Genomic DNA, 71475 nt, shown 5'->3' with positions numbered 1-71475 from the left:
TACTCTCAGGACTGCATCCACTTTCAACTCTTACAGCTGTTTCTATGGGGATTTACTTACACTTTTTAAACAACTTGTTAATACAGCTATTTCTTTTTTACTTATTACTGATCAACTTTACATGATGGAAGATAAGGATTTAGCTCTCTCATATATCCACACCACCCCCATCACACAGAATTCTCATCTCTCCCCCAACCCCAATCCTCCCAATATACCTCTAACATAATTTTGGTTAGACCAGCATTCAATGTGTATATTATTGTGACCATATAAATATTATCTGTAGTTAAGCCTTCTAATGTACTATAATTAAATTTCTTGTGCACCATTTTGTTTTCCTGGACTTAATGATAGTGTTGTTTTCCCCCTTTGCTTAGTCTTCTATGTACCTATCACTAATTCTGCCACTAACTTTCAGCCAGAGTATAAATCTCCTCTCAACACTGGGACATAACATAACAAACAGACATGGCCCTCCATCTGCACCATTTTTTTTTCTAGGAGGCATGTTCCTTGTGGTCTCCATCCCTCTGCTTCTTAACTCTGAACCTGTCACCTGGGATCTCCTTTCACCACCCTCTCGGGAATTTCCTTCATTACCTACTATATTGAATCTCCTATTTGTGTCTTCTTACTTCATTTACTCCCTTTTGGGTAGACCTCCAGTAGCCTCCTGAGAAAGGATGCATGAGAGGTCACTTTTTTTTATACTTAGCATGTCTGAAAATGTCTTTATTCTCACTTTGAATAATGATTCAGCAGAGTTTAAATTAGAGATGAATTTCCCTCAAGATTTTGATGGCATTGTTCATCACCTTCTAGACTGAGAAGTCCAATACCATCCTGTTTTTCAACTTTTATCTTGTGGCCTGTTAAATTCTGGAAGCTTTTAGGATTTTCTATTTGTCCCATATTTCAAGAAATTCCAGAATAATATAGGTCTTTGTCCCTTGTGTTGAGCACACAAAGGGCTAGCCCTTTTAATCTGTGAATTCTTGTCTTTCGGTTCTGGGACATTTTAAAAAATAGTATCCCTTTTCATTTTCTCTATCCTTGTTTTCTGTAACCCTTACTATTTGGATGTATCTCTCGAACTAATTCTCTAATTTCCATTTCTTTCTTTTGTGCTTTCTGGAGAATTCCCTTGTTTTTCCAATCCTTCAACTGAATTTTCTTTATCTGTTGCAGTTTTAATTTTCAAGAAATCAATTTTACTTTCTGGATTTCTTCATTAGAGCATCCATGAAACATAAACAGGAAACAAGGTCCTCCTTTTTTCTCCAAGGACATTAATTATGGTTTTTAAAAAGTTATCTTCTGCTTCTTGCATTGTCTGTCATCCCTAAGTTCCCTTATTTCTATCCTATTTGTTTGCTTATTTGTGTCTCTGTCTTTCACACTGGTGGCTTTCCTCAAATGCCTAGTGACATCCTTGACTAACAGGCAGATTGGAAGCTCTGTGGGGGAAGAGGATGTTGATTGATGGAATTCCCAGTAGGGTTATCTGCTAGGGCCATGTTGTCGGATGATCCCTGTTGGGGAAGAGGGAGAATCCCCCTCTACCCTTTCCCTTAAGGTTCTTATGGCTGGCCAAATAATTAAAAGATAGCTTAGCAGGAGAAAATAATACCAAGTTTAATAAATGTATACATGGGAGAAACCAGGGAAACTGAGTTTCTCACTAGAATGGCCAAAGCCACCACCTTAAGTACCATCTTCAGCTAAAGACAAAGGAGGATATTTCGGGTAGTGGGGAGGGAGACAGCAGGGAGACAGAAATCACAGTAATCAAAAGTATGCAGATTTAAGTCCTTTCCTTCTGTACTGATAAAAGTTTCCCGGAGATCAGGCCATCCCCACCCCACCCCCTCGTCCCAGTACAGAGAGGTAGATACCTTTACAGATGGAGATTTCCCTTATAAACGTAAATGTTTTGGTAAACAGAACTTTGAAAAGAATGGGCTCAGCAAGAACCCTCCTAGTCTGTCACTGTTAGGCATAAGTTTGGGGGAAGGTTCAAGTTTCTTTCAGAGAAAATAATCAAGGTAAAAAGATATATTTCAGGGTGGCCAATTTTGATCTTCCACACCCCCATCTGTCAGGAATGCATGCCATTCCTCCTGGCCTGGTCAGTGTAATAATATGCATCTCACAGAGCTGTTGGAAGAATTAAACGAGATGACAAGTGAAAGAACTTATTACAGTGCCTGATACATAGCAACCACCCAGTAAATGTGCTTTTTTGGTTGTTATTTCAATCTAATCACTTTTCAATCCTCCTGACTTGCTGCCCCTCACATATCACCACTGTAGCTTGATAATCCTGTTTTAGTCTCTTGCAATTCTCTTCCCCATAAGCAACTGTAAGCTATGAAGCACTGTGTGTATGTTTTTTTCCATCCATTTCTTCTCCACTGATTCTGTCTGCCTTAAGGGAATAGGTAATGTTTGTATTTCTACTTCTCATTTCAACTTAAGGTATCTGTATGAAGAAGAGGAAATACTCTTCTAAGCAGGAAGTTTCTGCAGAAACAGGACCATATGAAGATGTTTCTGAGAGCCATAGTGAAGACATTCTCCATGATTTCATGTTCGAAAAATCTTTGAAGGCAGGTTAGAAAGAAACCAGAGAAAACCATCTCATAAAAAACAATATAAATGTGATGAGCATGGTACAATCTTTAGCCAAAACTCAGTCTTTATTCTACACCAGATAATCCATACAGGAGAGAAACCATATGAATGAAAGTGACAGGGCATAAAAGCCTTCAACTAGAATGCAGATCTCACAAATCAATCAATCCACAGTGGAGAGAAACTAAATGGATGGGATAAGGGTGGAAAAACCTTTACTTAAAGCTCAACCCTTATTCAGTGTCAGAGCATCCACAAAGCGGACAAGCCCTATGACAGTCATGACTGACAAAAAAACCTGTCAGACAGAATTCAGCCCTTATTGATCATCAAAGAATCCACACTGGGGGTATGTGTATCGTCTTCAGGTTGTTTGGTAAAATGTTTTATGCTAAGAACCTCAGGTATCAATCCTCACATTGTTTGATCATCTTCAGGTGGTTTGGTATAACAGTTTATGCTAAGAAACTCAGGCAGGTTTTACCTTAGAAACATTTGCCGAGTGGGCAATTAAAAACATCTCCACCCATATCTGTGCAATAATTAAACTAAGGTTTTTTTTTTTAATTTTTATTTATTTTTCCCCCAAAGCCCCAGTAGATAGTTGTATGTCATAGCTGCACATCTTTCCAGTTGCTGTATGTGGGACGTGGCCTCAGCATGGCCGGAGAAGCAGTGCGTCGGTGCGCGCCCGGGATCCGAACCTGGGCCGCCAGTAGCGGAGCGCACGCACTTAACCGCTAAGCCACTGAGCCGGCCCTAAACTAAGGTTTAATTGGTACAAATTCACTATTAAATTCCAAAGAAGCCATTTTAAAGATAGGGAAAGAAAGTTCATTCGCAGTACTACTTATACTGCACAGTTATACTGCACCACTAGTGCTGCAACTTGTCTGATATTTGGAGCACGTCTCTGGCAGCTTGAATTTGGCTCTGTATTAAGTTATTCTAGGAAACAGATATTGTCTTGGTTTTTGTTGATAGACATCATGAACCAGGTCCTAGATTCAATCAGAGTTTTAATACTCAAAGAATTACCATTGCCTGGGAACATGTTAGAAATGCAGAAACTTGGGCCCCATTTCAAACTTATTGAATCAGAATCGGCATTTTAACAAGATCCCCAAATGATTCCTATGCACATTCCAGTTTGAGAAGCAGTGATCTGGGTCATGGACATCTGTGAGTATCAGATAGAAGACAAAGACCAAAGTTTCAAACTCCAATACCTACAGGAACTAGGCAGGTGATGGAAATGGCAAGGGGCACGAGGAGACTTTGACCAACCGGGGAAAGCATGCTCTGTCTAAAGCAGGTAGCAGATACTTCACTCTGGAAAACATTTGCCCTGAGGTAATGCAGGATCAATGTTCCTAGATTTTTCAGTTTTCCAAAAGTAAGTCGTGTGGAATTTTTTTAATGCATTGAATCAAAATTCACATGTTGGAAACCAATTCAATTTTAAAACAATGGGCCAAATAAAACAGGCTGGTCTTTGTCAAGGTTGGTAACTTGTATCTTCTGTAAGACTCTGTCCCTAGAGAAGTGCCCCTATGCACCTAGAAATACATATCTCAGGGGAGTATACAGTGTGTCCATTAGAGCTTTCTGCGATGATGGAAATGTTCTCTATTTGTGCTGTCCAATATGGCAGCCACTAGCCACATGAGGCCATTGAGCACCTGAAATTGGCAAGTGTGACTGAGGAATTGAATTTCTAATTTAATTAATTTATATTTAAAATTAAGTAGCCACATGTGTCTAGAGGTTATTACATTGGGCGCATAGAGAGCTAGCCCATAGACCATGGGTTAAAACTCCTCTCAAATGCTTGTTTTCCTAAAGCTTTCCTTTTGAAATAGTTCTTTATCCAGCTAATATGGAGGTTCTCAGCCTTGGCTACTGTGGTAGGCTAAAAAATATCCCTAAAGACAGCAGGTCCTAATTCCTACAACCTGTAAACGTTACTTTACTTGAAAAAAAGGGTCTTGGCAAATGTGAATAATTAAGGGTCTTGATTATAGGGAAATTATCCTTGATTTTCTGGGTAGACCCTAAATGCAATCACATATATCCTTATATGAGGGAAGCAGAGGTAGAGTTGAAGATGCTGGCCCTGAAGAATGGAGTAATATAGCCACAAGCCCAAGAACGCTGGCAGCCACCAGATGCTGGAAGAGGAAAGGAGTGCATTCTCCCCAGAGCTTCCAGGGGGAGCGTCAACCTGCTGCAAGTTTGATTTTGGACTTCTAGCCTCTAGAACTGTGAGGGAATAATTTTCTGTCGTTTTAAGCCACTGATTTTGTGGTAATTGTTACAGCAGCTCTAGAAAACTAACACAGCTGCCCACTGTAATCACCTGGGGAGCTTTACCCATCTACATTATCTTATTTAATTTTTATCTAATGAGATGACTATTGTGATCCCTATTTTATAAATGAGGAAACAAGGATTAGAGAATTTTAGGAACTTACCCACAGTTAGCTTGTGGCAGAGTCAGGGAGTGAACCCAGCTCTGTCTGCAGACTTCTGGGCCACACTGGATGCAGTGAATGAGGGAGAGGGAAATGTCCAAGATGACTTCTAAGACTTCTGCCTGGAACATGGAGTCAACAGCAGTTTCACTAGCAAAGCAAGGAATTTGGGGAGCTCAGCCAGTTGAGGGTGTAAGGGGGAGAAGATGAATTCAGTTTGGGATGCTTCCTTAGTTGTTTTCCCAACTTGATACTTCATTCCTCTCTTCCACAAAGGGATGCATAGTTCCCCTGGTTCCCTCATCCAAATTCTTCTCTTGGACTTCCTACACACATCCTATCCACCACTCTCTTGGAAACCAGTTCCTTTGTAGGCAAATTGCCTTCTGTTTCTAAACCTAAATTTCTTGACTCTCTCTTTATCCTTCTAGAAACATGGCAGCTTGTCTCTAACACACCTGCTTCATACACCTCTGGGCAAGGAAAAAATGGGTATGTGCATAGACAGCCACAGATGCACACCCTTAAAAGCTTCTAACCAGGTGGAGAGCAAATATGTTGGGATGAAGGAACGTAGTGATGAAGGAGAATAGAAGGTTGAGGACTGAATGTCTCTATAGTCTTATTATAGAATAACTGCCCTCTTCCTTCACTGTTTATAAGTGGTTTATGAAATTCACGGGGAGTTTAATATACTTATTAATATAAGTATAAGAGAAGTATTCAGATAGAGAGCAAAATTTGGTATTTATTTTCACACAATCTCACGAAATGTTCAATTATGTACAGGGTATTGATTATAGCATCTTATTCAGCCTCAGATTCAGTCTATTAAAAACTCCCCTCAAATGTCTACATAAACCACTGTCAAACCTAGTCATACTGTTTTTTTTAAACCTCACTGAATGACACACTATCCACCCAATCATCTGTCAGTCTACCATCTAAGTAAGGACCAGCCTCTCAAATGTTTCCTGAATCTGCCTCCATCTTTGCCCCCTCTGCACCAGTTCAGACCTCCATTAGCTGCAGCCTGGATCCTTGCAACAGCTTCAGAGCTGGTCACTCTGCCTTGAGTTCTGTCTCCCTTCAAATCCATCCTTCATACTGCCATCAGAGAGCTCTCTCTGAATTGCAGACATGCTTGTGCCACTCTCTCAAGACTCTGCTTAAATTTTTAGTTCATTGCCTTTTGCCTGGCCTGCCAAATCTTTTAAAACTAGGCCCCTGCTTACCTCTTCATCCTCATCCTCAGCCACTCATGGCCTGCCATCCTTCAATCCTGCAAATCTAAACATTCCACACTGGTCCCTCAGTCTGGAATGCATCAACAACACTCAGCTTTCCCCATCAACTCCAATGTCAGTCTATCTACCCCCTCCCCAACACCTCCCTTTCTTTGTGTTTTTATACCATCCTGTAAATAGCGCCATCAGAACATCTGCCACGTTGTTTGGAACAGTCAATTTATACACCCTTCCCCTTAATTAGTCAGTTCCTAAAGAGCAAGAATCTGTATCTTACATTTGAATTCCCCACGTTTACCATGCCTCTGATATATAGGAGTTGCTCGCTCTACTGGGACCTTGTTTCTGCTAATTTCTTTCCACCCCACCCCCAAACATTAAAAAAATAAAAAGCAAAAACAAAAACCTGTCCTTTATCTAGCTTACTGTGAAACTTTATAAGCAATCTTTTACATTTGCTCCTTTTTTTTTTAACTTTAGCTTCTAGGATCTGGCTATTTGGTGGAATCCAAAACCCATGAATTCACCCCTGACCTGCCAAATCCTGTGGTTTTTCACAGTTCCTTATTCTCCTTTCAGCTTTCAACTTTTGTCTATTTTCCACTTAAACCACCTTCTATGACTTCACACCATTGCCAGGCACTGCCCTTGAGGAATTGTTTCAGATTCCCCATTGCCTTGAGTCATTTAACCTCCCCACCATTACCATAAACATATTCCCTTCTGCACTTTTGGGTTGTCTTGCTATTTGTGTTAGCAGTTGCCTCAGCAAAAAATCATATCCCTGTTGAAGCAAGAATTTCTTCAAATTTAATGTCATTGTATGTTAATTAGGATGAAAGTTTCTCCCCTAACCTTCTAGATGTAGTATAGACTGAATAAACCAGCCTTTCTTTCATCACTTCAGACTCCAGTACAAACATCTTTTTTTTTTGGTCATATCAAAAGGGGTTTTTCTCGTTTTAGTTGTTTATTAATTAGCAAGTGGTTTTCAAGCATCTCTGTCCTCTCCCTGTCTGATTTCCCACTTCCCTCTACAAGTACATTTTCCAATAATCCCTAGGGAAAGTGGGTGGAGGAGGAAGCCAACGTATGGGGCTGTGGCCTTGTAACCCATTTAGCCCCATATTTATTTTTAAATTTACTTAAGATTATCTAAGGATATATACACGTATATATTGGTGCTAAAATGTGTATGTGAGCAGGTTCTCACCTTTTCAAGGGCCATTAGGTTCTCTTATAAAAGCATGGGGGGAGGGGGCGTTTATACCTGTTCCTTCAAATGGCAACGCCTGAAGCATAATCCACTTCAGTAGCGCGAATGGTATTAGAGGAAAAGTTGTCCTTAGCAGTAGAAAGCACAGGAATCTCCCCTCTCTATGATCTTTGAGCAAGTCACGGAACCTTTGGATTTATTTTCTGTAAAATGAGAATAACCTTACTGGGTTATTGAAAGAATAAATGAAATAAGGTAAGTAAAAGTACTTTGAGAAATAACAATCTTGTTTATTCGAACCGGGATGCCCAGCAGCTGGATTCCCACTCATGGGGGTTCTCTCCTTCTCCTAGCTCCGGAGCGGCCTCCCAGAAAACCCGAGGCGGCGGCGCCTCGTCTCCACAGCAACTGCTCCCGCTCCCCCCGGCCCCGCCCCCACCCCGCCGAGAGGACCGGAAGCAGCTTCCAGCCTGACGCCTCCCCCGGCTTCTCCGGGATAACGCGAGCTCGTCCTTCCTGGTTCGGAGGTGAGACTCGAGGGCTCTTCTCTGTCTCTAGGCCACAGGGGAGAAGCGTCCGACACCCGACGGGTGGGGAAGGGGTGGCCGCGGCTCTCGGCGCCACCTCGCGACAGCCCACTCCGCGCGCCCGCGCGCCCCCTCTTCACGCCCCTCCCCGCCGCCCCCGCCTCACGCTCCCCGGCGCCTCCTCGTGGCCCCCACCTCGTCCCTGCACGTCACTGCCTCTCACCGCGCGTTCGTGTTCCATTTCTCCCTGTCCTCCCCCGCGCACCTCTGGTGCGCCTGCCCTCCCCAGCCAGACCCACTCCCGTCCCCACCCCCCCAGCCCCGGGCGCGCGCTTACCTCCTCTCTCCGCGCGCCTCTCGCGGTCTCGCGGTGTTTGGTTCCCGCCCGGGAGGGGCGGGGGGCGCTGCGGGGAGCTGTCCCTGTGGGGGCAGGGCAGAGAGGTGTCTGGGGACCGCTAGACGTTCGGCCCACTAAAGGAGGGATTTCGAAGTGCGAGTCAGTGGTCTCCGGAAAGCCCCTGGCTCTGGTGGTCTGAGCGAAGTCTCTTCGTTACAGGCCGTCGTGCGGTGTTTGGTCTCTTGTGTAGGGCCGAGAGCAATTGTGGAGACAGCACAGATTCGCCTCCTGGTCTTGAGGAGGCAGAGTGCGTTCCGCCTGCCACTCGCCTGTGACTTCAAGAGGCTGCTTTAGCTTGGCGGCACACAATGTAAGGCTCCAGAGGGCTCCAGGCTCTTGGCCTCAACCCTTCCCGCAGCTCTGGTCTTGAGCCCAGACTCTGTTCTGGCCCAGGATCATCTGGGTCTGCTGCTCCTTCTCTGCTCAGGGACTCCTGCCTCCGCCTCTTTTTTTTTTTTTATATAATTTTATTTATTTATTTATTTATTTTTTCCCCCAAAGCCCCAGTAGATAGTTGTATGTCATAGCTGCACATCCTTCTAGTTGCTGTATGTGGGACACGGCCTCAGCATGGCAGGAGAAGCGGTGCATCGGTGCATGCCTGGGATCCAAACCCCTGCGGCCAGCAGCAGAGCGTGTGCACTTAACTGCTAAGCCATAGGCCGGCCCTGCCTCCACCTCTTGACCACAAAACCCGGTGGATAAGTGTGGACGTCTTGGATTCAGACTCCACCCTGCCCCTTTGCCCATGGTGCCGTTACCTGACCTTTGCGGGGCAATTTCGTCATCTACAACTGTGGGGATGAAAATAACTTGACAGAGCTTTCGTGAGGGTTTAAATGAGTTTATATTTGTTAAGATGTTTAGAACAGTGCTTGGCACATAGTAAGTTCTATATGTGTCAGCTGTTATTTGCATGGTAACACATCATTGTATAAAGTTGTATCATTTATTTGGTAACATTGTTGTCTTTCCCCGCTAGAGTATGTGGATGCAAATAATCCATACTCAGTCTATAAATCAAAATTGGGGTGAGTTTATTATGAGCCAATATTTGAGGACCATAAAGCCTGGGGCCTTCCTTCCCCAAGGAAGGAAGAGCACCAAAGAAGGGGGGTGTACAGAGTGGTTATGTACCGTCAAAGAGCATGTATGACATATGATTGCAATGTCCCTTTTACAATAGACATGAGATTGTCCTGGAGGTTGTCCTGTCAGCACAGTGATTGATGGACACAGCAGGTATCAGGTCTGCTCTCTGGATAGGCACAGCAAGTAGCGGGTTTGTTGTCGGAAGTTGTGTGGTCACAGGATGAGTGCAGCAATCAAATCCTAGCCTAAGGAGAAATGCTTATCTTTAAGGAAATGCCAGTGTGGGGGAAGTTGCATCCTTAAGGGCATTCTTGTCTTTGGGACATGGTAAATGCTTAAAGCAGATATACAATGCACGTTCAAAGGCCACATCAGACCCTTTTGGAAAAACAAAGTCAAGCCGAATTAGTTTTACATCAAATGGCTTCCTCATATACTCCAATATGTCCTATTGCTTGCCGTTCATCTATCAAGTATATACTCCATGAAGCCACAGGCGTTGTTCAGGTCACCCCCGTATCTTCAGTGCCTAGAACAGTGCTTGGTGAAGTGGGAAAAAATATAGCAGGCTACATAAAGAGGAAAAATAGGGGCACATATAAGATTTTTAAATTAGTCATCAGTTAACTAATAATACTCAGTAAATAGTAATAGTACTGAGTAAAATGGTACTAAGAAAAGTATCTTCCCAGCCCGTTCCTATTAACAATCTAATCATATTTGGAGAAATTGTTGCCCTCATACATCATTATGTTGCTGGTGGCATTGTGAATTGATAATCTTTTCTGTAATTTATTTGATAATACATAGCAAGACAGAATTTGCCACTGTCATTTGAAAACCTCAATAAGGCAAGACCTTGGGACATGCTTGAAGGAAATAATTTGAAAAGAGAAAAATAGTATATTCATGAAGATGTGCCTCCCAGCATTGTTTATAATAGTAAAAATCAGAAACAACCTAAATATTCTACAATAAAAATATAGTTAAGTAAATAATATAGATGTTACAGATGGAAAGTATAAGTGATTATGAAAAAATTGAAATATATTAAGATGGAGGAATATGCGATTACTTTTTCTTTTGAATGGTTCCTTTAATGTCAAAATAATATTGTTTTAACAATTAGTAAATGTTTAAAAAAATCCACACTTAAGTATTTCTCTCATGAGATTATTTCTTAGAGTTCTTTGCAACAAGCTAGATAAAATTAATTGGCTCTCTGAACCTGCTCCAGAGTCATAGCTTTTCTCTGGCTTCTGTTGTTTCTATTCTCCAGAGCTCCTTTGCAATCCTGGCTGATCTCTTATTGTGATATTTAGTCAGCCTCATGGGCATGGTTTTCAGAATAAATTAGGAATTACTCACGCATATGAATTAATGTGTCTTAGCTCTTTGATTCTCTTAAAAAAGGAATTATTCTTTGAAAGAATGGTTTATGTTAGATTAAGGGCAGTACTTTCTGTACAGTCTTATGTTTCTAATCTTAGTTGTATTGTTCTAAGAAGCATTTGTCTTTGTCTTGTTTCCACTTGTTTCTTTAATCGTATTTAAGGAGTGTCTTAGGGAGAGCTTCACCTCCTTGAAGATTAAAGCCTAGCAGTCCTGAGCTATTCCCAGTCCAAATGTCTGCAAAATTGAGAGCATCATCAACACTCCTTCCACAAATTTCAGAGGAGCGTGACGGCATTCTGGTAGTGAAGATGGAAGAGGAAGAGCAGGCCTGTGATCTGGACTCCAGCCTCCACTGGAGCAGCTGCTATAGCCCAGACACCTTCCGCCAGCGGTTTAGGCAGTTCGGCTACCAGGAGTCCCCTGGGCCCCGGGAGGCTCTGAGCCGGCTCCGGCAGCTTTGCCGTCAGTGGCTGAGGCCGGAGGTGCACACCAAGGAGCAGATCCTGGAGCTGCTGGTGCTGGAGCAGTTCCTGGCCATCCTGCCAGAGGAGCTGCAGGCCTGGCTGCGAGATCACCGACCAGAGAATGGAGAGGAAGCAGTGACTATGCTGGAGGAGCTGGAGAAAGAGCTTGATGGGCCGGCTGAGCAGGTAAGAGGGTGTCTGTGGGGATGAGTGACCAGGCTGAGTCAGGAGCCCTGGCACATCATTGTGGGTAGAGCTCCCAAACTGTACTCTTACTCAGCACCACTGGATGGATAGCATGGTGAATGTACTCCCGGCTCTGCCAGAAATAGAATGTGGCTCTGCTTTTTTCCTCCCTTTTCCTGTGTCCCAGGGTATTTTCTACATAGTTTCTCCTCTGTTATTTTATCCTCAAGTCCCAACCTGATTCCCTTTTCAGCCTCAGTTATATTTAACTGTTTTCAGGTTGTCTTTGGACGAAATGAGGACATGCCTGCAGAGAAGCTAGCAGCTTGGGAAATCACTCAGGAGTCACCAAGTAGCCAGCTCAAGCCTGTGAAGAAGCAGCTTCACTCCTTAAGACAAAAGGGTGAGGAGCAGGATTTGGTTCATGGTGGGGGGCAAAGTTGGCCTCTCCTCCTGTCGCACACACCTTGGCTGCTTTCTGCATATGGGCTCAAATCTCCCCTCTTGCCTCCTCTTCACTGGGGGAACTTGCACCATTATGTGTCACACTAATGAACATTCACAGTATTTTGTTCTTGTTTCTTTCTCATAGATTCTTATAAAATCTTCAGATTTTAAAAATTCTTAACATCATCTCCATCAGGATTTTCAAACCTTTTTTAAGCAGTATGACCCTTTTCTCAAATGAAATTTTATGTGGAGTTCCAATGTATAAGACACATGAAAACACAGCTGCTCTGACTGAGGCAGGAGCAAGCAGTCTCCGCGCACAAGGGCTCCAACTCAGCCTTGTTCCCACCTCTTTTACCTTCAGGAGCCCCTGTGGCCCTTCTGAAGGACCTCAAGGTTACAGTCTAACCTTGATCTAACACTGGCCTACATCATCATTTTCTCTGTGTCGTCTTGCTCAGTTACTGGTGGGATCTAGTATCAAAATTGCCATATTGCTACTAAGTTGACTTTGTTCTCTTGTGGTGCTTTGAATTCATTTCTCTACTCCCTCCCAATCTAAACTTGCCTCTGTTACTCTTTGCGTCACTTTTTACAGAAATGCCTCAAAATGGCTGACATAGCAATCTTTTCTTCCATTGCATATACTAAAAAAATAAGTGCTATGGGAAAGAAAGCAAAGCAAAATAAGGGAGATACATGACGTGGGGACAGGGTCTTATTAAATAGAGTGGTGGAGAAGGCCTCTCTGGTGAAGTGACATTTAAGCCTCCTAGATGATCATCCTAGATAAAATGGGAGCCAGAGATGAAGAGGGAAACCTCAGTTGGGAGGATCTCCTTCCCCGCCCCCCCCCAACTGCTTCTATATTCCAGGGGTGGCTTATTAGCTAAGCAACGTTAGAGTTTTTTCAAGGGAATTTTGATAAGAAACTACAGAAAAAACAAAATAAAAAATTTAGAGAAATATTTAGAAAAGATTTCTCTTATTTGACAAATACCTGCTTCCAAGAAGCTTGTACACTGGGCACTTAACACCTCCAGTCTAGCAATTGTCTTGGCTTTACTAGGAGAAAAGTGAGTCTTTTCACACTTCATCAGGATAGAGAGGGAAGCCATCCCAGCCTCAGCGGCTTGGTGTGGTGGTACTACAGAAAGCCGGGTCCTGGGCTCCTGGTATTGGCAAGAACCACATTCTACCTGTGAATGTCCTCACAGGGGCCTTTCCTACATTTTTATCAAGATGCATAGAAATTTGAAACAGAAAGCAGAAGGCCCAGAATCTTGGGATACAAGGCATAGAAAACGGGAATCATGTTATAGGGTAACAGAACCATTTAAGGCCGCTACATGATTTCTGTGGTACCAAGTCATGTCTTATCAAAGCTTCTGCAGATGACCTTGGGCTCCATGCTGTCAGGTGCTAACTGTTGCTAGGATTTTGATGGTAGTAACTAGATATTGAGGTCATTTTAGAGTTTGAGCTATAAAAAATGAATTTGAGACAGAATTCTTACCATTTATAAAATGATTTCTATTTAAACCAGTAATGATGTTGTTCAACTGGTACTATAAAATACATATAAGAGTAGAGGTATTTTGTAGAAGAGTACTCTGCTACCCTTGATCTCCAGAGGTGGCATTTACTCTATAATCCTCCCCTCCCTTTCTCTTTTCTCCCCCGACTTGATTGTCTAACCTTATTTTCCGTATTCCTTTTTAACCCCTTGGCTTCTTTCATCTCCTTTCTTTGCTTAATTATTGATTCATTTATCATATTGAACTTTTGTTGATTGATACTCTTGTACTAAACCCTGTTTATTACTCCCACTGCCACATTTGATTCCTCTCCTTCAGTTGCTGCTCTGTTTCTCTAATAGTTCCTCATCTTTTAGGCCCTTTCTTTTCTTCCACACTTTCCTCAGTCTCTCACATATCTTTTTGCCCCTACTTACCATTCTACCTTTTGCATAGAGCTTTTCATCTTTCTAGTTGACTGCCTCCTCAGAATATAAACCTTTCTCTTTTGCCTTATGATCTTCTCAGTGTTTTCTGCCTTACCCTCTACATCCTCCACATTGTGATGCTGTTTTACAAACATGTTAGCTAATAATAATAATTCGTATATATTTCATTTGGATCATCCTATTTTCCTTTTTTTCTTTCTGAACAGAGAACTGGTGACATTTGCTTTTCTGTGTATTATTTCAGATAAAGACACCAGAACTACAAACATCAAATCAACTTCGAGGCAAAAGACTTCTTCAGGCGTAGAACTGCATTCCGATGTTTCTAACACCCTTCATATGCATACTTCGCAGAGTTTCACATATAAAGGAACCTGTGAACAAGGTGGCAGGTTTGAAAGAAGACAGAGAAATCCGTCTCGAAAAAAACAACATAAATGTGATCAGTGTAGCAAAATATTTAGTCAGAGCTCAGCCCTAATCCTACATCAGAGAATCCACAGTGGAGAAAAACCTTATGTGTGTGATGTGTGTGCAAAGGCTTTCAGCCGAAGTGCAGTCCTGATTCAGCATCGAAGAACCCACACTGGGGAAAAACCCTACAAGTGTCATGAATGTGGGAAAGCCTTTAGTCAGAGCTCAAATCTTTTTAGACATAAAAAGGGACACGCTAGAGGAAAAAGTCCCATCAGTATCCTGAGGGAATCAAAGCATTTACTCAGAGCTTTTTCAACAGGGGAGAGGACACAAGGCACAAACACTCATTTAGTATAAATCAGTGGTTTTAATGGGCTCGTTTCCTTTCAAAGGTCATAAAAGCCACAGGGGAGACTATAGACTATCTTATGTCAGCATTGTTTGCTTTTCTGCTTATCAATACATTGTCAATTCAGATGGTTGAGATTCTAAAGCTTAATTCAGATTTCCATCCCGAGGGCAGCTCTTGAAAAGACAGTCTCAGATATGTTGTACTATTTCCATTATTAACACAAATAATGAAATAGTATATTCCTTTTTAGACAAGTACATTTTCCCTGTTGAGAAGCAATGTGTGAGTTACTCAGTATAAAAATGGATATTCTCTTCCATTTCATTACTTGAGCATTGGAGTTCTGAGACCAAAGATTAAAGCACTTTTTAGAAAATTTCCCATTTTTTTTTTCTGTTACCAGATTCAAAATACAAGAATAGGATTGAGAATGCCCAAAAGAATATGTTCCTCAAGACCAACGCTGAAATGTCCAGGGTCATTGTTAGGAGGCAGGTGAGTAAAGGGACTTAATCTCTTATGAAACTCACAAGAGCCTGTACATTATTGTTGATACTAAGTAATTTCCTATGTAGGAAAAAATAATCTCCTTTACAATATAATTTGGAAATAACTCAGTGAAAACATTAAGGTGACACTACACATGTCTTCAGAGAATGGCCTAAACATAAAGAATGTTCTAATAATAAACAGGGCTGTCTATGGATGCTCATATAAGATTGATGACCATCTCAATATAAAGAATAAAGGGAGATGAAGAAAAGACTGTCTAGGGCCGGCCCTGTGGCTTGGTGGTTAAGTGCGCGCGCTGCGATGCTGGCAGCCCGGGTTCGGATCCCGGGTGCGCATTGAGGCACCACTTCTCTGTCCATCCTGGGGCCGAGTCCCACATACAGCAACTAGAAGGGTGTGCAGCTATGACATACAACTATCTACTGGGGCTTTGGGGGCAAAAAATAAAATAAATAAAATTTAAAAAAAAAAAAAAAAAAAAAAGAAAAGACTGTCAAAACAAGACTGACTGATGTAACACGAATGTTGCCAAGTGTGGCATGTAATGGAGAAGTGTGCCACAGCTTACCTGGAAAAGCAAACCCTTAACAGCTGAAGACTATCCCTCAGTGTTCTTCCTGGCCCCTTTTCTGGCATAAATCAGCTGTGAACATGTTTCAGCCATCACAAGACAGCCTTTTCAGGGTCTTACGCATTAGTAAGATCAGTTTCTAGACAAGCTGTCACAAAGTGAGGCCTTGGATTTTGATTCTCTTGTACTAATGAGGAAATCACTAAAGTTCAATTTAAGGAATCCACCAAAGTTTTACCCATATTTAATTCAGTCAGATTCCCTGTTGAAATATAAAATGACTGACTTATATGTTATTAAAATTATTCTGACAGTATACAATGTAATGTTCCCTATTCCAGGGATTCTTGATGAAACTCTGTATGTATTACAAGAATACACGTATTGGTGTGTTTTCTATGGTGCCACAGTTACCCATCATGGAGGCAAACATCAGAAGTGAAAGTCCTTGGAAGGAGAAGGGAAGAGGGGGCTTATAGTGGACTTTGATTGGGTGAACTGTAAACATTTCTTTATCAAAAAACCCAGCCATATCTAGTGCTTAGAGTAACTCCAGAAACAAATGTGGGATTACTGTGCTCTGCTTAGTTAGTATATTGATAAATAGAAGAGTAGGGGGAGAAATAAATACAAATTTTAATTATAGAATTTTCTGATAGTGATTATATTTTCTAGTTCTAGTAAATATGCACATATATTGGGTTTTGTATATTTCTAGTTATTAAAAATGTAGGAATCTTTTTATTTGGAGCTCATTCTCTAAAGAGAGGAACAAGCCATCTGTTAAAGCAGCAAATGCCCCAGAGATATGTGTATATTGAATTACTGCTTAATTATGGAAAGACAGTTTCTTAGGTACTATGTGAATAAAATGACAGAATCTAAATCAAGTATTCTGAGGGAAGTGTCTTGTCTTTACTTGTTGCTGCCATAAACTTTGCAAGATTGCATTCTTTTCATGGTGAATAATCTGAACTTCTCCACCAGAAAGTCATGTGAATCATATCATCTAAGTACATGATGAATCTTGAAAGGGTGTTGCTGTGCACTTTGAGTTATCTTGCACTAACAGAGGTCTCCTAATGAGTAGAAGGTGTTAGCTTATCTAAATGGAGAATTACTATGACTTGGGCTAACCTTGATAAAAATTAGCATGATATTAGCACCCCCATTAGATTGATTAATTTCCACATATAGTAAATAATCCAAAATGAAATTGGTTTTTTTTTAAAATGAATTTCACTTCATCTGGGCCTTTGATATTATCTATAATCCTGTGTTCCTTCTTCATCTCTCTCCCATTCTCTTCAGAGACATGCTCCTCACTGTCCTTAAACCTTCCTGTATCAGGAATGCTTCTGGTTGCAAAATCTACCTTTGGTGGCTTAAACAAATAAGACTTTGCAGCAGGAAATCTGGAGGGTGAGTTGCTGCTGGCTCTCAGTCAGCAGCTGGACAATGGCTGGTCTCGCTGGCGTCTCTGCCCTTCTTTTGGCCTTTCCCTCATGTTTATTTTCTCAGATATGTGAGAGAGCTGTCCCAGCTCCAAGATTGACATCTGGGGTCAAGTCAGGAAGGAAGAATGAAGGGCTCCAGCCATGGCTGTCTCCTTTACTAGGAAAAGTAAAGCTTCCCAAGAAACCCTAGCAGAATTCAGTGTATGTTTCCTTGTTGCAAGTGTGTCTGGTAAAGCAAGCATTTTCAACTTCCAGAGGGAAAGCAGCAGGGTAGATGGGGATTGGGAATAACATTGGGTCAGCCAACAGTGTTTGCCATACTCCTTGGCCACCTTCTTCATGGGCAGATGACTATGATTTTCCCTCTTTTTTTTTTCTTTAATAGACTGTCACCCTTTGGGGCTATCGGCTTTTTTTTCTTTTTGAGGGAGATTGGCCCTGAGCTGACATCTGTTGCCAATCTTCCTTTTTCTTTTTTTCTTCTCCCCAAAGCCCCAGTACATCATTGTATATCCTAGTTGTTGGTCCTTCTAGTTCTACGTGGGACGCTGCCTCAGCATGGCTTGTTGAGCGGTGAGTAGGTCCACGCCCAGGATCCGAACCAGCAAACCTCGGGCTGTTGAAGCAGAATGCACGAACTTAACCCTACGCCACTGGGCCCGCCCCTGCTTTTGCCTCTTGCATTATAGAAAAACAGATAAGAACTCTTAGAACCTCCTGCCACCAAATTTGCCAACTTATCTACACTTCACTCATCATTTCCTCTTCCTCTTTCAGGGAGAAATCTTTCTCTTTTACTCCCTCAGAGTGAAAGAGGGGTCTCTCTGGTCCCTCACCATTTCTTCCCACCTCTCTAGGTCCTTGATTGCCATCAGTTATTGTCCCTCTCTTCTATTTCTTCATCATTTGCCTTCCTTCAGGATCTATCTCTTCAACATTTAAATATGCTGATGTGACCCACCCTCTAATTGTCTACTTTTCTAGCATGTCTTTAAAAAATTCAAGATGGTGGCTAGTCCCTGAGTGAAGGGGAACAAAATGGCCCTTAACTTTGCCTTCATATGCATCCATCTCTTTCAACCAGAGTGGTCATCCTAAAACATAAATTTGATAATATCCTTTCCATAGAGACAAAACATAGGCTTCCCACTGTTTTGTTTTGTTTTTTTTAATTTTTTGTTTATTGCAGTAACGTTGGTTTATAACATTGTATAAATTTCAGGTGTACATCGTTATACTTCTATTTTTGCATAGATTACATCATGTTCACCACCCAAATACTAATTACAACCCATCACCACGCACATGTGCCGAATTATCCCTTTCACCCGCCTCCCTCCCCCTTCCCCTCTGGTAACCACCAATCCAATCTCTGTCTCTATGTGTTTGCTTATTGTTGTTTCCCATTGCTTTTAATGTAAACTCAGAGCTCCTAAACAAGGTTTCTGAGGCCCGTCGTGGTCTGACCTCAGCTTACCGCTTCAGCTTTATCTCTTGCCATTGCCTCCTTTATACTCTGCCAAAGACATTCTGAATTATCAGAAGTCCTGCCTCTGGGCCTTTTACCTGTGTTCCTTTTGAATTTTTATCCAGCTTCTGCACTTCAACTCTGTATTCTTCAAGTTTTAGCTTAGATACCACTTCTTCCAGGAGCCCTACTCTAACATCCCAAGAGTAGGTTGGGGAGCACCACTACACCCTTCTATTGATTCCATAGCAGTCTCTTCTTACCCCCGGCATTACCTTTATCACACAAAATGTTTTTAAAATATCAAACTGAAAATATGGCCCGAAGGAAGAGGAGGAAGATGAATGAGGTAGCAAAAGAGAAAAATTAAAAAGCCCTCCTGATCCTGGGAATGGTGAGACAAAGAGAGGGTCAGACACAGCGTGTCCTTTCACCTTTTCTTGCAACCCCTGTGGAAATTCTAGAGGGGGTTGGCAGAGAACTTGAAAAGGGAGACGGCTGGGCCCACTTGCCTTTGAGTGCATTGGGAGAACAATTGCGGAACACACTTCCTGTGCTCCAATACTGGACTGTTGTAAAAATGGCAATGCAGTGTTGGGCAAAGGGTCTCTACCAGCTAACACGTGGCTTAGAAGATAGATAGCAATTCTCCATGCCTGATGAGGACCTTGGCAAATAGCTGATTATACCAGCTGGAGAGTTGGAGTCATTGCACAAAGTAACTTTGTGGATCTTATAGCTAAGATCTGCAGGACTCAGCAGGCCCAGGATCAGCTGAGAGTCTCAGCGACACCTTAGAGGTGGCTAGAACCAAGGTGGAGGCAAATTACCAAGGAATGGGTACTGGCCTCCAGTCTAGCCAAAACACCAGATCACTTGTTGCTGCAGATGTGATGAGCAAGCACCACAGTCGCCAGCCGCCCAGAATAGAGACCAGAGAAGATCAGGAGGACAGCAAGCCCATCTGAGACCCAATCCTCAGCACCACCTCACCATAGGGAATGTAAACTCCCCTTCCCAGACATCCAGATGGCAGAAAAGGGCAGAGGGAGAAATAGCCATGATAGGGAGTTGAACATAAAATGAGCTGAATAATTTAATTCAATTCTTTCACCATCCCTATCCCCCACCCAGTGAAGTGGAGATTCAAAAAGCAAAAACATCCGTTGTAAAACATAAGCTCCATTTTCCTTTGCATGTTTGAGAAGCAATGTGATAACTTTTTACCCCACTAAATGGACACTATATCTGCTTCTGCATTGACCCCACTATTTTTTTTCTGCTTCTTGAGAGCATGAGCTGCCTCATTCACTGATATTTCTCAAGCATTTGGTGCAATGCATGGCCCATAATAGGCACTCAGATTCTTGTGGAATAAAATATTTGCAAATCATATATCTGATATGGGATTAGTATCCAGAATGTGTAAAGAACTCCTACAACTCAACAACAACAACAACAAACAACTAGATTTTTAATATGGGCAAATGGTTTGAATAGATATTTTTCCAAAGAAGATATACAAATGGTCAATAAGCACATAAAAAGATGTTCAACATAACTAATCATTAGGAAAATGCAAATCAAAACCACAATGAGATAGCACCTCACACCCATTAGGATGGCTATGATTAAAAATACAAAAAATAACAAATGTTGGCAAAGATGTGGAGAAATTGGAACTCTTGTGCATTGCCGATGGGAATGTAAAATGGTGCAGCCACTGTGGAAAACAGTTTGGTGATTCCTCAAAAAGCTAAATAGAATCACCATATCTAGCAATTCCACTCCTAGGTATATGCCCAAAAGAATCAAAAGCAGGGACTCAAACAGATACTTGTATTCATATTCATAGCAGCATTATTCACAATAGCCAAAGGTGGAAGCAACCCAAGTGTCCATCAATAGATCAATGGATAAACAAAATGTGGTTTGTACATGCAATTCAGCCTTAAAAAGTAATAAAATTGTCATACATGCCACAACATGGATGAACCTTGAAAACATTACGCTAAGTGAAATAAACCAGACACAAAAAGATAAATATTGTATGATTCCTCTTATATGAAGTACGGAGAATATGCAAATGAATAGAGACTAAGTAGAGTAGTGGTTACTAGGGTTGGGGAGAAAGAGAAACGAGTTGTTTAATGGGTACAGAGTTTCTGTTTGGGGTGATGAAAAAGTTCTGGAAATAGATAGTTGTGTTGGTTGCACAACATTATGAATGTACTTACTGCCACTGAATTGTACACTTAAAATGGTTAAAATGGTAAATTTTATGTATATTTTACCACAATTAAAGACAAAATGGGGGCCGGCCCCGTGGCTTAGCGATTAAGTGCATGTGCTCCGCTACTGGCTGCCCGGGTTTGGATGCCGGGCACACACCGACACACCGCTTGTCCTGCCACGCTGAGGCAGCGTCCCACTACAGCAACTAGAAGGATGTGCAACTACGACGTACAACTATCTACTGGGGCTTGGGGAGAAAAAGGGGAAAAAAAAAGAGGAGGATTGGCAATAGATGTTAGGTCAGGGCCAGTCTTCCTCAGCAAAAAGAGGAGGATTGGCATGGATGTTAGCTCAGGGCTGATCTTCCTCACACACACACAAAAAAAAACAAAACAAAACAAAATGGAAATTACTTAATGGAAATTACTTTTATACAATCCTTGCCCTAATAAAGTTTATATTCTAACAAAAAAAAAAGAAGAAGAAACCCTATGGAATGAATGTTTTTGAAGGGCAGAAGATCTGGAAGATAAAATCAGGTGAGTATTTGGTGAAAGGACAGAATGTGAGCCCAAATAATGTTCTCTTTGCTACTAACATTGAGGACAGGCAATGATGAGACTATCCCAGCAGCCCTAGTAGAGGAATCAAATAGACTATAAAAGCCACAGATCCTGGATGGCTAGTAAATAATATTAAAATTAGTTGTAATTTCCATCTTGGATTCAAAGTATTTCCTTGTATAAAGCTATATGCTAAATTAATTACTTTATTAATTTCTGAAATTTTACCTAATGGATGTATCTTATTGTCTGGGTTTCTTAATCTTACTTGAGTTTGAATTTAGCTCACATAAACTGACTTGTCTTCAACTGAAGGATTATTTTTATTCAAAGGCTACGATGACATTGAGTGGCAACTTATATAAGGTGTGAAATAAGGTGCCAGAGCTAATGATCAGCCAGGCAGACTTCTGCCATCTTTTCCTGTGCAGCATTGCTGTCTCCAGTCTATTACAGAAGGAATTGTAAGGATTCCAGGTAGAACATCTCCAGTTGGACGTGTCAGTGGGGCTACGTCAGAACTGGATTAGTCCACTAAACTTTGCTTTTTATTCACTGGCTATTAGCAGTCTTGTCACTTAGGTGGCTTTGTAGTTTGACTTCTCAATATTCATTCAACCCTGAATGGCTGGTCTAAGCCAATCATGATAATCCTATTCCACCGACAAGTAATTTTGATTTAGGAATGGGCATATCACCCAATCTGGGCCAGTGAGACATTAGGGGAAGCCTGCTGCATGGCTTCTGGGGAAAGTTTGCTTTCTTCTAAAAAAGACATACAGAAGAGATGATGCCTTTCTATCTCCAGATTTTGTGACTTTATGATGGCAGGCAATGCTGCAGCAGCTGGAAGATGAAGCTGCCCCATGTGGAGGGAGGAGCTAAGAAAACAACAGAGAAGCAGAACTGAAGTTCTGATGTACCATTACTTTAAAAACTTATATAAGAAGAGAAGAAAGGTTTAAAATCAATGATCTAATTATGCACCATAAGAAGCTAGGGAAAAAACAAAAGAGCAATTTAAAACCAAAGTAAGTAGAAGGGAAAATATGATAAAAACAAAAACAGAGGCTCTGGTTCCAGGGAAGATAGAGTAAGCACACCATCCTGTCTCTCTCCGTAGATTGATTCCCAGAGAGTCCTGGATAGAATGCATGGGGCAGCTTCCTGAGGACTCCTCAAAGCAAATAGTAGCAAGCAGATTGGGGAAGAAGATCAGAATTTGGAGTTCCACCTTACTAGCATTGAATTTACCCCCGCCCCCCTTTTTTTTTTTCCCTTGGTGTCTCCTGGCTTAGACTCAAAGGCAGCCTGAAACCCAGAAGTGCACACACAGAGTGAACAGGAAGAACTCCAAGAGAAGAGTTCTGTTTCTGGCCCAAGGAGTGGGAAAGGAGGCTCCTTAGGGACAGAGAGAATGGGGGAAATCCCATATCTTTTTTTCTTCATTTGCCTTCTCTCCAACGCCTGCCTCCAGGCAACGCTACGGCAGTAGCACAGCAATGGCAGAGGTCACAGAGAAGACTCCTTCAACTCAGAGAGAGGGGAAGTCTTCACTCTGATCAGAGGAGATTTGGTCCCAAGAGTCCGGTGCCAATACCCATTGCTTTTATTCTCTCTGTGTCCTCTCAGTGTGTGGCCCAAGATGCAGATGTAGTTGAGAGAAGGAAGCAGCAGAGTAGGGAGTCTAAAACCCCAGCTTTCTAACTGGAAGACTAGTAAGGGAGTCCTCAGGGGGCCAGAAAGTGTTGGGTTATTGCAAAGAGAAGGGAGATCAAGTGTGATCCCCAACAGTGGTATACGAACTTCTCTGCTCACCTCTAAATTGCGCATGCAGGGGCCGGCCCGGTGGCTTAGTGGTTAAGTGAGTGCGCTCGGCTGCTGGCGGCCCGGGTTCGGATCCCGGGCGCGCACCGACACACCACTTCTCCGGCCATGCTGAGGCCGCGTCCCACATACAGCAACTAGAAGGATGTGCAATTATGACATACAACTATCTACTGGGGCTTTGGGGGAAAAAATAAATAAATAAATAAAATTATAAATAAATAAATAAATAAATAAATAAATAAATAAATAAATAAATAGATAGATAGATAAATAAATTGCGCATGCATGAATCTGACTCTTAAACAGCAGACAACCGGCATTGAGAACTGAGCTACAAAGTAGACTACTGCCCAGGATCCAGACTGGCCACTGGGTGGCATACACAAAGGACAGATCCAAATTGCACTGGAAATGTTTGAAAACCAAACTGACATTGGAACCACAGCTCACACAATATAGATCAGAACTTTTGGTCTGACCCTAACTAGAGCAATTGCCAGCTAAAACAAATAAACAAATCAACCTTCTCCTAAGGGTTTAGGTGATACCCAGAATCTGATAAAATAATATTCAAAATGTGCAGGATATAATGCAAAATTACTAGGCATAGGAGGAACCAGGAATATCTCAATTTTTTTAAAAAAAAAGAAAATCAAATTATGCCAATGCCTAGATGATACAGATGTTAGAATTACCAGAAAAAGACTTTAAATCAGGTATTATAAACATGCTTAGGAAATAAGGGTGAATGAATGGAAAGATAGAAAACCTCAGGAAAGAAATAAGAGATACAGTATAAATAAGAACCAAATGGAAATTTTAGAGCTGAAAAATACAACAACCAAAATAAAATATTCGCTGGATGAGCTCAATGGAAGAATGCAGATGATAGAGGAAATAGCTATGGATCAATAGAAATTATCCAATTTAGACAACACAGAGAATAAAAGATTGAGGAAAAAAAGTAGTACAAGAAAAGAAAACTACAATCCAAAATCATTAATGAGCATAGGCACAAAAATCCTCAACAGAATATTATCAAATTGAATCCAGCAATGTCTAAAAAGAATAAAACACCTGCACCAAGTGGAGTTTATCCCAGGACTATAAGATTTTTTTTTCCCCCTCAGGAAGATCAGCCCTGAGCTAACATCCATGCCAATCCTCTTTTTGCTGAGGAAGACCGGCCCTGAGCTAACATCTATTGCCAATCCTCCTCCTTTTTTTTTTTCCCTTTTTCTCCCCAAAGCCCCAGTAGATAGTTGTATGTCATAGTTTCACATCCTTCTAGTTGCTGTATGTGGGATGCCGCCTCAGCATGGCTGGAGAAGCGGTGCGTCTGTGCGCGCCCCGTATCCGACTCCCGCCCGCCAGTAGCGGAGCACACGCACTTAATCGCTAAGCTACGGGGCCGGCTGCAGGACTATAAGATTGGCTCAGTATTCAAAATCAAAGTTATCCACCAGAATAGTAATTTCAAAAGGAAAAACCACATGGTCATGTCAATTGATGCAGAAAACGGATTTGACAAAGTTCAACATCCATTTATGATAAGAATAGAAGGGAACTTCCTCAAACAGATAAAAGGTGCCTATTGAAAAACTAGAGTTCACTACACACCTAATAGAATGGCCAAAATCTGGAACACTGACAACACTAAATGCTGGCGAGGAGCAACAGGAACTCTCATTCATCGCTAGTGGGAATGCAAAATGGTACAGACACCTTGGAAGACAGTTTGGAGGTTTCTTACAAAACTAAACATACTCTTACCGTATCATCCAGCAATCATGCTCCTTGGTATTTATTCAAAGAAGTTGAAAACATAAAAACCTGCACATGGATGTTTTTAGCAGCTTTATTCATAATTGCCAAAACTAGGAAGCAACTAAGATGTCCTTCAGTAGGTGAATGGATACATAAACTGTGGTATATCCAGACAATGGAATATTACTCAGTGCTAAAAAGAAATGAGCTATCAAGCCATGAAAAGACATGGAGAAAACTTAAATGCACATTACTGAGTGAAAGAAGCCAATCTGAAAACACTACATACTGTATGATTCCAACTATATGACATTCTGGAAAAGGGAAAACTAGGGAGACAATAAAAAGATCAGTAGTTTCCAGGAATGGGGGAAGAGGGAGTGATGAATAGGCAGAGCACAGAGGATTTTTAGGGTAGTGAAAATACTCTGTGTTATATTATAATCATGGATATATGTCATTATATATTTGTCCAAACCTATAGAATGTACAACACCAAGAGTGAAACCTAAGGTAGACTATGGACTTTGGGTGATTATGATCTGTCAATGTAGGTTAATCCTTGGTAAAAAATATGCCATTCTGGTGAGTGTTGTTGATGTGGGAGAGGCTATGCATGTGTAGGGGCAGGGGGTATATGGGAAATAGCTGTACCTCTCTCTTAATTTTGTTATAAACCTAAAACTGCTCTGAAAAAAATAAAGCCTTGGGGCCGGCCTGGTGACATAGTGGTTAAGTTCGTACACTCTGCTTTGGTGGCCCAGGGTTCGCAGGTTCAGATCCCAGGCACAGACCTACGCACAGCTTAGCAAGCCATGCTGTGGCAGGCGTCCCACATATAAAGTAGAGGAAGATGGGCACGGATGTTAGCCCAGGGCCAATCTTCCTCAGCAAAAAGAGGAGGATTGGCAACAGATGTTAGCTCAGAGCTGATCTTCCTCACTAAAAATAAAAAAAAACAAAGTCTTAAACAAAACAAAACAAAAACCCTAGAGCTAATACCATACTTAATTATGGAAGACTGAATATTTTTCCCCCAAGATTGGGAACAAAGAAAGGACGTCCACTCTTTCCACTCCTACTCAACGTTGTACTGGAAATTCTAGCTAGTACAAGAATGCAAGAAAAAAGATATAAAGTAATATTGATTGGAAATTAAGAAATAAACTTTCCCTATTTGCAGACAACATGATTATCTACATTAGAAAATTCCACTGAATCTATAAAAAAGTTTCTAATACTAATGATGGAGTTGTGATGGTTAATTTTATGTGTTGACTTGATTGGGCTAAGGATGCCCAGATAGCTGGAAAAACATTATTTCTTGATGTGTCTGCAAGAGTATCTCTGGAACATATTAGCATTTGAACCAGTAGACTGAGTAAAGAAATTCACCCTCATGGGTGGGCATCATCCAGTCCCTTGAGGGCCTGAATAGAACCAAAAGGCAAAGGACAGGCAAATTTGCTTTCTCTGCTTGAGCTGAGACATCCGTCGTCTTCTGCTTCTCAGACGTCAGCTGGACGGAATTACGTCACCAGCTGTCCTGGTTGTCCAGCTTGCAGACAGCAGATTGGGGGACTTCTCAGCCTCCATAACTGCATGAGCCAATTCCTATAATAAATCTCTTCTTATATATATATATATGCTATTGGTTCTATTTCTCTGGAGAACCCTAACTAATACAGGAGTTTATCAAGGAGTTTATCAAAGTCAATACACAAAAATCAATTATATTTTAAATACTAGTAATGAACAATTGGATATTTTATTTATTTATTATTATTATTTTTAATTATTTTATTTTATTTATTTATTTTTTTTTAATAATTTTATTTGTTTATTTTTTTCCCCCAAAGCCCCAGTTGATAGTTGTATGTCATAGCTGCACATCCCTCTAGTTGCTGTATGTGGGACGTGGCCTCAGCATGGCCAGAGAAGCGGTGCGTCAGTGCGCGCCCAGGATCCGAACCCGGGCCGCCATCAGCGGAGCACGTGCACTTAACCGCTAAGCCACGGGGCAGGCCCAACAACTGGATATTTTAAAACGTCATTTTAAATAGCTCCAAAAAAACAGTGCTAAGGAATAAATTGAAAAAAAAATGGGCAGGATCTGTACACTGAAATCTACAAAATGCTGATGAATAAAATCAAAGAAGATGAAAATGAATGGAGAGATAGAATGTATTCATGGATTGATACACTAAATATAATTAACATGCCAATTGTCCATAAATTGATCAAAAGATTTAATGTAATTCTGATAGAAATTCCAGTAGGATATCTTTGTAGATATAGGCAAGCTAATTCTAAAAGTTATATGGAATGTTAAATGAACTAAATAGCTAAAATCATTTTGAAAAAGAAAAAGTTGGAGCACTCACACTACCAGATTTTTAACAATTATTATGAAGCTATAGTTATCAAGGGTGTGGACGCATAGATCAATATAACAGATTAGACAGTTCAGAAATAGACCCACACAAATATGGCTAATTGATTTTTTTATAAAGTTGCAAAGGCAATTCAATGGAAACAAAATTTTCATCAAATAGAGCAATTGGACATCTATATACGAAAAACCCACACACACATTAAAAAAAACCCTCAACCTATAATTCATAGCTTATACAAAAATTAATGCAAAATAAATCATATACCTAATACTAAATGTAAAAATATAAAACTTTTAGAAGAAAACATAAGAGAGAATCTTCATGTGCTGGTGTTAGGTATTCTTAGCCTTGAAACCAAAAGCACTATCCATAAAAGAGAAAAATGGATAAATTGGAGTTCATCAAAATTAAACATTTTTCTCTGTGAAACACACTATTAAGAGAAAAAAATACAAGCTACAGACTGGGATAAATATTTGCAAATCACAAATTAGACAAAAGACTTGTATCTAGAATATATGTAGAACTTCCAAAATCCAACAGTAAGAAAAAAATTTTTTTTAATGAAGTGGGGGGGACTTGAACAGACACTTCACAGAAGAGTATTTATGGATAGAAAATAAAGAAATGAAAGATTGCACAACATCATTAACCTTTAGGGAAATGAAAATTAAAACCATGATGAGATATGACTATACACATATTAGAATGACTAAACAACAACAAAAGATAATAACAAGTGCTGGTGAATACATGGAGCACCTGGAACACTCACACATTGCTAATGGGAATTTAAAATGTTGTAGCCCCTCTAGAAAGCAGTTGGTCAGTTTCCTATAAAAGTAAGCATATACTTACCACATATATTAGTTGTTCAGTTCCAGCTGCTATAACAAAATACCATAGACTGGGTGGCTTAAATAACAGGAATTTATTTCTTACAGTTCTGGAGGTTGGGATGATCAAGATGCCAGTTGATTCAGTTCCCAGGTGAGACCTTTCTTCCTGGTCTGCAGAAGGCCATCTTCTTGCTGTGTCTACACATGGTGGAGAGAGAGAGGAAGCAAGCTCTCTGTGTCTCTTATAAGGGCACTAATCCCATCATGAGGGCCCCATTCTCATGACCTCATCTAAACCAAATTACCTCTCAAAGGGCCCATCTTCAAATACCATCACATTGAAAGTTAGTGCTTCAACCTGTGAATTTGGGGGGCAGGCACAAAGATTCAGTCCATAACACTATACGACCCAGCAATTCCACTTTTAGATATTTACTCTGGAGAAACAAAAACTTATGTTCACACAGAAGCCCGTCCATGAGTATTTACAGTAGTTCTATTCATAATTGCCCAGATCCAGAAACAACAGAAAGTCCTTTCTGTTGAATGGTTGAATGGATAAACAAACTGTGAAACCTACAGTAAAATACTACTCAGTAATACTCAGCAATGAAATGAAATGAACTAGTGAGACATGCAACAACACAGATGAATCTCTAAGGCATTATGCTGAACAAAGGTATGTAAAAGGTTACATACTTTATGATTCCGTTTATATTACATTCTGGAAAAATCAAAACGATTTTGATGGAAATAAATCAGTGGTTGCCACTGGTTAAAGATGTAGGAAAGTTGTGAGTACATCTTGAGGGAGTTTTATGGAATGATAGAAATATTCTGTATCATGATTTGGTGGTAGTTTCACAAATCTAAACATGTGTTAAAACTCATAGAGCTATGTGCCTAAAAAAGAGCCAATTTTACCGTACATTAAATGTTTTAAAAAATGAGCAGAACTTCATGAAATAAAGAACAAATAACAGAGCAAATAAAGAAAGCCAAAAGTAGATTTTTTGAAAGATTAATAAAATTGATAAACTTCAAGCAAACTGATAAAGGAAAAGAAACCAGAAATTACCAATTTCAGGAATGAAAGAGGGGACATCACTACTGGTCCTATAGACATTAAAAGGATATTGAAGAAATATTATGAACAACTTTATGCCAACATATTTGACAACTTCCATGAATTAGATAAATTTCTTGAAAGACACAAACTACTTCCCCTTATATCTCGTTGACCAGAACTGAATGATACAGCCGTTCTTAGCTGCCAGGGAGGCCAAGTGAGTATCTGGCAAAGGGAAACAGAATGGTTATGGATGGCTTAGCCTGGTCACAACTTATTACCTATGGCTGAGCACAGTGTTACCCCCACCCCAAATCCAAAAAACCAGGGGTGTACTAGAAGTAAGGGATAGTGCTTTATATAAGAAGCTAACAGTCCTTGCCACAGTTAATTTTTTAGTCACTTGCAGTCAAAAGACTCCTGGTGCAGTGCACTTAATTGCTAAAATGGAATCTTTAACTGATGTACTTAAAGTTGCCCAGAGGGAGATACTTTTGAGCTGAGGGGAAGGACTGAGAGCTCCAAAATAATTATTAGAGAAAAGCCTAGAAAAAATTACTCTTGGATGAAATCTGATAGCACCAAGTCTGAAGGTCTGTGCTTTCCTTCCAAAGGCAAAACTTTTCTTACTTCGTTTCCTCCACCTCAGGGTGCCTCTCTTCCCCCTCAGCACACTACCTCATTTAGGGGCTCCTGCTGGTATTCTGTCCTTCTCTGCTGAAGCACTTCTCCACTGCCTTGTAAATACTTGTTTTCTTGTCTATCTCCATAACGAGATGGTAATGTTAAAAGAAGGAATCATGACTTCATTTTAGTCATCTTTAGTTCTCTGAAACCCAGGTAGTATCTGTCGTTTTTGTTTGTTTGGTTGGTTTTTTGTTTTTTTACCATTAATTGATGAATGAGATGCTTTCAAGGCAAGGCTGAAAGATCTGGCTGGTAAAGACAAAGAGTCCTTTTTTGGTTTAGACAGATTGTTACTTACGTAGACAGTGAAAGCAAGAGTAGCCAAAGGTGCCAGCTCCCCATGAGCTTTTGTCTCACACACCAAAAGGATGACACTAAAACAGAAGGAGCCAGATGACTGCAACATGAGCTGTGGAACGCCTTGTTGCTGAAGGGCTAATGCCATGCTGCATCTAAGCCTTTTTATAATCCGCTGCTGTATTCTAGGGGAGTGAAGCAGAAAGCCTTATCACAACCCAAGAAGCAATGAGAAACTGTCTCATGACACTCTCCTTGGAAGACAAGATGCTGAGTGGCAAATGGCCTTGTAGCAGCTCTTCACAAAGCTCTCGTGCTCTCATGTTCCGGGAGGATCACAAGGTGTTCTGCCAAGACTCAGATCGGCTGCCGTTCAAGCCTCGCCTATGTGGCCTATGTAGATACGTGCAAGGTTGCCCCTGCTGGCATGGAACTATTCCTTACACTCAGGTTTCCCAGAGGAACATGATGCTCCATTTTGACTAGATCTTTAAGATGGCAACCACGGCCATCACTCAAGAAAGAGCCCACATGATGGGGCTCAGAAAGATGGTGTTTCAAAGTGGGTGTTGTTGGTTCCTGCCCTCAAAAGAGTAAATTAGGGAGGATAACCTCATTGTCATTTCCATTTACTTTCTTAGAAAGAATTAGGAATAATAGAACGGAATCCTAGCAAAGGGTTTTGTAAAATTTTGCAACATTTTTAACTTCCCCAAGTATTTCTGTTTGATGTTGTTTATCTTTTTTGTTTTCCAACATTAATTAGATGTAAAAACTCTTAAAGCAAAACAAAACAAAAATGCCTTCAGCTAGCCTTTAGGGTGACAAAAGAGGGAAAGGTTGGGAAGAGCAGCCAAGTGGGTTGATGGCAGTAGCCAAGTAGGAGAGTGAAAAGCTGCATTTCTGAAGCCTCCTAAATGAAGAGAGAAGAGGCATCAAAGAAAGAGAAAAGAGGCATTGAACTTCATCTGGGGAGAAGAAGTTACTATCAGAATGTAAAGCATAGGGGCTGGTCCCGTGGCTTAGCGGTTAAGTGCGCGCCCTCTGCTACTGGCGGCCTGGGTTTGGAACCCCGGGCTCACACCAATGCACCGCTTGTCCGGCCATGCTGAGGCCTCGTCCCCCATACAGCAACTAGAAGGATGTGCAACTATGACATACAACAGTCTACTGGGGCTTTGGGGAGAAAAGGTGAAAAAAAAAAGAGGCGGATTGGCAATAGATGTTAGCTCAGGGCCAGTCTTCCTCAGCAAAAAGAGGATTAGCATGGATGTTAGCTCAGGGCTGATCTTCCTCACACACACACAAAAAAAGAATGTAAAGCAGAGCTATACCATCAGTTTGCTGGCTCATTTATTCTCTCATTCACAAATCCATCAGAGGCTAAAGGTACTTTGTAGAGGACACTTTCCTGAATGAGGCAGACAGCTGAAGCCTGGGCATCTTGGAATGCTTCTGGAAGGCTGGACCTGCACTTCTAACATCGACCTTAAACAACAGGGCTCTTTTGTGTGGTTTCTGATGCCTGACATGTGACCTAGCAAAGACAGCAATGTGACCAGCCCACAATTCATTCATTTATTCAACAAATATTTGTTTTCTCTATGTAACAGGCAGTCAGCAGCCTGGGATGTTGTGGTGTACAAGACAGACAAGGTCCCTGCCCTTATGGGACTTAATAGACAAAAAAAAAAAAAACAGAGAAAGCAATAAATGAGATCATTTTTACTAGTGCTGTGAAGAGGGGGAAGGCTTCCAGGAAGAAAGGCAATCAGTGAGGCCGAGAATCCTGGGCCACTGTGAGCCTAAGAGCTGAAGTCAGAGGGAGGAGGCAGGCAACAGACCACAGGGGGCCTTGCGGGCAGATGTAAGGAGTTTTTATGTCAGTCTTAGGGCAGTGAGGATCCATTGAAGGCCTTTAAATAGGGGAATGAAGTGGTCTGATTCATGTTTTTAAATGATCACTTCAGCAGCTGTTTTGTGGTATAAAATGCCCAGCCTGAAGTCAGAACATGACTATGCATTCTGCAAATTCCATGTGAGATCATTGCCAAAGCTCTTAACCTGTCTCATTTTGTTTCCCTGGTAGATAAATTGGTCAAAAAAAAGCTCTGCAGCACAGCCAGTGGGAACCATAAATTGGAATCATGCCTTGGCTTCACATCTTGCTCTCCACTTTCATTAGTTATGAGCTCTCGGCAAGTTACTTACTTGTGCCTCAATTATCTCAGCTGTGAAGTGGGAATAATAAAAGTTCCTACATCACAGGGTTGTTGTGAAAATTAATGACAATACATGTAAATAAAGCACGGTGACAGTGCCTGGCACAACGTAGTAAGCATTTATAAATATCAGCTTTTGTTACTACTTTCAGAGGATGACTGTGAGGGGATCACATGAGATAATGCACGTGAAAGGGTTTGTGAAACCATGAAGACTATCTTAATGGCAGAATTCTCTCTTTCTTTTCCTTGCCTTTTAAGCGGAACAAAGTACACTGGACTATCCGAGGAGAGAGGCGCGAGGCCAAGCGCAGCCTCAAAGCGGTCATTGTCGTTGGGCCGCCCCTCCCCCGCCCAGAGCGCATCTCCATGGCAACACGGGGCTTCGCCTCCGCCCGCCTGCTGGGGCCCGCAGACCGGAAGCAGTCCGCGCCGGGGGCTTCTGGGAAACGGCTTGTGAGCGGCGTTTCTGCGTCTGCCGTGGACAGCGAAGCTGCTGCGGACCCTGAGCAGGAGGTTTGCGCCAGGGTGGGGGAAGGGCGTGAGGGGGACGCTGGGCTAGGGGCTGCGGCCCGCTTGGCGGGAGCCAGCAAAGAAGCCTGGCGGGACCTTCCTCGGCTCCCTGAGAGGCGCAGACAGGCCACGGTCTCCGCTCCCAGCAGTTGCAGGGCGGAGAGGGGTAGACGGAAGACCAGATCGGGCTTTCGGCATCCTCGGAGAGTCCTCCATCCCGTGTGTCCTCCCCCGTCCTCGCCTTCCCCCTCCCCCACCGGTGGTTTTGTTCTATTTCGAGGCCCTGGCCTCTCGCGGAGGGTTCTGGGACTCGTTTCGGGCGGAGGTGGGAGGGGGCGGTCCTTGCGCGGGGCTTGCCGGGACTTGTAGTTCCCCCGGCCGCGGGCGGAAGTGCCGTGGCTCCGACGCCGTTGAGGCAGGGTGCCTTTGGTCATCTGAAATCCGCCGCCGCGAGTGCCTGGAAGAGGGGCTGGAGGTCGTCGGGGCGGGGGCGAGCCTCGCAGCTGCGCTTTGCGGGAGTGAGGTGGGGTGATCTCCTGGCACCTCCTTCACGTCCTTCGAGCAAGCTGCCGAAAGAAATATAAAGGGAAGAGGAGAAATTTCTCTTCTGTGGAATACTTGAGCCGTTGATAAGGTAGGGTCGAATAGGAACGAACGAATCTGTTGGCTGAACCGTATTTATGAGGCCACCACACTCCAAAGTATTTAATTAAACCTGTATGTTTTACCTGTCTGTTCTTTTCAGATTTCTAGTCTTGATAGGGTTACCAGAAGTTTTTTTGAAATTATTGGTCTTAAGATTCTGGGCCCGGAATAGCTACATAATGGCTCATTCCTAATATGTGTTGTAAACAATAGCACGGGCATGACTGTGCAAATACTAAGGAAAGGAAGAAATAGCACAAGGTTTCCCTGAAGGTAGAAGCTGGGAAGACTGTGAGTCATCCAGTGTAAGGACGAGATTCTGGGCCGCTGCAAAAAGTTAAGGTGTTAGGAGAGTGCCTTTTTTTCATAGAATTTGCTGTGATTAATGCCTGTCATTATAAATTTAAATGTAATTATGGTATGGTGGGTGACTGAATAATATTTGTATTTTATGGCACCTAGTGGTTAATTTTTTTCAATATTGTGCTATCTGTTATTGAGCAAGTGAATTTTTTTAGCATATATTTCAAGTCCAGGGAGTTCTTAAACATTTTAAAAATATTTCTTAACTCTTAAAAAAAACATTTTGTTAAAAGGAATTTTTTGTAAGCGGATAAAAAAAGGAGTGCCTGCTTTTGAGTTGACATAAGTGTCTCAGGCAACACCCGTCCTGAATTGGAAATAATGTGTTCTAGGGTCAAATGCATTTAGAAAACATTGAGTTGGGCTGGTTCTTACTTGAATTCCTTTAATTATTGAAATAGGGTTTGTTGATTTTGTAGGTCATAGACTGGCAAACTTTTTCTCTAAAGGGCCAGATAATAAATATTAGGTTTTTCAGGCCATATGTCTGGCTGTCACAGCTACTGAACTCTGCCATTGTAGCATAAACCGTGAACAAATAAATTATTTGTGGACACAGACATTTTAATTTCATATTTTCACATCATGAAGTATTCTTTTGATTTTTTTCAACCATATAAAAATGTGAAAACTATTGTTATTACAAGCATTGCACGAAAATGGGCAGTGGGCCAGATTTGGCCGTGAGCTCTAGTTTGCCAACTTCTGGTGTAGGTTATTGATTGGAATTTATAATCTGGTAAAAAAACAAATATTTTTACTTCCTTTATCAGTATATGTCCAAATACTTAGGATATTTGGACACTGATTTTTTTTTTATTTCTTGTGTCTCAAGAGTGCTTGTGAAGAAAACGGAGTATTTCCCTGAGGCCTGTATCCTGCCTTGATTGTCTTTCCTTGAAGTATTATAAATCAGGATGTCTGCACAGTCAGTGGAAGAAGATTCAATACTTATCATCCCAACTCCAGATGAAGAGGAAAAAATTCTGAGAGTGAAGTTGGAAGAGGATCCCGATGGGGAAGAGGGATCAAGTATCCCCTGGAACCATCTGCCTGACCCAGAAGTTTTCCGACAGCGATTCAGGCAGTTTGGATACCAGGATTCACCTGGGCCCCGTGAAGCTGTGAGCCAGCTTCGAGAACTTTGCCGTCTATGGCTCAGGCCAGAGACACACACAAAAGAACAAATCTTGGAGCTGGTGGTGCTCGAGCAGTTTGTTGCCATCCTACCCAAGGAGCTACAGACTTGGGTTCGAGAGCATCATCCAGAGAATGGAGAGGAGGCCGTGACAGTGCTGGAGGATTTAGAGAGTGAACTAGATGACCCTGGACAGCCGGTGAGCCTGCTCGTGTCACTTTCCTGGGTCAGCAGCACTGGCATAGCAGTAGGCAAAGCTGAATTAATTCCATTCAACTAAGTTAGAATTATGTTTATGCCTCCCCTACCCCATTCCCGCACTGCTCCCATCATCTCTGCTGCTTTGCCATCTAACCCTCTGCAGTATATGTTTTGTATGGTTTCTGTTAGGTGTGTTTAGTTCTGATTCTCATCACATTCCTTTCTCAACTAAACCAAATATTATTATTTCCAGGTTTCTCTCCGTCGGCGAAAACGAGAAGTGCTAGTAGAGGAGATAGTGTCTCAAGACGAAGCTCAGGGATTACCAAGTTCTGAGCTTGATGCTGTGGAAAACCAGCTCAAGTGGGCATCCTGGGAGCTCCATTCCCTAAGGCACTGTGGTGAGGACCAGAACTCCATGGGCTAGAGGGTGGAAGAGAGTGTGGGTCTTTTGTCCAGAACTCTTCGCTTGTTTTCAGTGCAGCGGGGTGGGGTGGGGGGCTGATCATCTTTACCTGGTTTCTTAGACATAAATACACAGTAGGATCTTGATTCTTTCCTTGTCACCATCATTGGTTTGCTGACCTCAGGTCTTTTATTCCTAGATTTTGCCATCATTAGCCTTTTCTTCCTTTTCACCTCTTTCTTGAAGACTTGCCCATTTCAGGCTGGCATTTGCCTTTCTTTGAGGCAACACCCACCTATTGACCACGTCCGTCTATTTTGTATGCGCTATTGCTTATTTGCTATCTGTTTCACATCCTTTCAGTCTCCTGCCTAATCCTGTTGGTACAATAAACTTACCTGAAGCCTCTTCAAATCTGTTTTTGTTTGCCAGTTTATCAATGAAGTCTTTCTAAATTTTTAGCTATTTTTGTTTTTTCCTTCAAATTCTGAGTCATTTTTTTTAAAGAAGCCTCTTTTGTAGAAATGATCTCTGGACAAAACTCTTCACCTTCTCTAAGTATTTATGCAAAAATAGGCTCCCTAGCTATAATATGCTTTATAATTTTATTTATTTATTTTATCCCCAAAGCCCCAGTAGATAGTTGTATGTCATAGTTGCACATCCTTCTAGTTGCTGTACGTGGGACGCGGCCCCAGCATGGTGGGACAAGCGGTGTGTCGGTGCGCGCCCGGGATCCGAACCCCGGCCGCCAGCAGCGGAGTGCACGCACTTAACCGCTAAACCTCGGGGCTGGCCCTATAATATGCTTTAAATACAGAAAAATTATACAAAAAGGTATAATTCTAATAACTCAGACTAGTTGTTCCCAGTATATTGGCAATTAATGCTGCATACTTATTTGTATACCTTGATACAACCTATAATATTCCTAAAACTGCTAGATTTGTTTTTCATATTTATATGAATTAAAACGAAATTTTTTTTTAATAAGAGATTTTTATTTATTTATTTATTTTTTTGTGAGGAAGATCGGCCCTGAGCTGACATCTGCCAGTCCTCCTCTTTTTGCTGAGGAAGACTGGCCCTGGGCTAACATCCATGCCCATCTTCCTCCGCTTTATATGGGACGCCGCCACAGCATGGCTTAATAAGAGGTGCATGGGTGCGCGCCCGGGATCCGAACCAGCGAACCCTGGGCCACCGCAGCGGAGCGCGTGCACTTAACCACTTGCGCCACTGGGCCAGCCCCCTAGAATGAAATTTTGAGACTGCTTTGGCAGTCATTCCTTGAGGTAGTTGGAGATGACACTGGTGTGCTACAGAATGAGGTCTGAGCAGGTTTTCTTCCCATCTGAGGGGGACAGTGCTAGTGAATCAGAACTTCTGGGATAGGGCTAAAGTCTGCTGAGAATCTGCAATTGTACATGTTTCCTGGGACATCTGTTCTGTACAATAAAGTTTGAGAACCTGTATAACTGGTCTTTGGAGGTGGCATTTTCTTGGGTAGAAAACTTATCCCCTACCTGAATTTTAGAATAATTTTCACCAGTTTTTAATTAGCCTCATTTCAGCAGTGTAATCTCTCCCACACGTGGGAACTTACTACTTTCTGTGCCATTTGTCCCCACTTCACCTTCGCACTCATTCCTCTATTGTCAAGTCTCCAGGCCTCACTAGTCCCCTCGACCCCTTTGGTCTCTGTCAGCCTTCTCTCCTGACTTTATGCCTTTTGTAATCATTTATTATAGACTTGCTCCCTATTTACCACTTTTCTGAGTGCTGCTGCTCTCCCTATAGTAACTGTCTTGACTCTTGAAGGCTTGACGTTTCAGGAAAATCTTAAGTGAGACTTGCTCATACTGCTGCCTGCAGGTGGGTGCTGGTACCTCATGTTGGTAATTCAGGCTTTTCTTTCACCAGACACATCTAACTGAGGCTTAGAAATAACAACTCCACTCATCATGACAAATACCAAATAGGGCAAGCTGCTTTTACAGGAAAACTTGCATTTATTAAGGGCATATTGAATTTGTAAATGTCATGTCCTAAATTAACACAGGATGCTCCCAGCTTATCTTCAGCCCCGGCTTGTCCAGTCTCCTCCTGTGTTCTGCTTTTAGTCTAATCTTGGCTGTGACCTGCTTGCTCATTTCAGAAACAGTCATTTTCTGACTGACTGCTTATTATTTACACCATTGTATTTTGAGGTAATTTATCCCTTTCTCAAAGCAAAAGAATATTATAATAATTTCCTAATGGCCAATTTTATTTTTCTTTTAACAAAGTTTCATATAGAGCTAGCTGCATTACTTTGTCTCCCTAAATAGTGTTATAATTGACCATCTTTCTGCCTTTTGTTTTCTGACCACCATTTATAACCCACCTGCCTGTGTTACCACTTTCATTCAGATTTAACCTTTTAATCCCTCGTTGTGTTATCATGCCATTACCTCATTAGCCTCATTTTTTTCTCTCTTGAGAGTAGGCAACCTTAACACCAGTTTTCAGAGTGCTGTTTATAGATATATGCGCAAGCTATTTATTTTTAGTTTATTTTTAAAAAATTTTTCCTTTAGGTTCTTTTCTCCCAGAATAGAAATGAGTGATATTTACATTTTCTGTTTATTTCAGATGATGATACTAGGACTGAAAATGGAGCACTAGCTCCAAAGCAAGAGATTCCTTCAGCAGGAGAATCTCATGAAGTTCCTGGCACTCTGAATATAGGTGTTCCTCAGATTTTTAAATATGGAGAAGCTTGTTTCCCCAAGGGCAGGTTTGAAAGAAAGAGAAATCCCTCTCGAAAGAAACAACATATATGTGATGAATGTGGAAAACACTTCAGTCAGGGCTCAGCCCTTATTCTTCATCAAAGAATCCACAGTGGGGAGAAACCCTACGGATGTGTTGAATGTGGGAAAGCATTCAGCAGAAGTTCCATCCTTGTGCAACACCAGAGAGTCCATACTGGAGAAAAACCTTACAAATGTCTTGAATGTGGAAAAGCCTTTAGCCAGAATTCTGGGCTTATTAATCATCAGAGAATCCATACTGGGGAGAAACCTTACGAATGTGTTCAGTGTGGGAAATCCTATAGTCAAAGTTCAAATCTTTTTAGACATCAGCGAAGACACAATGCAGAAAAACTTCTGAATGTTGTGAAAGTTTAAGAAATTGAAAAAAAAAATCAGCACTCAGGTCTTTTTCTTCAGAAATGAAGACAAAAACATGAAATGATACATAATAGTTTTGTTTCCCTATAGACTGTTAGAAAATCCACTGGGAAATGTAGAAAATCTTCACCCACCATTATTATTTTATCTTGAAAGAAATGGTGTCATACCTGCCTAGAAACTGAAATTTTAAACTTAATTCAGGTGTTAATGCCTAAATCTTCCATGTGATGTTTATATTCTTATTATTTTTCCAAATAGTGAACTACCTGATTCTTTGTCCCTTTCTTAAAAGTTTCCTTTTTAGACAGATACATTATTTCTGTGTTGATCATTGAAATGTTCTTTGCAAGAATACATTCCCTTCTACGTTAAAAGGCAACATAGGAATTATAAAATCTGAAAAAGGAAACCATATTTTCAAAATTTACCCTTTGGTTTCCTTTTATCTGATTTGAATGTGCATTTCAGAAAACAGAACATAAACGATGACCAAAAGCCTCAGAGTAAAATGAGCCTTAAAACTCAGATAAGAAGGATGATGATAAAACATCAAAAAGCAAATGGGCCACCTAGACGAGGGAGGATATACAAATGCTTTGATCCAAGAATTGAAATTTATCAATTATAATTACATTTATTATCTAAATGTAATTATCTGCCTGCAGGAAAACTCAAAAACAGCTTATCTGTAAATTGGAGGCTTTCCGCTAATGAAAATAATGTTCTCCCATGTATCATTAGAAAGTGGATGGTCTAAACCATAAACAATTGTAAACCATGCAAGTAGAAATTACCACACTGGGGAAGAATTTGTAGTGAATGGCAATGTTGAAGGGCAAATGTAAACAAGAGTAATGGTCTGTCTTGGCTTTTAGAAAACACAAGAGACTTGAACTTGAAGATGGAATTCATTATTATTTATATGCCTTCGTTTTTGTTAAGGACAGTAAAATCCCTGACAGGTGGGCAACAAGTATCAGGTTTGCTGTTTTATTCCTTTGGTACAAAATGGTTGAACACCAGGCTAACAAAGCAGCCATGCATTTATTATTAAACATTTTCTACCGACAAGGCACTGTGCTAGGTACTGTAACCCTACCATAAGTAGGTAGGTATTTCTTCCACTGTAAATTATTGGGGGTTTGGTACAAAGCTGTTTCATGTGAGTTAGCTTCTTCCCCCTGTCAGAGCAGTCCTGGGGGAGATCACCTCTGAGATTCCCAGAGCCATAGTTCTCTTACCAGGGTGTTTTATTTGGGGGAAAGGAAGACTCAGCTCAAAGAGCTAGCCAGCTCTCCAGCAGTCTTCAGAGGTGAGTCCAATATACTCTCTCTCAGTTTGGAGGTTTGTGGGTCTTTTTAAAAAACTAATCAATCTCTAGTAGCATTGAGGTTGCACTTACAGGTTAAGTTGAATGGATTGTTTTATTTAAAAAATAAACAACTAGGTTATTAACAACTATTAACTATCAGAATTGATTGAACTTTTTTTTTAACTTTAAATCTTAACACATTTTTAAAAATGTATAAAAGTAATACATTGTAGTAGTAGGATTATATACTCCTTGGCTGAGAATCCCAAGTACTGTGGTTCTACTGTTTAGTGGAAAACTCTGGAAGTTAAAATATAGACTATGAGAAAAGGCTTTTTTATAGTGGGTGTCACTGTGTGGAAAATGACCCATGTGAATAAAAGTATTTCATAATTCCAGAGATTTTGGTTGCATCTGGTGCTTGGATCAAAGTAAGAAATGGAAGGTGAGATTTGCATGAGCCTGTTAAAAAGCATAGTAATACATGCAAGGCCAGCTGGTGGAGAAGTGAGGCAGAATGGAGCTTGTTTGTAGATTTTCTGATAACAATTAATTATAAGAAATGTGCTTTATAGATTAAGATTTATTGAAGTATAAATATGTAGTAATGATATAATGTATTTTAAGTTATACAAGAAAATGTAGGGACTTTTGTTTGGGTCTTTTTCTCTGTGGCTGAGAGGAAACAAGTCAATGTCCAATAAAGGTATAAATTCCTCCGCTCTAAGATAAAATGATCCTGAGTTGATTTATTTATAACTGGCTTCTTTCCAAGTAGGTTTTGAGGTGGCATATTTGGAATTCTTCTGCTGGGATGACAGAATTCTTGTATCAGAGTAGGTAAGAAGGGAGCAACCTCTCAGTGGCTAGAACATCACACTTTTTAAGATCTTGCATATTTCCTGTATACAAAGAAGCTTCCCTCTGGTAGATTTGTCATAAATGCCAAAGATGTTTGGTATAATGTGAGAGCTTAGAAAAATGTTGTATTAGAGTTGGCAAATATGTGTTTAGCTTGCCAGCTCTGATATGTGTGGGTTGTTTAGAAGAGATTCTGAGACTAAGGCAAGGCTCTTTGGGGAAAACGGGCTGGACCCAAAGACTGAGTGATGGTATACAGGAAAAGGAAGTAGTAGTCTGAACTTGCCATCTCTGGTCAGGCTAAGTCCCCACTAGACAAATTGATTTTAAATAGCTATTCAGTAATGATTTATGATTTCATCCTGACATTCATTTATACCCACACAGATGATCATAGTTAGCAATTCTGGGGGTTAGCCAGCCTTTGATGAAGTGGTGATCTGGCAGTTGCCAAGCAGTGGCATCTGTTTGGTTAGCAAATGAGCAGTCATTGTGAATGGCATGCAGACTGCTGATACCTGCCCAGTAGCCACTGAGTGTGTGCTCGTTACTGCTAAATTTTCTTCTGGTTTTCTTGGAGGTTAAATTCCTCACATTCACACCCCGTTGGCACTTGATCATTTAGCAATATGTCTATCACATTTATGTAAGTTGAAGGGAGGGTTATATGTATTGAAATAATCTGCATGCCAGGCATTGGATTAGACCCTATACCTATCTCACTTAGATTTGTAGACTAGGAGAGCAAGATTCAGAGATCGTGTGACTTGCATGTGGCCAATTAGAGCTAAAACTCAAATCTAGTTCTTTGAACTCCAGGGACATATAATTTTCACTATGCCATGAGTGATGGCTGTTAAACCTGATTGAAAAATTTTATGCTTTTTTATGGTTAACAAATGTGAAAGCTATTAAACGTGCTTATTTGTATTTTCTATAGTACAGAAATGTAAAATGAAAAAGGACATTCCTTTTCACAATCTTACTCAGAAGTAATAATTATTTGATTTGTTATTTTTCCAGACTTAGGCATATACATATTTAAACAAAATGTGTTCATAGCTGACACTTGTGGTTGCTGTATACAGGCACTGTTAGAAGCGCTTTACCAAGGATTAACTCTTAATCCTCACAGCAACTGTATGAGGTAGGTACCTAGCCCCATTTTACATGTACTGCACTAAAACTTCCTCTCCTCCCTCCCACTTGGATGTAGACATTGTTTTTTCATGGCTACATATTATTCCATTGCATGAATATAGTAATTTATTTAACCAATCCCTTATTGATAGATAATTAAGTTCTTTCCCATTTTTTATTCCGGATAAAGGTATAGGTAACATCCTTGTACATGTATTTTGCTACCTATCTGGGTATTTCTGTAGGATAAATAGCTAGAAGTGGATTTATTGGGTCAGAGAATGTGCACATTTAACATTTAGAGAAATACCACCCAAAAGGTTGTACCAATTTACAACTCCATCAACAGTAAGAGTGCCTGTTTGCCTACTTTCCCACCAACTTTGAATCCTTAAATATTTTTGCCAGTCTGATAGGCAAAATTTTTCTTTTCTTTGGTTATTAATAAGGAGGAACATCTTTTCATATGTTTAGTGGCTATTTGCATTTCCTGTTGTGAATTCTGTTTCCCCACCTTTTTTTTTAATTATGAAAGATAAATGACTACCTTTTCATTGTACAGAACTTAAATGAAACATAAGTATAAAAGCAGAGAGACCCTTTTCTCCAGTGCTTCCAATCACATTCCACTGCCCACAGTTTAGTGTACGTCCATCTAGTCTCCTTTCCATACGTTTCCATATGAATATATGTACACATATAAATGCTATTTTTACATAAATAGGATCATATGTATTCTGCAGCTTGCTTTTTTTGTCTCAAAACCTGAGTTCTTTAAATTTCTTGAATGGTCGAATAGGATTCAATACTATGAAGATGCCCTTATTTAACTATTCCCTTATTTTTTTCTCTTGCTATTACATTGCCAAAGTAAATATCTTTTTCATATATCTTTGTGTATGTGTGTGAATATGTGACTATTTCTTGATGGAGTCGTATAAGGTGGATTGGTTGGGTCAAAGAGTGTGCTCTCTGATAGACCCACCTTAGCCTTCCCCAAAACCTTTATAACTATATTTTCACCAAATGTATGGAAAGTGCTCATTTCCCCATGTAGCCTTATCTACACTTGATAGTTTTTATCTGATGGGCAAAAAAGAAAAAATCCTTATTTTGCATTTTCCTGATTAATGGTGAGGTTGAGGTTATTTTCATATGTCTATTGGCCATTTATAGTTTTTCCATGGATTGTTTGTATCCTTTACCTGCTTTTCTGTTGGGTTACGTGTGGCTATATGTTGTTTTTGTTTGTTCAGCATCTCTTTCCCCATCTTCTGGTAACAGAACCCTTATTTATTGTGAGGAACCCATTCCCTGTGACTTAGGTGAGTATATGACCAGGCCTGGCCTTCCTGAGTCCTGCAGCTCCCTAGCCACAGTGATTAAAGAATGGGATGTAACTCAAGCCAGGCTAAAGAGAGCCGTCAACAGAACTTCTGCTGGAACTATTGGAAAGAAGGCTCTATGGAGATCCCATGAACTAAGGACTGTGTAAAGCTGAATTTGTACCATTTGGAGAGAGTCTGTCTCAGGAGCAACTCAGAGGCTAGCAGAAAGGAAAGAGAATTAAGTTCTGATGTCATTATCCTGGAGGCCCTAGATCCAGCTGTGCCTAAAGCGTGCCCTACCTCCGGACTTTAAAGTTTTGTGAGCCAATAAAGTCCCTTTCATTGTTTAAGATAATTGAATTGGGTTTCTGTCCTGATTAATATAGGTTATTTGTATTTTCTTATTGATTTGTAGAAAACCTTTGTAATTTTAAATTCTAAACTTATACTTTATGTGCTATATAGGTTAATAAAATTAGCATGGCCTTCCATGATTTGGCCTCTGTAAACCTCTGCCATTTGTTACTTGACTCTGTAAACCACACGCATATGCTTTACATTCCAACAATAACTGAACATTGGTGTTGGGAATGTCTGTGGATGAAGAGCTTTTCACATAATTGCGTCTTTGGCATTTCTGTTCCCGTCCTTACTACAGATTCATTAACCTGGGACTCTGAGACTGGGGATTACACTGCTGAGTCTATGCTGCACCCACCTCCAACCACTGCTCTTGAGGCATTCCCCTCAAGCCTCCCCTGTATGTGACCCTTGGAGCCCCTCTCCATGACCTCCATCCGCCCTCCAATGTGGTTCTCTGGGGGCTTCATTTTATTCTCAAGCCTGTGGATTTGAAGTTGCTCAGGCCCAAGACTGTTTTGGGGTTTATATCTATTCCTTGTGTGTGTGGAAACTACACATAGCGGTGGAAAAAATAAAAGCATATTGTATGTCATATGATGAGTGGTAAGGAGAAAATAAATTGAGAAAGGGATACAAAACATCAAGGAGGAAAGGTATTGCAATTGAGATAGGCTGTCCAGGGGAGATTTCTCTGAGAAAGTGAAATTTGAAAAAGATATGAATGAGTGTAAGGAAGCAAGCCACGAGACTGGAAGAAGGATGTTCCAGGCACGGGAACAGCAAGTGCAAAGAACTTGATGTGGGAGCAATGCCTGATTTGTTCAAGAAACAGCAAGGAAGCTAGTGTGGCTAGAGCAGAATGAACATGGAAAGTAGTGGATGAAACCTGCGAGATAAATGGGGTGAGTGTGGAGGGCAGGGCCAGGCCAGATCATGGAAGACCCGGTTAGCCATTGGTATGAGTATGACTTTTACTTTGAATGAAATGAGTAAGGAGTGACGTGACTAGGTGCTGAGACTACAACAAAGTGTCCAGCTATCTTGTTTCTTTAAATTCTTAAAAATGTTTCTTTACATATTTTCTTTATGAAGGTAATGTAATAATAGGAAAAATTTAGAAATAAAACTCACCCAAAAAGTCACCCATGAGTCCACAATTCTAATCACATCCCATTAACATTTTGATGTTCTCTATACACCTATTACAGGTTCTCTATATACCTATCCCCATCTATACCTATTACACTGTTATTTACAACAGAATAAAGATATGTATTTGGAAATTAGTAAACTAAGTGTGCATATCTTGGTTTGTTAATCTTATATACCTTCTTTCCTCTTAACTTTGGCTCAACTGTGCTTCTACCTGAGGCTAACCTCTTCACTGGATCTAAGCTGTCCTCTCACACCTACTCAAAGGCATACTCCATTAATCCTCACCTCTTGCATTATCAATTTTTCCTCTCCTGGATTTTTTTAACTAGCATGCAAATATGCTTTTTTTTTTTAATCACAAACACAGAAAGTCCTTTAGACCAAGATGACCAGATCTAACAGGCCTAAACAAAAAATATCAGACAAAATATATCAAACAGAAGCAAAGGATGGGAGAGATGGGACCCCTGAGAGATGGGAAACAAAGTTCTCATCTCAGTTTACTACCTGGAGATAATTTCTAGGCCATGGCACAGGGAGGGAGAACTCAAGCTGAGCCTTGCAGTCTCCTAAGTTGGGAAGATGAAGTCCTGGGAGGCCAAGGTGGCTAGCTTTTGCAGGGCAGCATACAGTCATGTACCAGATAACGTTTTGGTCAATGATGGACCGCATATATAACAGTGGTCTCATAAGATTAGTACCATATAGCCTAGATGTGTAGTAGGCTATACCATCTAGGTTTGTGTAAGCACACTGTGATGACTGCACAACAAAATTGCCTGATGCATTTTTCAGAACGTATCCCTGTTAAGTGATGCATGACTGTACTAGAGAGGAGAAAACTAAATAGAACACTGGAGATTTGCAAAGAGTCCCTCCTCAGTATTCAGTTGAATACTGACGAGCACATGTGTGTAAGGAAACTACCTGAAGTGGGCGAAAGAACCATCCAAAAGGATTAGAGGGAAAAAAATCAGTGGAACTCACAAAGGGCCAGTAGTACTATCAGCCAGAGAGAAAAGCTCATAATTCACAGGGCATCAGTTAGCACAGTGGTTCTCAAACAAGGGCAATTTTGTCCATTGCCCACTGCCGCCCCCCCGCCCCCAAGACATTGGGCAACATCTGGAGACACTTTTGGTTGTCACAAGCAGAGGAGGTGGGCTTTACTGGCATCTGGAAGATAGAGGCCAGAGATGCTGCTAAATATCCTGCATTGCATAACGAGTTATCCAGCCCCAAATATCAATAGTGCTGAGGTTGAGAAACTCTGGGTTAGGGTAGTAGGAAGGTTCTCCTTAGTGGGGAAAAAAGCTCTAGACTAAACACTGCCTAAAAGACACTTACCAGCCAGACCTGAGAGGATAAAACTGTGTCCAAGTAATTTAAACACATCGCAGAACAAAGCTCAAGAATATATATATTAAAAATATCCAGCATTCAACAAGACTACAATACACAATGTCTGGCATCCGATCAAAAATTACAAGTCATGCAAAGCAGCAGGAAAATACAACCCATAATAAGAAAATCACTCAATCAAATTGACCCAGAAATGACAAAGAATTAGTAGACAAGCACATTAAAACAATTATTATAACTGTATTCCATATGATCAAGAAGCTAATGGAAAAATTGAACATGTTTAGTAAAGACATGAAAGGCATAAAAAAGTAACCAAATTAAACTTATAGAGATGAAAACTACAATGTCTGAGTTTTGTAAAAAATGCAATGATGGGATTAATTGTAGACTAAACATAATAGAAGAAAAGAAGAAAAAAATTATGGTAGATAAGACATAGCAATAGAAACTATCCAAATTGAAAAACAGAAACACACTGAGAAAAAGAATAGAGCGTCAACAAGCTGTGGTACCACTTCAAGCAGCCTAATTTGTGTAATTGTAGTTGGAGTCTCTGAAGGTGAGAAGAAAGAGGAGGAATACAAAAATATTTGAAAAAATAATCCATGGGATGCAGTACTTACAGGGAAATTTATAGCAAAAAAACACTTTTATTAGGAAAAAAAGGCTCAATTGAATTACCTCAGCTTCCGCCCTAAGAAACTAGAATAAGAACAAATTAAACCCAAAGTAAAGAGAAGATTGGAAATCAACAAAATGGAAAACAGAAAAACAAGAGAGAAAAATCAATTTCTATACTCTAAATCAAAAGCTAACTTTTTTAAAAGATTAATAAAATCAATGAACTTCTAGCCAGATTGATCAGGGAAAAAATATTTGAAGATACAAATCATATCAAGAATGAAAAGTGTGACATTACTGTATATTATACATAATCTTATCCACATAAAGAGTTCTAACCAAGTTTGCTAACCTCCATGTTGCTGATTCCAATACTCATTTATTAGCCTTAATATTGCTTGAGGCATCAGCAGTATTTTGCACACTTGGCATCTTTTCATTTGGCTTCAAGAACAACACTCGGGTTTTTCTCTACCTCATGGGATGTTTCTTCTTAGTCTCAATGCTGGTATTTCCTCATCTTGCTGGACTTTTATATATTGGAATATCTAAGGGCTTAGTGTTCAGATCTCTTCTCTTTTCTACCTACATTCACTTCCCAGGTGATCTCATCTGGTCTTACGTCTTTAAATAGTATCTACAACTTAGGAGTTATAATAGTATATATATGTTAGATATATAATATAATATATAATATTATATATATAACTAATTACATAGATCTGTATCTCATGCTAGACCTCTTCTCTGAACTACAGGCTCAGCTATCCCTTTGCCTACCAGACATCTCCACTTGGATGCCTACTTTAGTCTGGGTTCCTAAGAAAACAGAGCGTAAGATAAAATCTTATTGCTAATACGTCATTGGCATGATGCAATCCCAGAAAAGGATGACTGAGGATAAGTGGGAGGTGAAGCAGGGAAGGAGAGAGAACAAATACAAGTAGTTGTTACTGAGCTGTCTATAGCTTCTAAAGAAGGACAGCTGTTCACTTAGTCTCACTATCTTCAGAGCGCAAGTGGTGTGAACTAACTCATCTCACCTCACCATGGGGTAGGAGGAGGGAGAAGACTTCAGACTCCCCTCTCCCTCTGGTCAGTTTCCACCACAGAGCATCAACTCCTTTACACTTGCAGGTGGCACCATTCAGCCTGTCCAGCAGCAACCACTAGAAAGTCAGGCTCCAAGACAACACAACAGCACAGGAGGGGTGGCAGGCCAGAGATCAAGTGGGAGTCAGTTGCTCCCTCTACCTGCAGCCTTGTGGCCCTCCAACCTCAGGGGCAGATGGTACAGACAATCTTCTCAGAGGGTCATCAGTATCATAGAGCAGAAACCCTGACCCTGCAAACAGGCGGAGGCTTATAAACTGGGCTTGGAACAATGACTAATCAGGTACCTAACATGCTTCAAAACAAACATTTAATTTCTCCCTGAACATCTTCTTCGTACAGTCTTCTTCATCTTACAAAGTGGCAATTTTGTCTCTCTGCTTGCTTAGGCCAATAGTCCCCCTGCTTCCCTGTTTGCCCTCCTTCACTTAGTTCTCAGTGCAGCAGCCAGGTTACGGAAGTCAGACTATGTCACTTTGCTCAAAATCCTCTTCCATCTTGCTCCATTTAAATGTCAAAGGGGCATTGTGTCTGCAAATTACTCTTAAACAATTCAGAATATATACATATATATATCTGGGTAGATAAGCAGATAGAGTAGATAGAGATACTCTATCTAGATAGAGTAGAGATAGTAGATAGAGAATTATAAAGCAAATGTGATAAAATGTTAACATTTGGGGACTTTGGGTGAAGGGTATGCAGGAATTCTTTGTACTGTTCTTGCAATTTTTCTATAAGTTTGAGATTATGTCAAAATTCAAAGTTAAAGAAAACTTAATGGCCCAGAAAGGCAGAGAGTGAATTACTACAGGAAAATCAGGGTAGGTGTGGTTATTGAGAAAACTTGGGGCAGGGAGGGGAGGAGGGAATATCAAAAAGCAATTATAAATATCCACTATAGCCATAATTTAAAATGGTGATGTAGAGCTATGTTTATGGACTTGTAAAATGTTTATAACAACAATGGGGAAAAATTTAGTTTACTATTATCAATATCATTTTTGGAAGGAAAGTACACAAATACGTAGAATGGCACACATCAAAATATTATGTTTGCTAAGTAGGCTTCTAAAGACAAGTGACTTTAATCTTTTTTCTTTTACATATTACCAAATTTTTTTACAATAAGATAAGAGCACATTTATAATCAGCAAAAAAATCAATAAAAGTTAAAAAAAAAAAAAGAATTCTCATTTAGATCAGGGGTTAGCAAACATTTTCTGTCAAGCACCAGATAGTAAATATATTTAGCTTTGCAGGCCATACAGTTGCAACCAGTCAACTCTGCCATAGTAGCAGAAAGCAGCCTTAGATAACACACAAACAAATAGGCGTGGCTGTGTTCCATGAAAACTTTATTTACAAAAATAGGTGGCTGGCTGGCGTTCCTTCAGTAATTTGCTGACCCCTGATTTAGATGAATACTTTTTCCAATAAAGCATGACTTACAGGGAAGGAATGTTCTCATTCCTATGGAGCTTCCTATGGGGCCCCCTGGACCAGCTGACAGTCTGGGAATTCCACTGGCACAATGTAATTAACTATATCATTGAATAAGCAGACTAAATGGAATTCAACGAAAACATTTAAAACAGGTTTATAAACAAATAACAAACATCTTGTCTAGAGAAGTGTAATGTAAGTGATAAATATTCATTTTGTGATATTGTAGATAGATACAGTCTGCCAGAGATGTGGATCCCAAATGTTGGCAAGAGATTCCTTTTAATGTGCCCTAGAGGCTCAGCTGCAGCTCCCTGACAGCTGGAGTGATCAAAGGCCTGAAGGGTGTCCTAGGGAGATGTGGAGAGATGAGTATGCCAAAATCCTTGGGAAAGCCAGGCTCTTCCTGGTCTTGTTCTAGGGAAGAAATCTTGCTCTGTAAGGAGCATAATCCACAGTTCTATAACATTAGTTGGGTAGTGTACCATCTTTTCCTATTACCTTGAAAAGATTTTGTAAGATTGGTTTCTTTCTTTCTTTAATGTCCAGAAGTATTCCCTGAGATATCTGGCCTGGAATATTCTTTATGGGAAAAATTTTTAACCACAAATAATTTCCTCAGTAGACCCAGAACTATTCAGATATTATATTTCTTCTTGTGTTAATTTTGGATAAGTTTTCAAATTTTTTAGATAAAATTATTAATCATATCCTTCATATTATATCTGTAATGGCTGTAGGATCTGTGCTGATGGCCACTTTTGCATTCCTTACATTGACAAATTCTCTCTTTTATTTCTTGATCAGTTTTCTGGAGGATTATCAATATTATTCTTTTAAAAAATGAACTTTTGGCTTTCTTTTTTTTTAATGCTTGTTTTCTTTTTCATTAATTCATGTTCTACTGTTTCCTTCTACATTTTTTTTTTTTTTAAGAAACTTTATTTTCTATTTTCTATTTAAGAGACTGTGGAAGAGCAGCTTCAGACTACTCAGTGGTAGTTCCTACGCCCTTCAGTGGGAGCTGCGGACCAGTCTTCAGTGGCAGGCTGAGTACTCCAATCTTCAGTAGGAAACTGCTGAATGGGCACAGAGAGCACCTGCATGACTTCAGACCAGTCTGTGACCTCAGGTTGAGGAGCAGTAAATTCAGGAGCTGGAGCAGTCCTTTCACTCTGAAATTCCTCCTTGGTCACAGCCTTTCTAGCAATGGGCTGCTCTTCCTCTTCAGTCTCTTCGGATCTCAGTAGAAATAAAGACCAAGCATGACCTCCCACGGGTATTCACAGGAGATGGTGCCACATATGCGCAGAACATCCTGGGCCAGAATCTACTACATCAGAACCACTGAATGAGCTCTCTTGTTGCACAGGGTGGCAATGTCTACATAGTGCAGAGGAGAGTCTGTGTTACACAGAGCAATAGTAGGCAGGTTAACGTAAGATGCCTCTGTAAGAGGCTGGTGGTTAGCCGTAAGATCAGTAACCACCGGAAGTCTCAGCTCCCGGAAGACTGCCTGGATCTGGTTAGTGAAGTTTCCAGGAGTGAAGCGGGCAGCAATGAGTGGCTCTAGTGGCAGCAGCAAACTTCACCACAGCTTGCTGGTCAGTATTGCTGGAGAATATGACACTGACATCAGCCAGGTATGCCAACAATGGCCTGAGCTGCCAGCAGAAGCTTCTCCCAAGTTCTCTTTCAGATTTATGATATAGATGCCATCACTTTTCCTTTTATAGATGTACTCTTTCATTTTGAAGTCAAGGTTGGTGCCACCTAAGTGGGTTCCTGTTGCAAGGAATTTGAGGACACCCTCCTCCTTCATTTGTGAGACATCAAGGGCTCTGGACATTGTGCAAGTTTCCCTTTAAGTTACAACGGGAACCCAGAACAATGTGGTATGGACCCCTCCATGGGTAGCATGAAAAAGCTCTACTTTCTTGAGATTTACTTGCTTTTCTTTTCTAACTTCTTGCAATGGATACTTAGATTACTGAATTTTAGCCTCTTATTTTCTAATACATGCATCGAATGCTATAAATTTCTCTCTCTTTTTTTTTATTTATTTTTCCCCCAAAGCCCCAGTAGATAGTTGTATGTCATAGCTGCACATCCTTCTAGTTGCTGTATGTGGGACGCAGCCCCAGCATGGCTGGAGAAGCAGTGTGTTGGTGCGCACCCAGGATCCGAACCCTGGCCGCCAGTAGTGGAGCCCGCGCACCCAACCGCTAAGCCACAGGGCCAGCCCTATAAATTTCTCTTTAATCAGGGCTTTAGCTGTATTCCACAATTTTCACTATTATCCAGATTAAAATATATTCTAATTTCCTTTGTGCTTGCTTCTGTTAACCATGGGTGATTTAAATTGTCTTTGTTAATTTCCAAACCCTTGGGAATTTTTTTTAGTGTGTGTGCTATTGATTTCTAGCTAATTTCATCATTGTCTAAAATCATATGATAAATCTGTGCTGTCCACTATGGTAACCACTAAAAAGTTGTGGCTATTTAAGTTAATTCAATTAAATAAAATGTAGTTCATCAGTCACACTAGCCACATTTTAAGTGCTCAATAGACACATTTAGCTAGTGACTCCTGTGTTGACTACAGTGACTACGGTATTGAACAATACAGACAGAACACAGAAAGTTCTACTGTGAAAGTTCTATTGTGACAGCACTATTCTAAATGATTTCAATTGGATGAAATTTGTTGAGGCTTGCTTTACGAACGAGTGCATGGTCAATTTTCGTAAATGTTCTCTGTACACTTAAAAAGAATAAGTTTTCTGCCATTGTTGGTTGCACTGTTATCTATATGTCAATTAGGTCATTTTGTTAATCCTATTTTAGTCCACATATACTATATTCTTAGACATTTTTTCTGCTTCTCTTTTACTGACAGAGTTGTGTAGAAGTTTCCCACTAAGATTGTATATTTATCTCTTTTTTATTTTAGTTTGGTCAATTTTTGCTTTATATACTTTGAAGCAAAATTATTAGATGTATACACTTTTAGAATATTTATATTTTCTTGGCAAATTGATTCCTTTATCAATAGAAATGTCCCATTTTATCTCTAGCAAGACTTTTGCTTTAAAGTCTACTTTTTGTCTGATATTGGTACAACTGTTAACAGGTTTCTTTTGATTGGTATTTGAATGGAGTATCTTTTTTTAATTTTAAATTTCCTGGGTCTTTGTAGTTATAGTGTGTTTTGAGTAAGTACCATATGATTAATTTTTTTATATTTTTTATTTTTTGTGAGGAAGATTAGCCCTGAGCTAACATCTGTTGCCAATCCTCCTTTTTGCTGAGGAAGATTGGCCCTGAGCTAACATCTGTGTTCATCTTCCTCTATTTCATGTCGGACGCCTGCCACAGCATAGCCTGATAAGTGGTGCGTAGGTCCACGCCCAGGATCCAAATCTGCAAATCCCAGGCCGTCAAAGCTGAGCGTGCGAATCCAACCACTACACCACCGGGCTGGCCCCCCATATGACTAATTTTTAAAAATTCTAGTCAAGAATCTTTGTCTTGTATTACATATAATATAATTATTGATGTATTTGAGTTTACATTTACCATATTCCTATTTGTTGTCTTTGTCTTGCCTGTTCTATGTTCTTTTTCTCTTTTAGATTAATCAATAATTTTTATTACTTCATTTTACTTTCTGTTAACTTACTAGTTATACTCTTTTACTCTAGAGATTACAACATGTATCCCTGGTTTATTAGAATCTGATATAAATTAGTACTTCTACAACTTCCCTGAGAATGTACTTAGGTGCTGATTTTAGGCATTATTATCTTGTCTCCCAGACAATATTCATTTAGATTTACTTTTAGATTTATACTTCCTATGGCTCTTCATTTCTTCTTAAACTTGTTTTTCAGCCCAGAATCATTTTCCGTATGCCTTAAGAACTCCTTTTAGTATTTAATTTAGTTTGAGTCTGTGAACAATGAATTCTCTCGTTTTGGTTTGTCAGGAAAATGTCTTTACATTGCCTTTACTTTTGAAAGCTATACCTCCAAGATATTATATTATCTTCTGGCTTTATGTTGAGAAGTTAAATCTCAGTCTTACTTGTTGCTTCCTTGCATATGATGGGTTTTTTTTTTCTGTTTTTAAGATTTTCTCTTTTTCTTTGATTATGTTAGATACTACGATGTCCCTAGGTGTAGTTTTCTTTATATTTATTCTGCATGGTGTTTGTAATGCTCCTTTAATATATGACTTGATATTATTAATGAGTGTTGGAAAATTCTTGACCACTCTTTCTTTAAATATAGCCTGTGTCTCATAATCTCTTATCTCATTTTGAGACTCGAATTATGTGTATGTTAGATCTTTTTACCTATCATATATGATTCCTATGCTGTCTTCTGCATTTTCTATAATTTTTTTCCTCCATGCTTCAGCCTTGGTATTTTTTACTTATGTATCTTTCAGTTTACCAATCCCCATTTCAGTGTATCCAATCTGCTGGTAATGCTATCTGTTGAGTTCTCAATTACAACTATAGTTTTCAGTTGTAGAATTTCCATTTGAATAGTTTTCATAGATTCTAGGTTTCTGGTAAAATCTATTCATATTTGTCATCTATTTTGTTAAGCATATTAATCAGTTATTTTAAAGTCCATGTCTGATAACTCTGATATCTGCATCACCTGTGATTATATTTCTAAACATATGTGCTTGCTCTTGGTTGTGGTACTTTCTTTGCATATTAACTTTTTTAATTGAGATATAACTCACATGCCATAAAATTCACCATTTTAAAGGGTCTAATCCAGTGGTTTTTAATATACTCACAAAGTTGTGCAGCCATCACCATTATCTAGTAACAGAACATTCCCAGCACCCCAAAAAGATACTCCATACCCATTAGCACTCAAACAGCCAAACTGTTTTTCAAGTGGCTGCACCATTTTACATTCCCGCCAGCAATGTGTGAAGGCTCCGGTTTCTCCACATCCTGGTCAACACTTGTTACTGTCAGACTTTTTGATTATAGCTATCATAATGGGTGTGAAGTGGTATGTCACTTTTTTGGTATTGATTTGCATTTCCCTAATGATTAATGATATTGCAGATCTTTTCATGTGCTTATTGGCTATTTCTATATCGTTTTTGGAGAAACGTCTATTCAAATCTTTTGCCCGTTTTTAAGTAGGATTATATTATTTGTCATTATATTGTTGAGTTGTAAGAGTTCTTTATATATTTTTAATACTGACTGTTATCAGACAAGTGATTTGCAAATATTTTATGCCACTCTTTGGGTTGTCTTTTTACTTTCTTCATAGTGCCTTTGAAGCACATAAGTTTTAAATTTTGATAAAGTCTAATTCATCTCTTTTTTCTTTGGTTGCTGGTGCTTTTGCTGTCCTATCCCTAATCCAAGGTCACAAAGATTTACACCTATATTTTCTTCTAAGAGCTTTATAGTTATATTTCTTACATTTAGGTCTTTGATTCATTTTAAGTTAATTTTTTAACACAGTGTGAGGTAGAGGTCCAACTTCATTCTTTTCTGTATTCAGTTGTCCCAGCACCATTTGTTGAAAAGACTATTATTTCCCCCATTGATTTGTCTTGGCATTCTTGTTGAAAATCAATTGACCAAAAGTGTAATTTGAAATTGGGAAGTATGAGCTCTCCAATTTTATTCTTTTTTCCAAAATTGTTTTGGCTATTCTGGTCCCTTACATTTCCATATGAATTTTAGGATTATCTTGTCAATTTCTGAAAAAAATGTCAGCTGGGATTTTATTGGAATTGCATTGAATCTGTTGGTCAATTTGGGGAGTTGCAATCTTAACAATATTATATCTTCCAATCCATAAATACGTGATGTCTTTCTATTAATTTATGTCCAGTTTCTTTCAACTATATTTTATAGTTTTGAGAATATAGGTTTTGAACTTTTTTGTTAAATTTATTCCTATTTTTTTCTTTTTGATGCTACAGCAAAAGGAATTGTTTTCTTAATTTCATTTTCAGATAGTTCATTGCTATGAGTAGAAATACAATTGATTTTTGTATATTGATCTACATATACTACTTGGAATTCTTCCATAAGGAAGATTTGTCTCTTCTCCCATATTTATTTATATCACTATGGACTCACGTATATTTATTTGGCATTCAGAGCTCTTTCAGGTTGGCTCCTATTTTCCTTTGATATGCCCCCATTATTTTGTTTTTTGAGCTCTTGCTTATTTCTTGGTACTACAAGATGCTCCAGGCTCCTCTTGTATTTTCCTTGCCCTAGTTCCAGAATCAGCCATTTCTCAAAGGAGCCCTGGTTCCTTTTATTTGTAGAGTGGTATTTACAAACCACGATCTGGGTATGCTCATTGATACTGAAGTGTCATTGCCTCGGGGTCCTCTCAGAAAACAGAGCTAGGTAATATATGTACGTATACTAACCCACGTATACACATGTTCTATAATTGTTTCTGTATCTATCCTTCTGTGTGAGTGTGTGGGTGTATGAGTTCATGTTGATGTCTATGACTCTAATGATTTTAGTAATTTTTTTTTTTTTTTTTTTTTGGTGAGGAAGACTGGCCCTGAGCTAACATCTGTGCCCATCTTCCTCTATTTTGTATGTGGGATGCCGCCACAGCATGGCTTGATGAGCGGTGCATTGGTCTGTGCCCGGGATCCAAACCTGTAGACCCTAGGCTGCTGAAGTGGAGTGCGCAAACTTAACCACTATGTCACCAGGCCGGCCCCTGATTCTAGGAATTTTTGATTGAATATTGGATATTGTGCATGAAAAGTTATTCTCTGCATAGGTTGTCATCCTCCAGAGAGGATTCACCCTACCTTCTCTTCTAACTGGCAGGTAGATTAGGAGGAGATAATTTAATTCACTAAAAGGCTGACCTGACTTGAGACTGTGTTCCAGACTTTTTTTAGACTTGGTCCACAAAAGTTTCATTCTCACTCCTAGGGTATAGCCTTTTAATGTTTACACTGAGATTGTGGGGTGTTTATAAGAGCACCTCATACTTGGCATGTTCTGTACTCTAATTTTTATTCCTTATTACAATGAATCTGCTGAGAGTTCCACTTAACCTTCCAGTGTCCTTTGGCTAGATTTCTTGGCCTTTTGCCTTGCCAGTTTAAGAATCAGTAATTGTCTGGGGAAATCAACTGGCATAAAATGTCAGGCCAAATATTCTGCATTTCCCTTCCTGTTTTACTCTGTACACTATATTATTGTTTGAATTTTACAATAAGTAGTGTTACTTTTGTAACTCATTTCTAAGACCTAGTGAGCAAATGCACTTAGAAAACTGAAGGAGAGTGAGGAGTGTAGGATGGCAAGGTGTTTGGTAGTGCAATTCACCAGGATAGGGAATTCAGAAGGAAGATATCATGCGTGTGTGTGTTAAGTTCATGAATTTGAACCTGTAGGACACTAGATTAAAATGTGTAGTAAGCAGTTAGTTCTTAAAATTTATTCTTAGGAGAGATGGCTAAACTTCAGATGTAAATTTCTTCATCCTATTTTTCTCCCTCACTTTTTATATTCCCTAAAGAATAGTCAATAACTGATTGTATACTTTTCTCCCTATTCACTTCTCAACCTATCATCATGTTAATGCCTTTTAGCTCCTCTACTTCTGGACCTCATGATTTTATTTGCAGATTTCCAAAATAGTTTTCCTGTCTGCTGTCTCTTTCCCCCTTTTAATCTTAGAAGAGTCTAAGATTAAGCAGGAAGCTTCCTTAAAGCAGGAAGATGATCATACCATTCCCTGGTTCAAAGACCCTAATAGTTTTCCATTACCTTGAGAACAAAACGCAGAAATGCGAAATCTACTCCAATCACACCTAGTACTTTTCTGTTTTACAGATGATACTAAACCCCAGAAAGCTGAAGTGACTGCTTGTTTAACATCACACTCCTTAACAGTTTTTTCTACTTAATTTTTATTTCCACCTTGTTCTTGCTCTTTTAAGTACATGTTTCAGTCATTATTTTCATAACACTTGAGCTTTAGGGCAGGAACCCTTTTTTATTTTTTCTTCAGCAGCACTCAGTACAGTGCCCGACACTGAATATTTATTGAATAAATTATAACTAAGCACCATACTCCACATCATTTCTTATACTTCCTTGCTTCTGTGCCTTTGTTGACTGTTCCCTCCCTGCCTTTATGCCTCTACTCTTATCCTTCAAAACTCAAACCTTAAGAGCTCCACAAAGCTTTCCCTTTCCTTTCCAATCAGAATTGAACCCTACCTCCTCTGAGCTCTTATAAGCATCTGGTCTACCTTTACGATCACATTGAGCCAAGTGTTTTCAGTCTTTATCATTATAGAATACACATTTTGTTGGAACTGTATATTCTGTGTGTACACTAGAAAACCTTTAAAAAATGCCTTAAACATAGTAATTTAACAGTGTTTGTTAAATTGAAATATTAATTGGATAATTATGAGGGATAGTCAAAGTAAATGATAGTAGCATAATTTTAGCAAATGGTTAATACCAGACAGACAATTTGAATTTTTTCTTTTTTTTAAAAAATTGTTTCTATTTTTCAGTTGAAAACTTTGCATATATGTAGCCTATTATCAATATGTATGTCAGAAATCAACAAACAAAACAAAGTCTGATGAAAGTTGCCACTTGAAAAAAAGACCAATAGGTCTTTTTATTTTTAGACAGAAAATGCTATACAAATTAGTCATGTAGATATTACTTTAGCTACCATTTTTGTTCAATCTATAGATGACAAGATAAACAGAGTAGAGAAATCTTCACATTTTGACATATGCAATTTTTTTTTTTTGAAAATCCTGTTTCACATATTTAGAAGCTGTGATTAAATGGTAGAATTGATGAAATGATTTCAAACCACTCAAGTTTATGTGCTGCATTTTTGAGAGGAAAATAAATTCATATTTGCTGTGAACATCACAGGAAATTGAAAACTCATGCTCACTAGGAAAACTAAAACTAGGCCAAAAAAAAAAATTCTGAGAAAATGGGGCACTGGAGTTATACAGTGAGTTAAGTTTGATACTGGAATAGCATAGCATGTTCACATACAAGGAATTTAATGATAGATAACTAGCATTAGCATAAGATAGGACTCTCCAGCTGTCAGGAGATAAGTGTGATAGCAGAGTGAATGCCAATTAAGATATGAAAGGGATTTAAATTTTCCCCACATTCCCTAAAATAACTTCTGTGATATGCAATAGGTAATTTGGGCTCACTACAGGCTTGAGATTATAACACTAATGCATTTCCTGCTGAGTTCTGATTGCACACCCCACCACACTGATTTTTACAATATCTGATAAGGTTCTGCATCAATAATGTTATACGTTTCTTACAGCAATAAAACTTTCCTCTTGTGGATTGTTTTAATAAAAGACTAGAGCTTTTCTTACATTATAGCAGATAGGGATTTCTTTCCATTGTTGCTGACATTCATTAAAATTTTTATTCACATTGAAGGTTTTCTCACAAGATTCCTCCTCAGAATTTTTCCTAAGTTTAGTAATGTCTGAGCTCTGAGTTAAACTTTCATTATAAAAAATGAATTAATGTTTTCTCTCCAGTGTTGGTTTTTGTTTTTAATGTAGCACAAGAGTTGAGCATTGATTAAAACCTTTTTCATAATCATCAATAGCATTCATAAGATTTTTTTCTGGTATAGTATCTCTGGTACTGAATAAAGTTGGTGTACACACTAAAGGTTTTCCCACATTCATCTCGTTTAGACTGTCTTCCTCAGAATGGCCTTTCTTATGATTAATAAGATCAGAGAGTTGGCTAAAACTTCTGCTGCACCGAACACACCTGTGTGGTTCCTCCCGAGTGTGGATTCTCTGGTGTTCAATAATATCAGTGCATGTGCTGCAGGCTTTCCCACATGCATCACATCTATATGGATTTTCACCAGTGTGGATTCTTCCATGGTTAATGAGATCAGAGCGCCGACTAAAGCTTTTGCCACATTGATCACATGGATATGGTTTCTCCCCTGTGTGGATCCTCTGATGTAGGATAAGAGCTGAGCACTGACCGAAAGCCTTCCCACACTCATTACATTTATATGGTTTTTCTCCAGTATGGATTCTCTGGTGTTTGATAAGGTCTGAATTCTGACTGAAACTTTTGCTGCACTGTGTGCATGCATATGGTTTTTCTCCAGTGTGAATACTCTGATGAAGAATAAGGTCAGAACTCTGACTGAAGGCTTTCTCACAACTGTCACAATGATAGGGCTTTTCCCCAGAGTGTACTCTCTGATGTTTAGTGAGGTCTGAGCTTTGACTAAAACTTTTATTGCACTTATTACATACATATGGTTTCTCTCCAGTGTGTACTCTTTGGTGTTTAACAAGATCTGAACGACGACTAAAACTTTTAGTACAATCACTACACGGATAGGGTTTCTCTCCAGTGTGGATTCTCTGATGTAGGATAAGGTTTGAGCTCTGACTAAAGGTTTTCCCACACTCATCACATTCATATGGTTTCTCACCTGTATGAATTCTATGATGTTTAACAAGATCTGATCTTCGACTAAACATTTTACTGCACTGGCTACACGGGTAAGGCTTCTCTCCAGTGTGAATTCGTTGATGATTAATAAGATCTGAAAGTCTACTGAAAGTTTTGCTACACTGATTACATGGATAGGGTTTCTCTCCAGTGTGAATTCTCTGATGCAGAATAAGGACTGAGCTCTGATTAAAAGCTTTCCCACATTCATTACATTTATAGGGTTTCTCTCCAGTGTGGATCCTTCGATGTTTAATAAGGTCTGAGTTCTGACTGAAACTTTTGCTACACTGATTACATGGATATGGTTTCTCCCCAGTGTGGATTCTCTGATGTAGAATAAGATCTGAGCTCTGACTGAAGGCTTTCCCACACACATCACATTTATATGGTTTCTCACCAGTGTGGATTCTTTGATGTTTTATAACATCAGAACTCTGACTAAAATGTTTGTTACACTGGCTACATGTATAAGGCTTCTCTCCAGTATGGATTCTCTGATGTTTAACCAGGTCTGAGCGCTGGCTAAAACTTTTACTACAATGATTGCACTGATAGGGTTTTTCTCCCGTATGGATTCTCTGATGTATAATAAGATCCGAGCTCTGACTGAAGGCTTTCCCACATTCATCACATTTATAAGGCTTTTCGCCAGTGTGGACTCTTTGATGTTTAATAAGGTCTGAGCTACGACTGAAACTTTTAATACACCAATTACAAGGATAGGGTTTCTCCCCAGTATGAATTCTCTGATGCAAAACCAGGGCAGAGCTCACACTAAAGGCCTTTCCACATTCATCACATTCATAGGGTTTCTCCCAATGGGTTCTTCGATGCCTAATAAGGCCTGTACTCCAAGAAAAGCTTTGCCCACATTCATCACAGTTATACTGTCTTCTTTTAAGGAGGTTGTGATCCTTTCCATTTAATTTATCCCCACAGTCACAGAATTCTCTGCATTCAGAATCCTGGCCAACACTGTCTCTGAGACTGCCAGACTCTTCAGTCAATGGTTCAATTTCTGCGGTAATTTCCTCCTCTGAAGCCAGTTCTCCAATCTTGGCCTTAGTCTCACCATCTGGAACAATAAACAAAATCCAAATGGAATGTGTTCTTCATACTGCAAGAAAGTTTCAGGTGAAACAGATCAGTATTTACCTATAAAATGTCATCACACTATGGGAGTGCCCAGAAACATTGAAAATTATCCTCTGAGAAGGAAATTAGGAAGAATTAACAAGTAATGGATCACAATAACCATTTAGTGAAGTGGCTTACCAGATATGTTCTGTATATGTTTGTCACAGGAGATCTGGGAATATTGAAACCTAATCCCAGTGATTAGGAAAGTCTGACTAAATTAGAGCCAATACATAAACAATTTATTAACAGATGTAACGTAAGCAGTGTGAAAGAGTAGTTGGTTGGGAAGGGAGAAGGAGGCAGTGTGGCTAGGCTGTCACTGGGAGGGTATACCAACCATGCTGGTCTAGAGGCTGCCAATAGGATAAAGAAGAAAGCATCATGCCCAGGAATGGTCAGGACTGAATCCTGAATTTTCAAAAACAGGTCTATATAATCCCCTACCTTTTTTGTCCTGATCATTACCAAGGAAGTGGCCAAGAAAACATGCTACCTTTTGGGGAACAGCCATATTCAGTGACTAAACTTCCTTACTAAGGTGTGTGAATCAGGAAAAGGTTAGGGAGATGGGATCAGAAATCTTTTTTGAGTTGATTTTTTTTTTTTTTTTAGATTTTATTTATTTATTTATTTTCCCCCCAAAGCCCCAGTAGATAGTTGTATGTCGTAGTTGCACATCCTTCTAGTTGCTGTATGTGGGACACGGCGTCAGCATGGCTAGAGAAGCGGTGCATCGGTGCTCGCCCGGGATCCGAACCCGGGCCGCCAGCAGCGGAGCGCGAGCACTTAACCGCTAAGCCATGGGGCCGGCCCTTGAGTTGATTTTTGAGAAGGCCATTCCTATGCTCAACAATACCACATGCCTGTGATGGTAGGGAGCATGGGAGCTCCACTGAAATTCCTGACTATCAGCCCATAGTTAAGTGGTATTTCTATAAAAGGCACACCACTGTCAGACTGCAAATAGTCTAGAGAGCTGAAAACATAACACAGATTAATTTCAAAGGCAAAGTCCAAAATCCCAAGCCTCCAAGTGAAGGCTTCTTCCCTTTGCCAGAGGCAAAGGACATTGGAAGAAGTAAAGTATCTGGGTAAATCTAAATGTGTACTGACTGATTTAAGCAATATGAGTGTCTTATTGAGTTTACAATATATATATAGTATTAAAATACATAGCAAAAATAGCACAAATTGAGGGAGGTAAATAGAACTAAAATATTACAATGTCTTTGTATTGCCCTAGAAATAGTAAATTAAGATAAACTGTAATAAATCAAATGTGTATGTTGTTATTTCTAAGGCAGCCCTTTTCAACTAAGGTTCCATAAGAGAATACAACAGAAAATTATTTGAATGGCTATTTTCTTCATTTTCCCAAAGATGGTACATAGCTAGTACCACAAAAGACATATAGGAGAGACATTAATACCTTACTTACAATGGATGCCTTAGAGCACTGGGGCTTAATTTTCTCAGAGAATCACATCTGAGAAAGGCTGCTATGAGGTAACCATTAAATAACAATAAAAAGATGTATAAACAATAAACTAATAGAGAAAAAAAGGAAAAACAAAAACCCTGAAAATGTAAAATTAGACATAACAAGAGAAAAAAAGACAAAAACCCCACAAAAATTGGATAAATAAAAACAAAAAAGATGGTATATTGAAATCCAAACATCAACTATGTTATATGTAAATTAACTACTCCAATAAAAAGCAAAGAAAAACCAACAGCCAACATCATAATGGTTAAATTGAATACTTTTCTCCTAGGAAAAAGGACGCGAGACAAGGAGGCCCTCATTTACACTTCTATTCAACATTGTACAACTTTTATTCAATATTCCTAGCCAATGCAACAAGACATGAAAAATAATTGAGACCTACAAATAAAACAGAAAAAAGTCAAACTGTCTTTACTTACAAACTATACAATCATGTATACAGAAAATCCTAAAGTGTCTCAAAAACGTTATTAGAACTTGTAAAAGAGTTTATTAGAACAATATACAAAAACCAATTGTGTACTAGCAATGAACAATTAGAACCTAAAATTAAAAACATTTTTTTTCAATTGCACCAAAAAATGAAATACTTAGAAACAAATTCAACAAAATATGTTTAATATCTGTATAATGAAAACTACAAAACATTGCTGAGAGAAATTAAAGAAGACCTAATAAACAGAAATACATGCCATCATTTATGGATAGGAAGATTTAATATTGTTAAGACAGTGGAATTCTCCTCAAACTGATCTACAGATTAATGCAACCCCAATCAAATTCTCAGTAAGCCTTTTTTTGTAGAAATTGACAAACTGATTCTAAACTTTATGTAGAAAGGCACAGAAAAGTGTAAACAATTTTGAAAAAGAAGAACAAAATTGGAGAAGTTACACTACCTGATTTCAACCTTTACTATAAAGCTACAGTAATCATCACAGTGTGGTATTGGGATAGGGACACACATATCCATTAATGGAACAGAACAGAGCATCCACAAATAGATCAAAACACAAGTAGAACTGATTTTCAACAAAGTTGCCAATGGTGAAAGACAGTCTCTTTTCAACAAAAAGTGTTAAAACTGGATATCATACTGACAAAAATTAACCCTGACTCTTTCCTTATGCTGTACATAAAAATTAACTAGAAATTTAATAGAAACCTAACCATAAAAGCTAAAACTATAAAACTTCTAGAAGAAAGCAAAGCATAGATGACCAAAATTAATGCACAGAACTGTAAGAAAATAAATTTGTGTTGTTTAAGCCACCCAGGCTGTGAAATTTTGTTATGGCAGCCCTAGCAAACAAATACAACATGTTTTTGAAACTTACACATTTATGAAATTATACCACATGTATTCAGTGACTTGCTTCTTTTATTCAACATTATGTTTGGAAGATTCATCCATCATGTGTGTAGCTGCAGTCCATTCATGTTCACTACTGCAGTGTGACGTATACCACAATCTATTTATCTATTCTTCTGCACTGGACAATAACATTTTGCTATTTCAAACAATGCTGATATGAATATGCTAGAACATCTATCTTGGTGCACATATCCAAGTGTTTCTCTAGGTTATATAAACTTAGGATCAGAACTGTTGGATCTTCAACTACTTATTTCCAAAGTGGTTAAACCAATTCATACTTCCGTCAGGAGTGTATAAGAGTTCACTGCTGTATATTTTAACCTACATTAAGTCTATTCTCTTTTTCAGCCATTGCAATTAGGTTTTTGTCTCCATAACTCCATCAAAACTGCACTTATTAAAGTCCCTAATTAGCTCTATCTTGACAAATCCACTGGTCAATTCTCAATCTTATTCTTGATTTATTTGCCATAGTTTATTATTCTCTTCTTAAAACATTTGCTTTCTTCTTGCTAACTTACCTTTCTCCTACTCTCCATACAACAGTCAGAGTGATCTTTACATGTTATTATCCTGTGTAAAGAGCATCAATGATTTCCCATTACACTGGGAATAAATTCCAAGTACTCACTATGGCTTAGAAGGTTCCATATGATCTGATCCCTTTTTTTCCTTTTGCCCTCATTTCATTCCACCACCAGCTCTATTACCTGTCTACCCCAGGCTCACTCTGTTCCTGCTACATCTATGGGCCTCTGGCATTTGCTATTCCCTCCACCTGGAACACTCTTCTCTCAGATAGTCATATGGCTTGTTCTCTCACTTCATTTATATCTCTAACCAATTGTTACCGCCTCAGAGAGGCACAATGCTTGGTGGGCCCTGCATTTTTGAGGCAACAGATACCAAAGTTGAATGTGCTGAAGTGACCAATTTGAATAACTTGTAAGGTTGTTACTTCTCAGTGAGGCTCAGACTAAAAGAAGGCTCTGTAGTTGGTCCAGGCTGCAGTGCAAACTGTCCTGTCACATGACCTTATTAACCAGCATAACCAATGGTAATGGAAGTGCGTGCGGCAGTCAGAGATACTGTATGTAGCCTCTTTCATGCCTCTATAAGAGAACCACAGTGGAGTAAGGCCATACTCTCTTTCGCCAACAACAATTTTCTGTGTGAAAAGCAGATCCTGGCTTGCTCTTGGACACTAATAGAGACTTAATGCTCCATCCCAGAGCACCAAATGACTATTATAAACTGACCATTGGTACTAGTTGTTATTTGATCCATAAAATCATAAAATTGGACATACAAACCAGCATTCCATTATAAAAGCAAGTCTGGAAGACAAGTAAATTCCATGTGCTAGTGACTCGGATTTCCATAGTACCTGTTCCTACTGCCCACTACCTTTCCCCTCAACCTACACTCATGGCCTCATGGGAATTCCCTATTACCAGTTAATAGAGGAGGAAAAAGTACAGAACTGGTTTACAATGGGCCTGCCCTGTGTGTGGGCACTAGCCAGAAGTGAACAGCTTTCACTTACACCCCTACTCAGGAGTGGCCTCAAATACTCTGGTAAAGGCAAATCCTCTCAGTGGGCAGAATTTCAGGTATGGTTGTCCACTTTTCATGAAAGCAACACAGCCTAAGATACATGTCTATATTGATTCATGGGTAGTGACTTATGGGTTATCTGATTAGTTAAGTACCTGGAAAGAATAAGCTTGGAAGACTAGAAATAAGGATTCTGGAGGAAAAGTATGAGGATAGATCTCCTAGAATGGGCAAAGAATGAATATATTTGTGTCTCATGTGAATCCTCACCAAAGGGCATCCACTGTGTAGAAGCCTCTCACTCAGATGGACATGATGATCCATATTATAAACGTCAATCAGCCTTTTTACCAAGGCTTGCCCAGTGGACTCATATACAAAGTGGTCATGGTAGCAGAGATGGAGACTATGCTTGGGCTCAACAATATGGACCTCCACTGATAAGTCTATAAATACTGCTGTGTGCCCAAGCACCCAACCACTAAGGCCAACACTGAGCCAATAAGGTACCATTCCCTGGAGAGGAACTAGCTAGCCCTTGGGGAGCAGATTCATTATACTCAACTCCTTCTATCATGGAAAGGACAGCAATTGTTTTCAAAGGACTAAATACACAGTCCAGATACAAATCTGCATTGACTTAAGAGAATGCTGTATTTATTACTATGGTATTCTGTATAATTTTGCCTTCAAAGGAATCATTTTACAGGGAAGGAAGTATAGCAGTGAGCTCACACATGTAATTCATGGGTCTTACCACATGTCCATCATCCAGAAGTAAGTGGATTGAGATAATGGATGAATGATATGCTGGAGGCTCAGTACCAGTGAGGCAAAAACACTCTGATAAGTTTGGAGTGCTACTGTACAGGATGCGATATATGCCTTAAACCAGAGGATAATAAACAGTGTTGTCTTCCCCATGGCCAGAATACACGAGTACAGGAGCTAAGGGTGGAGAAGTAGTAATAATGTCGCCTCTTACTATATACCTAATAATCTACTTATATTATTTTTGCTTCCTATCCCCATAACCTTGGGCTTGGTGGGTTTGGGGTTCTGGTGCTCAAAGGAGAAATACTTCTGCTATGAAACAAAGTCATGATTTTATTTGAAGCTGAGACTGCCTCCTGGCCATTTTGGGCTCCTCATGCTGCTGAACCAACAGGCAGGGAAGGGGTCACGCTACTGGCCAGGGTAACTGATACCAATTACCAATGAGGAATTGGTTGCTGCTACATAATAGGGGCAAGAAAGAATATGTCTGGAACTCAGAGGATTCAGTGGGTGTGCCTCTTCATTCTCTTATGTCTAATTGGCCCAGTCAATGGTACAATGAAGTACCTGAAAGAGACAGGATCACCAAAGGCTCAGCTCATCCAGGAAAGAAGGTTTATTTCACTTAAGTGGTAAAGAACTCTGTGCCACTGAGATTCTGGCACAGGGTAAAGGCAATATGGAATGGGTGATGGAAGAAGATAGTTATGATTACCAACTTAGACTTTGTAAACAGCAAAAACTGTAGCAGTTATTTTATGTTAATTATCTCTTTTTCCCATTTTCCTCACCACCTTATATGAAGACCACTGGTGGCAGAAAGTTTTAGGTTTCAGGTAGGAGTATGATTTAATTATATGTCAACCTGCAATGAAACAGTAGCTCAAGAGACTTTGTTTTTCTGCTGTTGGGAACACAACAATCCAAACAAAGGACAAAAGTGGATGTTACAGGTTACAACGGGCGGACTGTAACAGATATTCTCCTTTCACCCCTCTAGATCTACTGTTCACCCTGCTCTGTGCCCCAGGAGGCTGATATCAGTGTATGGACTGCATCACTTGGGGTTCCGGACCCTCTGGCTTGCAATTAGATTTGGCCAAAAGCGGGAGGAGAGTCCTAGAGTGACCAACTGTTCTGGTTTGCCCAAAACAGAGGGGCTTCTTGAAATGTGGGACTTTCAGTGTTAAATCCCAGGCAAACTGGGATGAGCTGCTCACCCCACATACTGGCTCCCTCCCTGCCAGAGGTAGGGAGTTGGAAGTAATTGTGTTTCTTTTAGCAAGGCCACAGCTCCTATTGGGTGGCTCTATCCTACAGCTACACTCTCCAGGATCTGGTAATCAACCTCATCCCTTGTAACTTAAGGCCTGAAGTAGTAACTGCTCCTCATTGTTGTCTGCCCCTAGGCTGTTCTCTACTCCTTGATTTCTGTAATCCTGCTCATCCTCTTCATGAAACTTTGAACTACTCCATTTGAATGACCAATCTGTTTCCTGCTAGAATCCTGACTGACACATCCTGTTTTATTTTCTCCATAACCATTATCACTATTTGATATTATACTGTATATTTATTTATTTCCTGTTTCCCCCACTGGAATGTAAGCTCCTTGAGGGCAAAGGCTTGTCTGTTCAGTTCACTGCTGTATCCCCAGCACTTAAGACAGTGCCTGGCAAAGAGTAAACCCTCAATAACTAATAATGATATTATGTAGTTAACAATAATTAATAAGCTATGGTCTTATTAACTAATAAACATTTACCAACAATAGGTATTTGCTGAATAGTTAATTAAATGATTTGAAGGATACATTAATGTCAGTAGAGACTATTTCTAGATGGTAGAGTTTTAGGTTATTTAAATTTTCTGTTATGTGCCTTTCTATATTTTATAAATGCACTTTAGTATAATTATATTACTCTATAATAAAAAATGTTATTTTATATACACTCTAAGAGACATAAACACATGCAATATGTATATCAACTTATGTAAAACTGCACAGAGGTGGCCCAATTCTGCAGTGATTCTCAGGAAAGACGAGAGCTAGATGCTTTAGAATAGATTCTTAAGGAAAAACAAATTCTAAATACAGGAGAGAGAAACTAAATAAAATAAAGATGCTCCAAAACTAAAAAGAGGCAGAAGATCCGGAGTAAAAGAAAGGGATAATATAAGTTGAATTTCATACACAAGACAGCAGCAATGGAAGGACCAAAATCAAAAAGCAGCAAAATACGATGTGGAAGTGAGACACTGCAGAACATCTCAACAAAATTCGGGATCAAAATTATCTTACAAAAAATGACGGTGGCTACCATTTATAAAGAATTTACTACCAGCCAGGTCTATGCTGACATCTTTATATATAGGATCTCATTTAGTGCTTGTGGTGTTTGTTATAGTAGTAATGGACCCCAATGAATCCTATCTCCCAATATCTACACCTTGTGTAGTTCTCTCTGACAATGACTCTGGAATGAGTCATGTGACTTGCTTTGGTCAATGAGATATTAACAAACATAGGTTATAAAAGTACTTACGCATCCCAGGGCTTGCCCTCTCTCTGATTTTGGAAACTAGCTGCCCTGTGAAAATGCCTGGGCTAGCCTGCTGGAGATATGTAATCCATAGCCAGCACCAACAGCCAGACATATATGATTGATACCAACTTAGACCCTGGCCCTAACTGAGCCACTACATGACTGCATGAGTGATCTCAGACAAGACCAGGAGAAAAAAACTGCCCAGCTGAACCCAGCCTAAGTCGATGGCCTACAGAACCATAAGAAAATAACATGGCCTGAAAATGTCTGACGTTTTAGGTCACTAAGTTTTGGGTCCTTTATTATGGAGTAATTGATAGACACAATCCTCAAAATAACCTCCAAAGTATGAATTATTAGATAGATAAAGTGAGGAAACAGAATCATAAAAAAAAAGTAAGTGACCTACTGAAGCTAGTAAATGAGAAAGCTAGTATTTGAATCCAGGTTGTCAGACTGCAAAACTTTTAACTACTCCCCTACAGTAGATGAGAAAGAGGATTTGAAAAGATTTTAAAGGGGGCCATACCAACACTGACAGATTGGTGATAAAGTGATTATAATGGGGAAAATGGATGACTTTGGGGACTTAAAGGACAGGAGGGAATTCTATGAGAACCTGATTGCCAGAATTCACAATAAAGTCTTGTGACTGTGCTTGGAGCACTAAAGAGATGGTACTGCCTAACAGACTGAGGGGTAGGCAACGAAGAATACCAATAGCACTTGAAGACACTAACTCAGCAAGGGTAACATCCATCCTCCCACCCCGCCAACCACTAAGACAGATATAATACACTGCTTCTCACCTGACAGAAGGTGGTGTTCTTGAGATTCATAATTGAACTGGATCTCCATAGGCTGCAACTGGACACCTGACACCTCAGGGAGCAACTGGAGAATCACCATTTCCTCAGTAAGCTTTTCTTGTCCAGGTAGGGGTGTGAGACCTGGCAGCAATCGGACACCACTGGGCTTGAAAGGGAATCATTGCAGAGACCGGAGATATAATTTCTGATATAAACCACCAGAAACATCCTCTAGATATAAAAGAAGTGAAGATGAAAACAAAATCTCATTTAATTTCCAAGTGCTTTTCTCTCAGAATTTATTAAGCTTCCTCCTTCACCATCCAGGGGTCAGGCATTACCCCTCTTGGACATATATTCTCCATTCCAAGTTAAAGATCTTCAAACATAATTGGGGGCTAATGCTACCAAAATAAGGGCATAACTGGAAAGATAAGGCAGGGGAGGGAATTTCAGAATTCTGTTCCAGCAGTTAACAGTAAGTTATTCGCTGCCCTTCCTATACCAAAAAGACACTACTGATCCATCATCATGATCTTTCTTTCTTTCTTTTTCTCCCTTCTTCCAACACTCACACATTCAGGTTGCTCTCTCTGCACAGCCGGCTGATTCGCGTGGATGCATCCACCTTCCCGATTCCACCAGCTCCAAAAGTTTCTGGTGTTCATTCAGCTGACCCCAAGGCCGAGCAACGGCTGACCGGGTACCAAACGCACACCAGGCCAAGAACTGACCAGCTCGCCGTGCCCAGGAGCCGCGCCCCGCGGCGACCCTGGCGGCCTTGACTCTGCACGGACTCAAGAAACCACACACGGTTCCCTGGCGGCGCTGCGAGGCCGCTTGGGAGGCGAGATCACTCGAGTTCCTCGGTCTTCCGTGAGCCGACATCACCCATACCTCGACGTGTTCTCCTGGTCGCTGTCAAGCCTCACGCTGGGCGAACTCGCCATCACCCCGTCCGCTCTAGGAATCTGGGAGGATTGCTCAGCTCTATGGCGCGTGGCCTCGCACGTGCGCACGCGCGGGGCGGCAGCGGCTGCAGGGCGACGGTAGAGCGGAGGGTTGCCCAGATTTAACCCCTGAACGTCCACGGAGCTGTCCCCAGCCCAGCGACAGATCCCTTGTTGCGCCACCTGCCGGTTCTTGACTTGAATGTCGGAAAACAACTTTCGGGAAAGCTTTCTGGGGCACGTTAGGTTTTTTGACTACACGATGAGTTCTTCCTTAGTCAGCTCTTTTTTCTACACCCGCCTGCCCTCCCATCTCTCAATCAGATTCGGTGGTGGGCTTCCATTCTAACTTTCTTCCTGTCCTCTGTGGTGTTTCCCC

General features: G+C 40.0%; 3 protein-coding genes, 1 long non-coding RNA gene and 1 pseudogene across 9 annotated transcripts in view; 2 read left to right on the top strand and 3 right to left on the bottom strand.

Moving 5' to 3' along the window:
• LOC147915283 (uncharacterized) overlaps positions 1–7987 on the bottom strand; it is a 14142-nt gene extending 6155 nt beyond the window's left edge. Inside the window, exons 1-2 of the long non-coding RNA XR_015554297.1 lie at positions 7629–7987; positions 5112–5233 (exon numbers count right to left, since the gene is read on the bottom strand). This is a non-coding gene — a long non-coding RNA (uncharacterized LOC147915283). The remainder of the gene's footprint in view (positions 1–5111; positions 5234–7628) is intronic.
• A 615-nt stretch (positions 7988–8602) lies between these two features.
• On the top strand, positions 8603–16803 carry ZNF396 (zinc finger protein 396). The gene is given in 6 exon segments (XM_087439140.1): positions 8603–8808; positions 11146–11635; positions 11915–12038; positions 14296–14637; positions 15221–15282; positions 15284–16803. Coding segments are annotated over 5 exon segments (984 nt in total). The 5' UTR covers positions 8603–8808; positions 11146–11215; the 3' UTR covers positions 15320–16803.
• Positions 16804–32511: 15708 nt separating this feature from the next.
• LOC147915282 (uncharacterized) lies at positions 32512–34772 on the bottom strand (annotated as a pseudogene).
• Positions 33167–44333, top strand: ZNF24 (zinc finger protein 24). 3 transcript variants are annotated; one of them, XR_015554296.1, is made up of 5 exons: positions 33472–33881; positions 35091–35592; positions 35848–35995; positions 38635–42499; positions 43777–44333. XR_015554296.1 is itself a non-coding variant. In XM_087439139.1 (4 exons), exons 2-4 carry the CDS (start codon positions 35173–35175, stop codon positions 39171–39173), a joined length of 1107 nt encoding a protein of 368 aa, XP_087295265.1. In that variant the 5' UTR covers positions 33167–33250; positions 35091–35172; the 3' UTR covers positions 39174–44333. The 3 variants fall into 3 exon arrangements, 2 of the variants coding, with proteins under 2 accessions (XP_087295265.1, XP_087295264.1); XM_087439139.1 differs by lacking the exon at positions 33472–33881 and adding an exon at positions 33167–33250 and having other exon boundaries at positions 38635–44333; XM_087439138.1 differs by having other exon boundaries at positions 38635–44333.
• A 14196-nt stretch (positions 44334–58529) lies between these two features.
• Positions 58530–71128, bottom strand: LOC101397735 (uncharacterized). 4 transcript variants are annotated; one of them, XM_004422456.3, is made up of 3 exons: positions 70722–71128; positions 70147–70377; positions 58530–61504 (listed from the first exon to the last, which is right to left on the bottom strand). In XM_004422456.3, exons 2-3 carry the CDS (start codon positions 70244–70246, stop codon positions 59493–59495), a joined length of 2112 nt encoding a protein of 703 aa, XP_004422513.1. In that variant the 5' UTR covers positions 70247–70377; positions 70722–71128; the 3' UTR covers positions 58530–59492. The 4 variants fall into 4 exon arrangements, 3 of the variants coding, with proteins under 3 accessions (XP_004422513.1, XP_087295258.1, XP_087295259.1); XM_087439132.1 differs by having other exon boundaries at positions 70147–70312; XM_087439133.1 differs by having other exon boundaries at positions 70147–70312; positions 71044–71121.
• Between the last annotated feature and the right edge of the window lie 347 nt (positions 71129–71475).

This window comes from Ceratotherium simum, chromosome 14 (genome assembly GCF_057802395.1).
Source record: "Ceratotherium simum simum isolate JZ-2026a chromosome 14, ASM5780239v1, whole genome shotgun sequence".
NCBI classification, from domain to species: domain Eukaryota; kingdom Metazoa; phylum Chordata; class Mammalia; order Perissodactyla; family Rhinocerotidae; genus Ceratotherium; species Ceratotherium simum.
Note: the sequence above shows the minus strand (reverse complement) of the source record. Positions and strands in the feature narration are given on the sequence as shown.

Coding starts and splice junctions, on each gene's coding strand:
- ZNF24 (XM_087439139.1), top strand. CDS start 35,173: ATGTCTGCACAGTCAGTGGAAGAAGATTCAATACTTATCATCCCAACT. Junction 35,593..35,847: donor TAGATGACCCTGGACAGCCG/GTGAGCCTGCTC, acceptor TATTATTTCCAG/GTTTCTCTCCGTCGGCGAAA. Junction 35,996..38,634: donor CCATTCCCTAAGGCACTGTG/GTGAGGACCAGA, acceptor TGTTTATTTCAG/ATGATGATACTAGGACTGAA.
- LOC101397735 (XM_087439132.1), bottom strand. CDS start 70,814: ATGAACACCAGAAACTTTTGGAGCTGGTGGAATCGGGAAGGTGGATGC. Junction 70,313..70,721: donor AGAGAGAGCAACCTGAATGT/GTGAGTGTTGGA, acceptor TTCCCTTTCAAG/CCCAGTGGTGTCCGATTGCT. Junction 61,505..70,146: donor AGAACACCACCTTCTGTCAG/GTGAGAAGCAGT, acceptor TTATTGTTCCAG/ATGGTGAGACTAAGGCCAAG.